The 72089-nt window shown below is 37.1% G+C and overlaps 2 protein-coding genes across 2 annotated transcripts in view; one reads left to right on the top strand and one right to left on the bottom strand.

Annotated features, from left to right (window-relative positions):
* The window catches only part of GRM5 (glutamate metabotropic receptor 5), an 879135-nt gene extending 870764 nt beyond the window's left edge, over positions 1-8371 (bottom strand). The window contains exon 1 of the mRNA XM_084773380.1: positions 8328-8371. The gene's annotated coding sequence lies outside the window, so the exon portion shown is untranslated. The remainder of the gene's footprint in view (positions 1-8327) is intronic.
* Positions 8372-15650: 7279 nt separating this feature from the next.
* FOLH1 (folate hydrolase 1) lies at positions 15651-70330 on the top strand. Its single transcript, XM_084773378.1, has 19 exons — positions 15651-15874; positions 18376-18484; positions 19749-19935; positions 24634-24735; positions 34145-34270; positions 35304-35490; positions 41645-41738; positions 45854-45952; positions 46222-46307; positions 47955-48074; positions 50663-50745; positions 51852-51915; positions 54644-54711; positions 57683-57774; positions 58665-58755; positions 64832-65096; positions 65428-65509; positions 67021-67113; positions 69825-70330. The coding sequence occupies exons 1-19, from the start codon at positions 15754-15756 to the stop codon at positions 70012-70014; spliced, it is 2259 nt and encodes a 752-aa protein (XP_084629504.1). The 5' UTR covers positions 15651-15753; the 3' UTR covers positions 70015-70330.
* Positions 70331-72089: the final 1759 nt, after the last annotated feature.

Below are 72089 nucleotides of genomic sequence, written 5' to 3'. Positions count from 1 at the left end.
AAATATTCTGATATTCACTCTTACTCCTACCAGAATAGTTGAAATATAAAGCTAAGGTGAAAGAACATGCTGGCAAGGATGTGGAGAAAGGGGAACACTTATCCATGGCTGGTGGAAGTGCAAAAATGTACAACTATTTTGGAATCCATCTAGTGCTTTCTCAGAAAATTGGGAATAGTGTTACCTTAAGACACAGTTTACCAAGGACAATACTTGCAGTAAACATAGAACGCCTTCTCACATCTAGCCAATGGAAAAGACATTCTCCAGTTGAGTGGAGAGTGGGGACTGACTCGGATGTGAACTCTGGTGCCCCATATTTGACCACATCCCCATGGTGAGGAGGCCTGGTGGCACTAAGAGAAGAATAAGCAGGCTACCAAGATGAGACTTGATAGCCTATGACCATTTAGTGGGAGAGGATGTCCCCCTCAGTCACAGACATATGGCAGGGGTTTAGAGTGAAAGCAGAAGAGAGGGAGGAACAGGAGGATACAAGGCATGGGATAAAAATTGAGATATAATCTGAATAAATTAATTAAATGAAATATAAAATAAAAAATATTATTGGACAAAACAGAAAAAAAAAAAAAAAGACCGAGCTACACCACTTCTGGGCATATACCTGAAAAATTCTCCACAATACAAGGATATTTGCTCAACTATGTTCATTTGTAATAGCCAAAATCAGGAAACAATCTAGATGTCCTGCAACTGAAAAATGGTTAAAGAAATAGTGGTCCGTTTACACAACGAAATTCTACTCAGCTATTAAAAACAAGGAAATCTTGAAATTTTCAGGGAAGTGGATGGAACTAGAAAGGATGATTCTGAGTGAGGTAACCCAGACTCAGAAAGACACAAATGGACTATACATACTTATAAGTAGATATTAGCTCAACATAGATGTCCTCTGAGAGACTCCACCCAGCAGGGGATGAGGACAGAGGGTGAGAGTTACTACTAAACTCTGGGTTGAGGGCTGAGAGTGGTAAGGAGGAATGGAGGGATGGAACGAGCCAGAGGATTCAGGAGCCCTACAAAGAGACTATCAAGGCTTGCGGGTCTGGACCCAGGTAGGGGGCCTGCTAAAACTGTTGTACCAACCAAGGACAGTGCATGTAGTAAAACTAGACCCTCAGTCCAGACCTAGCCAAAAGACAGCCCATTCTCTACAGTTGTAGAGAGAGTGGGGACTGCCTCTGACATGAACTATTGTGACCCCAATTTGATCACTTCCCCTTGGTGGGGAGGCCCTATGGGCACACAGAGGAAGGAGAAACAGGATATCCGGATGAGACCTGATAGGCTGTGATCATATGGTGGGGGAGGATGTCCCCTTCTGTCAGATGTCAAGGGGAGGGGAATAGGGTGAAAGAGGGAATGAGGGTGGGAATGGGATTAGGAAGATTCAAGCAAGGGGATAACATTCAGGGTGTAATCTGAATAAATTATAGTACATTTAAAAATAAATGTAGCAATATCTACTGAACGTAACACAGGGCATGGCTCTGTAGTACATACTCAGTTAATATTAGATTTTTGTCTTATGTTTTTAAAGAGCTCGGTTTACTAAAAATGGAGGCAACAATGCCACTGAAAGCAAAACTGATAACCTCTGATTGTTTATAATTTAATCCAGTGTGATTCATATTCGGAAGAGAAACAACATTAAAAGAAGATTGTGAAGGTTGGAGAGATGGCTCTATGGTCTAGAGTACTTACCTTTTGTGCAAGAGACCTAAGTTTGGCTCCCACCACTCATGTCAGATTATCACAACTACCTGTAGCTCCACCATCACAAGGTCTAACATATTTTTAAATAGATTTTGAATTATTCCAGATGTCCAACATGGATCCATTACTTAACGGTTACTAATCAGAGAAGCAAGAGGTCCTAAGCCTCAGTCTCTCTATCATGTACCCCCAAATATGAGTGAAGTGAAGCTTTGGAAATGCCAAAGAAAAGAAATACGAAGTTAAGAAAACTGGTGCTCATACTTGTCTCCCTTCCTGGATGCCTTTGCCAGCATGGCAACACATATAATGGCAGGACAAAAAAAAAAAAATCTTGCAGCAATTCAGAGTGAGTCCTCTGTAGATTTGATATGAGCTTCAATATATGAGTTTTAGTGAGGCTTACGGGAAGTTGAGATTGATTTTACAAGTTATAATACAACCAAGAATGTCCCAAGAAGCCAATCACGATTCTTTTCAATGATGTGGAGACTGAACTCAGGGATGTATGCATTGGAAACAAGTGCCACACTACAGTTTTCTCCCTCAGTGCCAGAACTCATTGAACCTCATGGCTTATGCATTTGTTACTTCTCTGTTGCTGTGATAAAATATGAAGACGAAAGCAGCTAAAAGAGTCAGAAAGAAGAGTTTATTTGCTTTACAGTTCCAAAGAGATAACAGTGCACCAAGGTGGGCAAGGATGGCAGCAAGCAGCAGGAATAGCTGGTTGCAGAAACAGGAAGCTGAGAATTACTGTCTTCCAGTGCAAGTATGAAGCCATGCTGCTGCACTGGAAGTAGTGGTAGGCCATATAGTCTTAACACTTGCCCCTGGCACTCCTAGTGGTACGCTTCCTCCAGAAATGATGCACTTCCTTAGCCCTATTGAACAGCTCCACATACTGGAGGCCAAGTGTTTAAATACCTAAGCCTATGAGGGGAAATTTAAGATAGGTACTATAAGTTGAAAATATTGTAGTAAGTGTTCAGTACTTCATGTGTTTAGTGGTTCTTTATTTCTTTAATTCTTAAGTGTTTAATAAATTTATTTTATTACTATGGAGATGCTAATTGTCTTTTACATATTTCAGTAGTGACAAATATAAATATAATAAATAATTTTAATTTAAAGCCCAAAGGATGAACATGATTACTTAATTATAGAGCTTACATTAACATTAATATTATCTGAATTTTTTAAACAAAATATATTACAGTTTTGATACACTAAATACATCTCAAATTATCATAATTGATTAATTCAATTATGTAGACATTTCAAATATTCTGTGGGAAAATGGGCTTTCTCAATATTTGGATGTGTGTGTGTATGTATGCTGTATGTGTATTTGCATATGCACATGAAAATGGAGGCTAGGCCAAAGTCAATTGTTAATATCCAATCTGTTTTTGAAATTGTCTTCTACTGAACCTGGATTCCATAGATTTATCTAGATTGGCTGGGGAACAATCTCCAGGAACTAGCCTGTTCCTCCTCTTCAGTGCTAGGATTATAGGTGCTTTGGTGCTGGCCCTGGCCATTTAATTATTTTATTAACATTAAAAAAAATGATAGGATTGTTCTCAAGGCTTTGGCATTTCTGAGGACATACTTTTATAACTCTAGCCTCTCGGGATTTACATCTGGATGTTTTAACATTGGCAACTCTTTGCAGAGTAGCACTTCAAATTCAGCTGGCCAGATAGAAGTAATGTTACAGATATAAATAAACAACAAATAAAAGAAGAAAAATAATAGCAGGATTGTAAACAAGTTTTATAAAGTAATGACATTTAGACATACCAGACATGTATAAAAAAAAATTTAATGGGCAAGTATTTTGTTTTGCCTTAGGTGTATAAAAGTGTGTGAAATGCAGCCATGAGAGATGGAGCAAAGGTTAAAAGTACTTTAAGATCTTCAGAGGATCCAAGTTCAGTTCCCAGCAGTTACACTGGGAAGCTTCAAGGTCTGACCCTTCTGGTTTCTACCTGAACGTAGATAGCTATACAATACGTAAAATGTACACATAAAAAAAATTTTAGGTCAGTTGCAGGATTGGTTTTGATAGTAGTTGTTGTTGATAGTGAACGCATCATGTAGGTTCACATGCTGATGAGAAGACAAATCTCTTCATGGACAGGAGGCTGAGAGTTTGTGGATTTGCCCAGTCTGTAGAATACTGTAATTTATCAGATGAACCATCACACCACCATTCTATTTTGTCAAATAAAATAGATACTAAAAAGATGGCCTTCCTTTGAAAATAATTTCTTGCAACGTGCGCTAAACGACATAGATGGTTAAGTTCATCAATCTAAACAGTGAAACAAATTAAATATGTTTATAAAAGCCTTAAGAAATCCCTACATTTTTGTAAAGCATTGTATTATCCTCCTTTTCAGGCCTATGTTTATAAGATAAAGAAGTTTGTTTATGGAAGCATTGTGGAAAATAGTGATTTAAAAAAAGCATAACACAATTTTTTTCCATGGGAAATTTAGCAGTGACCATAATCTAAGATGACAAATTCTGTCTTTGTTACTCTCTGTGAGTAATTTTATTTGTTTGCAATCTTCTGACATGTACTTGCATGAAGGTACTTGTACTATGTGCTTTTTAAGTGATTTCCTAAGAAATGCTTCTACAAATTCAGTAAAGTGACATTTTAAAATGTGACTTAATTTTCCTTACTATTTACTCCAAAGTTCATACTCATGAATAAAGCAAAGTTTGTCACTCCTGGGTTCAGACTAGTGACTTTGTCAAAACAATTCTCTGTAATTTCTCTAGGTTTTTGTAACTTTCCCCACGCATATTGTTTATGCTTTTCTGGTGTCAGCCGTCCTATGACACTTTGCCTGAGATCCTAGGCAGAAATGGGAAAGAAATGTCCTTACACTTATCAGGAAACTATCGAAGACTAGAGAACTTATTTACTTACAGCAAATGGAGATGAGGAGAGAGTAAAAATTCCAAGTATAGAAGTGATAAGTCGAGCATTGAAGAGCACTGAAATGGAGCCAAGGCCACTCAGCCGCATGGTGTTTTCAGTAAAGCCATAGAGCCAGATGAAATTAGATGTCAGACAATTCTTTTTTAAAAACTTATTTAGTTTTCACATTCTCACATGCATATACAGATAACATACTTTGTCTATATGAATCCCCTGTTTCCCACTTTTATGTCCTGTGGGACCATTATCTCTCCACTACAACAATGGGCACGGTATAGCTGGTTAAATGGTAGCTCTATTTTTAGTAGATTTCTTCAGTGGTGGACTAATTTATATTCCAACAGTGAGTAAAAGTTCCTTTTCCTCACATTCTTGCCAGCATTTGACATTTGTTTTCTTGAGGGTAGCCATTCTGGTGCTGAGATGGAATCTCAATGTGGCTTTGATTTAATTTCCTTAATGTTTATACATATCGAATGCTTATTTTTCCTAATATTTTCCTAATCTATGTCTGAATGCTAGTACTTTAATGTTCTAAACAAATTGGAGCAGTTTCAAAGTGCTTTGCCCTGACTTTAGGTTGCTTTTTAATGTTCAAGAATCCTTAACATTCTGTCAGTATTCCACTGTTTAAGGAAGCAATAGAGCCTTTTTGTCTTGTTTTCTTTTTCAAGAATCTTTTGAAGAACATGTCTTTATTTCAAATGACACTATTTCTTTTGCTTTTGTTACTTTTCCAGATAGACTTCCAAAACAACTCAATATAGTAAATGCTTTTGCAAATCATGTAAACTTTGCAATTTTTAATATAAGTAAAAATGACTATTTTTCATTCTCACATCAATTTTAAAACATTTTAAAGTAGTAGAAAAGTAAAGGGCATGCTCATTTATAAATATATGTGTATGAAATATATTGTGTTATTGAATAAAATAAATTATAAAATATTAGGTAAAAACTGCAAAATCTACAAATAAAAAACAAAAGGAAATATACTCAATAGAAAACTCAAAAAAAAAAAAAAAACAATCAGTACCTTAATAGAGGATATCAAATGGGCAGAAGACTTTGGAAAAACTCCTTTATTTTATTCATTGCAAGGGAAAGAAACGTTCCTTGATAAGCATGTGGAGAAACAGAACTTTAATGAACCTGGCTTGTAATGGTTGTACAACAGTTCTTTAGTCAATTGAAAGTTTCCAAGACAGAATATACACATTCCTACAATTCTAGATAAACATCTTGAGATGTAAAATATAGATGATATGAAAACAGAAAACTCTGAGGAAGAACAGTACTAATGATCAAGAACTAGAGATGTTAGACAACACACGAGAGAGAGAGAGAGAGAGAGAGAGAGAGAGAGAGAGAGAGAGGGAGGGAGGAAGAGATGAGAGAGAGAGATGAGAGAGAGGATATTTGTTGGTCTTGGCTAGTGTGTAAATGAGAAAAAAATAAATAAAAAGGAAAGGAAAGGACTGCTTGTAGGTATGGTTCAGGAGAAGTATAAGAGAGCATAGCCAGAGGCAGACCCATCTAGGAGAGCCCAGAGTGGTCATGACTTGAATCATTAATAGAGAGGGGCAGGGAAATGAAGAGAGAGGAACCAAGTACTGCAGCCATGAGGTCAAAGGTACAAAGGGAGGAAAAGAGAGACAAGTAACCAAAATGTCTGGATTATATCAGAAAAAGCATCTTGGGGAAGGGCAGCCCAGCCCCTGGGCTGGAGAGTTCAGGATAGAAGGTATTCCAGTTAGACCTTGCAACAGGTAGGAACTGAAAGATTCTGTGAGAAACAGGAGGACAGATTGGCTTTGATATGTTAAATAGGTGCCTCAGTCATTTGTCTGGGGGTTTGAAACTTAACCATGTAGAACACTTAAACTGAATAGCATTGCCCTATGGCCCAATGGACAAGCATGCTCCAGCGATGTGCAGAAACCTGCTCCTTCCAGCTTACAAGAAGTAATTATTGGCAACTCTTTTAAAGACACACTACATAATACATAACTACTTTAACTGGCCATGGTGGGAGTACATACATCATGGAATTCATGCAACAAATGCTGTAAATTAGGATTTATCCTTCCACTGAAGGACTAGTTTTTAGCACACTGCATTTTATGTAGCTCACAAAATAATTCTGGACACAGGAGGAGCATAAATATTAGATGATTCAATTATAGAATCTTTGAAACACTACAGTGCTAAGTAAATTTTGGCAATAGAATCAGAAAAGGACAAGAGGAGATGCTCTTCATTATAAAGGGAGTGATAGCAGGATGCTGTGAAGCACTGTTCTGAAGGTCTACTAATGCTCTGTTTCCTGGTCTTGGTGTTGAATAAGCAATGTGTTTATCCATCATTATTATAAGCATTTTTAATGAGTATGCTAAACATTTCCTTGAAATACTAATTAATAAAGGCATAGCATGATATTTTGCATTTACAAATTTATGGTATACAAACAAAAATAATTTTCAATGATTGTGGTACCTCCTTATGGAGGAAGATTACAATAAACAAAAGAGTGGTACAAAAGGTTACATAAACTTTTTGTTTCTTATATGTTCTTCTATATATTTTAAAGACCATGTAGAGGGATGCATGGTTGAACTGGAAAGAAAGTAGGGAGGGGCCTATGTCCAGGATATAAAGTGAATAAATAAATTAATAAAAATTAGAATCGATGGCCAGATAGATTTGGCTAAAAAAATCACTATGAAATCCTTTATTCTGCCCAATTAAAATAGACCAATAAAAATTCATTGTTAAAAATAAATAAAAAGAATATATAACAATAAAAAATGAATGGGAAATACACATTTTACTTCTATATTATAAGCTTATCTTTTCCTAAAATACATGCTCTAATATTTTTTCCTTAAATAGAAACAATGTTGATATTTTCTATTTCTCAAACTTTCAAAGGAAAGAAACTTACTAGAAAAGTTTCCTTTACAAGAAGTAAAATTATCCCTATTTGTAGATGATATGATAGTGTATATAAGTGACCCCCAAAATTCCACCAGAGAACTCCTACAGCTGATAAACACCTTCAGCAAATTGGCAGGATACAAAATAAACTCAAAAAAGTCAGTAGCTTTCCTATATACAAAAGACAAACAGGCAGAGGAAGAAATTAGGAAAATTACTCCCTTCACGATAGCCACAAGCAATATAAAATATCTAGGAATAACCCTAACCAAGCAAGTGAAGGACTTATTTGAAAAAAACATTAAACCTCTGAAGAAAGAGATTGAAAATGACATCAGAAGATGGCGGGATCTACCTTGTTTGTGGATCAGGAGAAACATCATAGTAAAAATGGCCATCTTACCAAAAGCAATTTACAGATTCAATGCAATCCCTATCAAAATACCTACAAAATATTTTGAAGATATTGAAAGAACAATTCTCAACTTCATATGGAGAAACAAAAAAGCCCAGAATAGCAAAAACAATCCTATACAATAAAAGATCCTCTGGAGGAATCTCCATACCTGATCTCAAGTTGTACTATAGAGCAACAGTAATTAAAACAGCATGGTACGGGCACAGCAATAGGCTAGTAGATCAATGGAATCGAACTGAAGACCCAGAGATGAATCCTCCACACACATTTGCCCACTTGATTTTCGACAAAGAAGCCAAATCCATTCAATGGAAAAACGACAGCATCTTCAACAAATGGTGCTGGTCTAACTGGATGTCTACATGTAGAAAAATGCAATTAGACCCCTATTTGTCACCATGCACAAAACTCAAGTCCAAGTGGATTAAAGACCACAACCTAAAACCAGAGACATTAACCCAGTTAGAGGAAAAAGTGGGGAAGAGTCTGGAACACATAGGCACAGGAGACAACTTCCTGAACAGAACACCAACAGCCGAGACATTAATGTCAACAATTAATAAATGGGACCTCATGAGGCTGAGAAGCTTCTGTAAGGCAGGAGACACTGTCAAGAGAACAAAGCGACAGCCTACAGACTGGGAAAAGATCTTCACCAACCCTTCATCTGACAAAGGTTTAATATCGAAAATATATAAAGAACTCAAGAAATTAAACACCACCAAACCAAATAACCCAATAGAGAAATGGGGCGCAGAACTAAACAGAGAATTCTCAACAGAGGAATATCAAATGGCTGAGAAACACTTAAAGAAATGCTCGACCTCCTTAGTCATCAGAGAAATGCAAATCAAAACGACACTGAGATTCCATCTTACACCCATCAGAATGGCTAAGATCAATAACTCAACTGACACCACATGCTGGCGAGGGTGTGGAGAAAGAGGAACACTCCTGCATTGCTGGTGGGAATGCAAACTAGTACAACCACTTTGGAAATCTATCTGGTGCTTTCTCAGAAAAATGGGAATAGGGCTTCCTCAAGACTCAGCTATTCCACTCCTTGGAATATACCCAGAAGATGCTCCAGCACACAACAAGAAAATTTGCTCAACCATGTTCATAGATGCCTTATTCATAATAGCCAGAACTTGGAAACAACCTACGTGTCCCTCAGTAGAAGAATGGATAAAGAAACTGTGAATCTTCACTATGGAATACTACTCAGCTATTAAAAACAAGGAATTTCCAAAATTGGTGGACAAATGGATTGAACTAGAAATTGTCATGATGAGTGAGTTCACACAGAAGCAAAAAGAGCTAAATGGTATATACTCACTTATATCAAGACACTAGTCCAAGGTGTATGTCCCCATGAAAAACTGTACCTACCAGGAAAGTGGGTAAGAGGGGAGGACATCCTATTGAGACTTTAGGCGTGAGAAGCCTGGGAGAATGAGGAAATAGAAGGATCCAGCGGGTCCTGGAAAACTACAGGCGAGTCTGGGCCCTGGGGTCCTCCGCAAACTATGGCAACAACCAAGGAAAATATAGGCAGTAAACCTCGAACCCCTACCCAGACTAGCTGATGGACAGGACATTCTCCACTGTTGAGTGGAGAAGGAGATCTGACTTTCACACAAACTCTGGTGCCCCATATTTGACCATGTCCCTTGGATGGAGACGCCTGGTGGCGCTCAGAGGAAGGACAATAGGTCACCAAGGAGAGACTTGATACCCTATGAGCATATACAGGGGGAGGAGGTCCCCCTCAGACACAGACATAGGGGAGGGGAGTAGGGGGGAAGTGGGAGGAAGGGAGGAATGGGAGGATACAAGGGATGGGCTAACAACTGAGATGTAATATGAATAAATTAATTAAAAAATACATTTAAAAAAAAAGAAAAAAGCAAAGAAAAGTTTCCTTTATAAAGACACCTTCAATTTAGTCATTCTTCCACCAAAAAAAAAATGAGAAGTAGTTATTGAAGAAGTAAAATTTAGATAACTTTAAAAAAGACATTATCATGTATCTATGCCCCTATATTTTATCTTATTTGGTTTCTCGGGTTTTTAGCATTTTTAATTCATAAAACTATTATATTTAGTGAGCAGTTTAGAGTGTGAGAATACTGTGTTTACAAATAAAGACAAGGCCAGAGAATATTACAGCAATTTTCCTGGGATGTGTCAAAGGTTAGGCCAGCAGGTATACAGGTAGGGATGTGACGGCAGATACCTTGTCGTACTCAGAACCAGGAGGAGATGGGGGTTGCAGCACCTTGTAGTCTGGTACCTAGAAGTAGCAGCTCAAGACTGACCTATACCTGCATTTGGCAAGGTGCACCCAGAGAAATGAACCAAACAATGTGAACCTTTAACTAGAAGGGTGTGGCTGAACACATGCTACACAACATGCTGCTCAAGGCCAGTGAGTTTCACCTGAAGGCTGAGGTTTAGCATGTCTTTCCCCTTTTTTCAATCCCTTATGGTACTTATCTCCATCTCTCTGGTGCTTGGACTCTCAGCAGGTTTGTTCCTTATCTTTTCAAAGTATGACCTTAACACTCTGGTTAAGCATGCCAAGCTGTTCTTAAAAAATTGGCTGTTGTCAACCCCTGACACTGTGTGCTATGCCTGCAGACAGAAGACTATTAGAGTTGATCTCTGGAAGGCTCTACCCAGCAGCAGTTTGAAACAGACGCTGACACTCACAGCCAAACTTTGGGAGAAGCAAAGAGAGTCTGGTGGAAAAGTTGAGGGAGCGATAAAAGGACCCAGAGGTAACAACAACTCTACAAGAAGACTTACAGAGCCAACTAACCAGGACCCAGAGGGGCCTGTGGAGTCTGAAAGCACAAACCAAGAACCATGCATGGACTGGACCTAGGTCTTCTACATAAATGCATCCAATGGGGGCAGCTCTGGCTTCTTTGTGGGTCCATTGGTAAGGAGAGTGGGGGCTGTCTCTGACATGGACTCTGTTGCCTGCTTTGCGAGCACTTCTCCAGGACGTGACTGACTTGTCAGACCACAAAGGATGTGGATGAACTCAGTCTTGATATGACTTGAGGAGCTGCGGTGTGTGAGTGGGTTGGCTCCTCTTTTTCAAGGAATATGGGAGGAGGGTGGGGAGAAAGGAGAGGAGAGAGGGGGCTACTACCAGGATTTAAAGTGAATAAATAAATAACTTAATAATAAAAAAAAACTTGGCTATTGTGGACATTCAATATCTTGGTAGTCAACTCGTTCATCACCATCTTGGGGTTGAAAAGCCTGTGATAGACATGGTGTTCTGAAAGCCAGACACTCTTGAGTCTGGCTCCAGCTCCACTGCCCGGCCACCAGATCTCAGGTGCTCTTGCATCCTTGAGGAGCTCTCCTAGTTAAGAGTAGTACTCCATGAAATAATAAAAGGTCATGCTGGTCTATGTTGGAGGATAATTTAGAGCAAACGTCCATCCAATCATAACTGCCTTGTGGGAGGCCACTCCTGGAACGTGGGAACATGGATGTAAAGCTTTGAAAACCAGAACTATACAATCCCAAATGCCAATGCCCAGAGAAGAATCACCAGCACCCAAGGACATTAACCAGGTCAATGGCTGTGCTCGATGAGAGCCAATACTGGCTCCTGTATCAGGATATTGTAAAAGAACAAGGACATGCTTCATCTCTTTGTCAGTGAACTAGAGTGCTTACTTCCCATGTTTCCCTATAGATTTCTCTGATGACCATTCCATCTGCCTCCCTAACCCAGGAATACTAGATAACACCACTGATGGACACTGGCTCCAGGCTTAGTGCCTGGACTTGGCAGTCATCTAGAGAAGACTGTGCCCATAGCAACTGAAGGTCCTGCTGCCATCTTCTTTAATGAGCAACAACTGGGCAGAATCCTATCTCTGTACGCAGGTCTCCACGCCCCAGTTTTCTAATCTGAAAGGATAATAAAGTCCCTGCATCTCTGCAAGAGAAATATTTTTTCTTTATTATGTTAAAGTGTTTTCAAAACCAAGTTTTCTTTATTGAAGATGAGAGACAAGACATGTTGAGTTAGTGTGCCCCTTTCCTTAAGAACTGAACCCCACAAAGGATGATAATACTTTAGCCTAGCTACTGTGTGTACAAAGAATTATATAGCCCAGTTTTCAACTGTCGTGAACTGAATTTTCAAAAGAACACTTTGTTTTATGTGTAGCCTGTTTATCTCATTTTGCTGTTTGGAACTTATTTCTTCATTGTTCTCAAGACAATGGGTTTCATTCAAGGTTAGTGAACATAATGTAGTTTACTTGTTTTAAACAAAGGCAACCATTGGACGTATATGTGACGTTGAATTTGAAAAGACTTGAACAAATATTTACTTTTTAATAGACCTGCATTGAACGAGGAGTGTGACGCATGCTATCTACCTACAGATTCATTTCTAGGGTCAGAACCTTTGGTTAACCCTTCCAATACCTGTATCTACTATTACTGTTAATACAGAATCTACTATTATTCCTGTTCTATTGATGAATCAAATGAGTAAGAGTAAGGAAATAGAATATGAATACATGGCAGTAAATGGAAGAGCCGCTGCAAAGGGCACAAAGCATAGACAGCCTTTGTGTCTTGTCCCAGAATTTAGCCTCATTCTACAGTTAATTGGGAACACCTGAAGCTTTCTTGAGTTGGGAGATTAAAAAACACAGAGCAGAGTTTTGGAGAATTAATCTGACAATAGCATAACACTATGTCCTTTTTTTTTTTTTTAGTTTCTTTTATTTGTGTTGTCAGTCTAATTCCAAGATTTATTGATGAAAAATTGTTTTCAGAGCAAGTGGTTCTCTGTGAGTTTCATGCCAGTCATAGATGCTAAGTAGTGAGATTGAGGCCCTGTTTCACAAAGACTAATAAATCATTTCAGCTGAATAGAGTACATTTATCCACTCTCTGATGCTGGCTAGCTAATATAATTGCGCCCTTTTCATTCCCATTAATTCAATTCAAAGCAGGAACAAAAGGGATCTGTATCACCTATTAACTCGTGTTCTCTGTCAGAGAATCCTATGCAGAAAGACCTGAGCCATAAAGAGTTTGACAGGCGTGTGTTCCCTGCGAGCATTTGGACCTTAGAGATAAGACTAGATTTTGGGTTAGATAAAGTCAGTAGACAAACGCTTCTTAAGAACAGAGTGCTTTATCGCTTCATGAGGCAGGAGATCCAGCAAACATTGTGGGGACATGAAGAGGGAAAGGAATGCCTCATCCTCCAGTTTGAGTATGCCTCTTATCAGCTGAGAATCGAGACTTCTGGCACAATTAACATTTTCTGTGAAGATTGTTGTCAATGGAGAGGGTATTTCTTTCATCTGGAGGTTTCTCACTATAGAGTGACAGAGACCCCAGGCTAAGGCCCAAATGCTTATAATCTTGGGAATGACCTCATTCCACACTGATTTTCTGGGAGACTAATAAACAAGACAATTAATTTTGATTAACAGTGAAGAAATTCTAACTTTTTGTAGCCTCCTGATCTATGCTTTAACTTTATGAATTACAATCTGTCAGATAGACTACAGGAATTGCCTTATAATGCCATATAGGCTTCTTAGCAAACCTCTGAGGATTACAACTTTAAAACCCATTCAAATGCTACAAAAAAAATGGCATCTATGGCACTGGAAAGAAGGAATTACAACTCTCTAAAAGAAGCCACACCCACGCTGGAGTATATGTTCCTTGTTTTAGCGATTGATTATCCATTCTCTTAACCCTGATGCTTAAAAATCTATATTAGTTATGTCCTTTAATAAATCTGAATTCTGCCATTTACTAGCTTATCTTGAAAGCCTGTGGTTTTTTTTCCGGGGGTGGGGGTGGGTCAAAGCCAATGATGTACTTTTACCAGGGTCTAGCTTCATAATGAATTCCTCAGGCAGTTGTGTGTGACTGCATGGAACTGCCTCTCATTTCTGCTATAGATGGAAACTCACCAAATTAAATATATGTATATTCTGTTATTGATGTTCAGGGACCGGGCCAGGTATTTCAAGATTCTTGTCTCTTATGCAAAATAATGAAATTATAATCTCATATAGATTTGCAATTAAGATAATTTTATTCAGACCAGGGACTATACTGAGATATACTATCAAGATTGACAGCAGGCCATATGAGTGATGCTTTTCAAGGGTCAGAATGTATCCCCACCCTGGGATCTCTTTTATGGTATCTAAAGAAAGATGTGGAAGACATTATATGGCATGCAGTTTGAGTGTTCTTTATTTTGATTGATTGATGGTGTCATATAATTTCAACTATATGTTTTTCTTCCTATATTTCATTTTAATCATATGAGCACCCAATTACACGTAGGCACAAGATGCTATTATTTTGACAAAAGTTACTATAGGACAGAATTTTGTGATGCTCTTTTTAAAAAAAAAACAAAAACAAAAGTTATTATAGGACAGAATTTTGCCTTACCAAGCATTCTTCCAAAGCCAACACAAGTTGGATCCACTAATCTACTCTTCATATTCAGGTACATTGGGAATATACTTGAAAATACCTAAGTGAAATTGTTACTAGGAGCAGGGAAATCTAGACTACTGTGCAGAGATGTGAGCATATGTGGTCTGCTATAGATAGGGGGCTGAAATTCCAGTGTACATTGCTCAGATGTGGACACGATGGAACTAGTACACCAACTGCTTTCTTACAAGGGGGGGATGGTGTAAGCAATGATCCCAGGGAAGGCCAGTTTATGTGCTTGCCTGCCTTGCTTTTATTCTGCGTGATTGTGCTTTATTATTTTCAAAGAATCTCTACGTTAATACGTCTTCATGATTGGCACAAAGGCCAGTGTACAGTTCGTTCACCCAGACTTATTTCATGCATATTGTTTGTCAAATACTTATAATGCTAATCCTATGGGAGCTTTCATAGAACTTTCTAAGAGCAATGAGAAGTGGTTATTAAAACATAGTCTCTTTATTCATTATTTCTATCTGAATCTATTATTGGTGGGCTAAGAAGAGAAAGGACATTCAGATCACAGTTTAACTTATCTACCTGTGCACAAAGTGTGTGTGTGTGTGTGTGTGTGTGTGTGTGTGTGTGTGTGTGTCTGTGTGTCTGTGTGTGTGTGTGCGCGCGCGCGTGTGTATTTCAGAAGGCAAAAAAAAATGAAGGGCAATTGAGTTTATCATAAAGATATTTTAACAGAAACTTAAGCACAGGATTAACAGAAAGAAAAGCTCTTAGGGAAAGGAGAGTGCACACTTATGCGTTTAAGTACGGTCTCTTCAGGATGAAGTCTCTTCCACCACTCAAACAAGGTTTACTGTGATTAATTCGGATGATTAGGCAAGAATAAGAGTCCCTAACACTTCTCTGAGTACAGGATGTACTATTTGGCTAAGTACAAATAGCGTTCTGCTGCTCTTGTTTATCTCTCTGTTTAGCCCTGTCAGTACAGTTTCAAAGAGAAACTGTGAAGTGCCTCTTGAAAGAGGCCAGGTTTTCTTTCTAACAGGAAAACATTTCCGAAGCCTAAATCCGATTGGCTCAGAGTAAGCCAGAAATATCTGGGGGCGGAGAAGTTAAGAGTGACTTCTATTCTCTAGGGTAGTAGTGGGAGGAAACTTCAGCAGGCAGAGGCGCTGCTGTAGGGCCACAGGAGACCTGGCGCAGAAGGTCAGAGCTACCAGAGATGTGGAACCCGCTACAGGACAGCGACTCCGCGGTGGCCCCGGGAAGTCGACAGCGCTGGCTCTGTGCTGGGACTCTAGTGCTGGTTTTCTCAGGGACCTTCATCATTGGCTTCGTCTTTGGTAGGGGGCCTTTGCGGGGCAGACCACATTATCTCTCTGTTCCTTCCCTTTGTCACTGTCACTCTGCAGCCGCTGGGTTCGGAAGGCGACCTTCTGTTTGGTCTCCCCTGGGGATGCCTTGGTCTGCTTAGGGGAAGGGTGGGATTAATTCCTGTGAGTTAAACTGAGGTTTCCTGGGGTCCCTTGCAGGATTGAGTTTTTAATAAACGGCTCTTAGGATTGACTTGTACAGATTAGAGTCAGTTTTAAAACAAAACAAAACCCAGAATGAGAGCTAGGTTTGACCCCCTGGAACGCTGCAAGATTCTGCATTCAGAGCAGATCCCCGGTGGCTCCTGATGGATCAGCAGGGAGCTTGGCATTGAGTGGCTCTTGCCTGCTTAGGGGTTTCATCTACACAACTCTGGGCTTTTGAAGGATACCACTGCATTCAGGGCATCACAGTGAAAGGAGTCTCTTTCTGTTCACATTCTTCCTTGGGCGTAACAGAGATACATTCTGGGAAATGTGAATTAATGTCAGCACTCCCTTGAAGCCTCCTTAGCAAGAGGGCTTTTGAGTTTAGTCCAGATTTAGCCTATCTCTGTAAGAAATCTTAAACAGCACAGCCTAGCTGACTTATGACTTCAGAATTTGTATCACTAAATTCTCATTTAATGTGAAAAAGTACCAAGTCTCTTTCAACCTCACTTTCCTCGTCTTTGTGATGAAACTGGCATGAGCAACTTACAGAAAATAGAACACAACACCAGCATTCAAAGCTTTCCTAGAGCACTGCTTGGGTCTTCTTGATAAGTTGCATGAGTGTAACTGGACTTTAGCACACACGCCAGTGTAAATTGTCATCAAGTCATCCATCTTTGCTTTGATTCCCGAATCCCTTCTCTAGGATTTATAAAAACAGGCTATGGACCAATTGTGAAGCCTTGGGCCAGACTTGAATCTTATCAGAAAGATACCAGTAACTTACCTAAGGTTTTTGTGGGGCTTCAATGAGATATGTGCTCAGAAAGATAAATTAAATTGAATTTCCAATATTTTAGTTTAAAAGCAAAGGCTTGGAAAGACTAGCATTGGATTCCAAAAGGCTGCATGTCCTAAAAAGCCAATCACTTCTGCTTTGTTATCACTGCTGGCTGTGATCCTTGGTTGCATTGTTCAGGGACTCGCTCAGTTCATTAGTTTCTTAGTGTTCTGTCTCCCCCACAGGCCTCTATCCTTTCCATTTGTGAATTATTTGCAGACCTCGGTCCCAATCTACCATTCTCAGAGTGTTCTTTCCTAATCTCACAGTCAACTCCAGATACTTCAGTTTTATTTACAGAAGGAATAATACATTCCTTTTTGCCCAACTATCTGCCTCAGTGTGCATATTGATGTGCTTGTGAGTTTGCTCATACGTTATTCATAATGGAAAAGCTCCATGAAGGTTGGCTGGATAACCTTCTTTATTCCCAGGTCAGGTACTTTGGAAGGGTTTGCAGATGTATACAGTGATGCTCTATCCCTCTCAGATGAAAGCCGACTCATGAGGCCAGAGGAAAAGGAGGTGGTTATAAACTGTCCGTAGTTCCAAGAAGAGACTTGATGCCCTATGAGCATATACAGGGGGAGGAGGTCCCCCTCAGTCACAGTCATAGGGGAGGGGAGTCAGGGGAAAATGGGAGAAAGGGAAGAATGGGAGGATACAAGGGATGGGATAATCATTGAGATGTAACAAGTATAAATTAATTTAAAAAAAGAACTGTTAGTAGCTTTCTGTGCATTGGATTTCATACAGGGCTGTCCAGTACATTGTAGCTTACTGTAGCTTCCAAACTTCAATTTCTCAAGCCTGCTTCAAGTGGAATAAAAAATATCAGCAATTTTTTTTTTTTAGTTTCAAATTCAAAGCATACTAAAAGTCTGTATTTGTAATTAAGATTGTTTATTTTTTATTATCTGCATATGCATATATCTATGGGAATGTGCATACGTGCATGTGAGTGAAGATACTTATAGAGTTAGGTTGTGAACTGCCAAAGTGGTAGGATTCAAACTCAGGCCCTTTGCAAGAACAGTACATGGTCTTAACTGCTGAGCAATCTTTCCAATCACTGTACTCATAATTAATTCATTGTAGTCGTTTTAAAATGCTTATTCTAGCTCTACAGAGTCACAAGCAATTACTGGCAAGAGAAGCTAATGTAGAAAAAGTACATTTTCAAAACATTTTATCTCAAATTGTTGAAACAATAATATAACATTGAATTTTCTCATTAAACTTTTCCTAGAAGTAACAGAAACACAGATAATTGAAATTGGGTTAAAACATGTTGTATTTGCTTTGCAATTAAAAAAATACAGATTGGCTTTTTGCTCTACAGAAATTAGCAAGGAAAAGGAAACATCAAAGTCCCAGCTAATATGAGAGATTCTTGATTAACTGTGTCTTACATAAAAATAAGAGCCTGCATGCAATGAGCTCATATCTCATTCAAAATTTTGCTTGTATCTTTCAGGGTGGTTCATAAAATCATCCAATGAAACCACTAATAATTTTCCCTATTCTGGCATGAAGAAGGCATTTTTGCATGAATTGAAGGCTGAGAACATCAAAACATATTTATAGTAAGAATATGCTTGTATTACATTCCATGTGGGGAGGGAGGATTAAGCCTTCAGCTTTAACTTCATATCATTAGAAGGTTTTCAGAGAGAGGCTCAGCAAACATTTCCTGTAAAAGGATCAGCTGCTGCAAGCTAGCAAATGCATATCACAAGTACTTAACTTTGCTCCTGTAGCACAAAAGAAGCCATAGGAAGTATGTGGCAAATTCATGTGCAGGTTCTGATAAAATTGTGCTCATGATCACTGAAATTTCATTATCATTTGTTGGTGCATTACAAAACTCAATTTGTATTTCCTTACCTACTTAAAATATAAAGCTGTTCTTTGCCTGTGGACTGTACAAAAATAGATTGTGGCCATATTTGGATGGAGGAACTTACTTTGCTGATTCATCCTTTAAAGAAAAATAGAATGTTTTAGTCAAGAAAAAGCTGACTTTAAAATTACACTGAAGTTAGTTTAAGTTCCATTTTGGCTCATTAATAGGGAAATAACTTTGTGTGATTAATGAACTTTCCCAAATTTTTATTCTCATGTCTATGAAATGGGGATAAAGATACTACTGTGAGAAGGATGAAACTGGAAAGCTGATGTTTTGAAAAATTTAAAAACGAATTCTATTCTTATTGAATAGTGTAAAACAAAAGAGTTAAATGAATAAATTTTTAAGTATTGGGCCTTGCACTTGTTAAGCCTGGGTTCTAAAATTCAGCACGTACAAAGCGCGCGTTGTGACCCTCAATAATGCAAGAAACTAAAAATTAAAAGTAGTCAAAATAAAAATTTATATTTAGTTAAAAATAAGATATGTGGATGATATAGAATTAGTATATTTAATCAACTAGAACACTTTATAGTTTTCCAAAAAATCAGAATAGCATATGTGTCAAAATGTTTGAAATCTCTCTAATAATTGAAGGATTTCCTAATGAATACAAAGTGGTTTGATATAAAAAGATCACTAAATATTTACAAATGAATAGAGCTGCACATCTGTAGGAATACACATATGTGCCTACATCAATTACAACAGAATTACTATTAGTAATTAGAGCTTACTAATAGTAAGTTATTGCTTTCAGAAGGATCCCATTGAATGACAGGCATTGGGATTAAATTTCTTCATGGAAAATCTCTGTCTTGTATTTATTTCTTTATATTCTGTATTATGGGCATAACAAAAGTGGGTTTGTCTTGGTGATTATTGAAGATAAAGACAGACTAAGCATTAATGTTTAAACATTTTCAATTTTCCCTCACCAGCAATTTTACACGGTCACCACACTTGGCAGGAACAGAACATAATTTTGAGCTTGCAAAGCAAATTCATGCCCAGTGGAAAGAATTTGGCCTGGATTCCGTTGAGCTATCCCATTATGATGTCTTGTTGTCCTACCCAAACAAGAGTAATCCCAACTACATCTCAATAATTGATGAAGACGGAAATGAGGTAAGTTTAAAAAAAAAAAAAAAAGAATAGAAGAAACAGTCCACCTTAAATGTATCATATCTAAATATAAAATTCAGTATTATTTACATTGTGATATGCCTTTAAAAAGCTCTTCATCAGCATCAGTTTGTTTCTTAGAGTGTTTGAATTTGGTGTGATTTGGGGAAGAGTGTTTTTTTAATGGATGCTTCATTATAGTTGCTTTCTGTTTTTAGTATTACATATCAATTTCAAATGTAATAAACAGTTAAGATTCTGAGTGACTAAATAGACACTCTCCACAGGTTTAAACCATAAAGGTATTACATAGATTTAAGGTTACCCCGGCATTTATAGGGACCCAGTGTGGGGGTTTGAGCAAGCAAGGATTTGTTGGTTTAAAAATTATATTTTTTTACCTGGTCTTATCCAAAAACTTAGACACAGTGAATGTTTATTTCTCAAATGACCTTGAGCATAGGCTTTTACTAAGACCTTGTCTTAGGCCTTAGGAAGGAAATAGAATTTAAAGGCATGTATATCTACAGACCCACAGTGGTTTGGGTCCTGTCACATCAATCATTAATCAAGACAATACCTCACAGACTTCTCTTCAGGCCAATCCTATGGAGGCCTTCTCTTAATTAACATTCCCTCTTTCATATATGTCCACATTTGTGCCAAGTTGAAAAAAAAGAACAACAGCCACCACAGTTCTTTACCTTTAAACCATATTACCTAATCAACATGTATATATTTGTAAAATCATATTAAACTTGGCAATGAGTACAAACATAAAAACTCTAAGCCAAACATGGTAATGTATGCCTGTAATCCTAGAGCTGGGGAGAGTGAGGTAAGAGGATTTTTATTCTAGGCTGGCCTGGTATAGCAAGATGACATCATAAAGAATAAAGAAAGAAAGAAAGAAAGAAAGAAAGAAAGAAAGAAAGAAAGAAAGAAAGAAAGAAAGAAAGAAGAAAATAATTTGTGAAGTAGAAAATGTGAATTAGAAAACAGGCACACATCAATGATTACTAAAATATCATTTAGCCAGGCTTTGTGCTACTTAGTTGAAGCAGTTATTGGAAAACTTGAACCGCACATGTTACTAAAGACTGGATATCAGCAAGCTGAGTGTTCCTCAGAAGATACTACAAGATTAGCAAAACCAACACAGAAGTAATAAAGGACTCTAAAGCAAAAAAAAAAAAAAAAAAAACAAAACAAAAACAAAAACCCATAATTAATAAAACATGAAATCAAGGTACAAATTGCTAAAGGCTGCTCAGTATTTGAATATATCAGCAAAGTGACATATCATGACTAAAGCGTTAAGGAAAAAATAGCAAATTCAATATTTGGTATCTCTTCAGTTGTTATGCAGATTTTAAAATGTGAGGCTATGTGAAGATTAATGATGGCTGGAAGCCATCATTTAGGCAAAGTGGAATAATGAGCATTACTTTTATTTTCCTTTTTTTGAAATTTAAGTTTGCATTTCTGTATCTCACTGTAGTAGTGCTGCATAAGTAAAACATCTGTGTACCAGCCCATAGATACATCAGCTGAAAGATATGGCTTTTCCTTACACAACCACCACTATTGCAATAGTAATTTTTTTTTTGAGAGTTTCAATGTGTAATTCAAGCTGGCCTAGAATTCATGAGGTAGTCCATATTCGCCTTGAACCTCATGATTATCATCCTTACTCAGGTTCCCTAGTACTGGGATTAGAGCTAGATACTATAGCAACTGAATAAAATAGTGGTTAAAAAAAAAAGCAAAAGCTGGTATAAAGAATATATATTTAAAAACATGTAGCAGTATTATGACAATTAAAACATAAACTAACAGTTTTAGTTCTTTCATGCAATGTTTGTACCCAAAACCAGCTGGGTTTTCTTTGAGTTTGAAATATTAAAGAGTAATAACATTTTTGAAAAATGAGGTTTTACAGGAAAAAAATTTTTTTTAATTGTAAGAAATGTGTGATGACACAGGAACTTTGATGTTAGGGCCTGAGAAATATACATGGACCTGACTGAGTGATCATCCTGCTCCCATCATGCCAAGAGACACTGCAGGAATCTGAGCAAACCACGAGGAGTAAGCCACTAAGGAGCACTCTGTCAGGGCTTCTACTTCAGAATCTTCCTCCAGGCTCCTGCCTTCATTTCCTGCCCTGACTTCAGTGATGGACTGTAAACTGTAAACTGACATAAGCCCTTTTCTCCCCAAGTTGGTTTTGGCCATGGTGTTTTATCACAGCAAGAGAAACTAATATAAGACAAGAATCCTCTCTCAGTCATCAAGGTTTCTGTTAAAAAGTACTATGTTGCCAATTGGTACAAATGTTCAGTTCCTTTGGGAAGAGTGCATGCATGCAAGTTTGGAGAGTTCATCTTTTATACTGGCTTAGTGGTTTATGTGTCATTGTTATTTGGCTGAAATTTTTTTCTATTGCTGCTTTCTCAGTCTTTATTAATTACATGATAAGTATTATGAAAATTAAGCACTATACTGAGCACTGAAGTTATATTATGATATGGCATAAAGTATTTTCTTTCAGACAGAATTTGTTTAACATTCCTTAGTCTCAGATTAAACTTTATCAGTTTTAGGATAGTATCATATTTTATACTTAGTTTTTTGTTTTGTTTTGTTTTTTTGTGTTTTTTTTTTGGTTGTTTTTTTTTGTTTGTTTTGTTTTTTTTGCAGCATTATCATTCCTGTTTAAGGACTTTATGTGTGTCCTGAAATTCCATATTTTATCCTTGAATTTAATCATTTATAATTTCTGCACTGAGCTAAATTATTCCTGTATGTCTGTCCTAAAACTGATTAATTTCTATTGAGAGCTCTTCCTCTTTTAAATCTTGTGAGTTTTTTTTTTTTAATAGTTTCTGCCTATGTAGCCCAGGTTAGCCTGGAATTCTCAATCTGCCTGCCTGGGTACTCTCCTGTTGATTTCAGGTATATCCTGCTTTCTGTGGACATTTGCCTGTTCTCTTATTTTTCTATATTCATTTAAAGATTTTTTTCATTTAAGTTTAGACCCAACACCATCTATGTGATAAATACAAGAAATACAATGTTTGTAAACACGAGTTTATTCACTGTCTGCTCCTTCCCAAAGGACTTTGTGTATGCTCAATGGTTGTTGTTTGTGTTCTACTTTGTGAGAATTCTAAAGGTCTAAGCTAAAGGATACTGCATCATGATAATTTCTGTTGGGCTTCAGGAAGTTCTATCACTCTGAAATAAATTCCCCACCTGTAGGCATCTTATACCATCTAGTTGTTGAATAGAAAAATGTTGTAGATTCTTTTAGACCTCACATTGAAACACCACTTTCATGGAATCAATTTACATTTAATTTACCCTTAACCCTAAAGAATATTGTTCTTTGTAGACCAGCTTAATGCAGGCCGCTCCTGTAAGACTCCGTCTCCTAAAGTGTAGTCACACTGTATTATTGTCTATGTTCTTTTCATTGGCTCTTTATAGTTTGATAGGTCTAACTGAGGCAAAAGGGACTCTGACATGCTAGTTAGCTTTCATTACTTATGTTAATTAACTTATGAAAGTTTACTTTACCTAAAGGTTTTGGTGGTCTCAGTCTATAACTAAAGAGTTTCATTGCTTTGCACCCCTAATTAGGAAGTACACAGTAGTGTAGAGAGTGGTAGCACAAACTGCTGAAGTCACAGGAAGAAAGAAGAGTGAGGAAGATGCTGGGAAACCACCAGTCCTTCACCGCTCATTGAATGATCATCACCCACAAGGCCCATCTCACAGAGTTCGCACTTCCTCCTGATCTTGCTGCCCTGGTACAACCAATCCTTTAACACACGGACATTGAGGAACATTTAGTTTCCAAATCTATAATGCAGACGTTAATGTTACTTCTCAAGATCCCCGTTGCATATGTTCTTTTATTTGTTTGCTATTTTTAGAGTTGCTTACCATTCCTTGCCTTTCCAATTCAGTGATGAAATACTTAAGTAGATACACAAATACATACTGTGGTTAGCATTTTTCCTTCTTTTAAGTAGGCATGTGGTTCAGTGTATCCAGAAACTATTGAGGATCAGTATCTCAACTATGAAACCTTTTTGTTAAAGTAAAATTGATATATAAATGGTTCCTAAGTGAATACTGTAACAATTTTATAAGTGATAACCTCTACTATGCAACAGTATTTACCTGAGAACTTTACAACAATGTCTGGGAATGCTTCCTCCTTAGCTGGGAGCTGGTACTTAAGAGGTTTGCTTGGATTCTCATGAGGTTGAATTTCTTCTAGCATACCGTGGAGCACCTGTGTATTTGGACTGTTAATATAGCAGACAGATACATATGTCCCTTTACAAAGTCTATTACCAATTCTTTCTTTCCTTATAATATAGCTGGGGTTGCTTTTTGTGAAATTATGGCTGTTTGAGCGTCTTTTGTTAGTTTCTCACAAATATTCAACAAAACATAGCTATTTTATTTTTATTTATTTTTATTATTTTTCTTAGCTTTATCTCGAAATAAATTTTTAGGACAGCATCTGAATTTGTTTGTCTCTACACATTCCTCACAGTGTTGGGTGTTTATATGAGTTTTGAAAATAGTAAGAGATAACTGGCAGGACACATGGATGCATGTTTTTTGCTTGCTTATGATGAACTTTAACTGATTTGCTCTTGATTGTCTGGTTTGTTTCTCTAGGTTTTCAATACATCATTATCTGAGCTGCTACCTCCAGGATATGAGAACATCACAGATGTAGTGCCACCTTTCAGTGCCTTCTCTCCACAAGGGACACCACAGGTAACAGAGCAGCACAGCACAATACAAAGGATGAGTAGAAGACCCATTTCCTCATATATTTAAGCAATAATTAAAATGTTGTAAGAAGGGTTTCTATATAATTCAAATTTACTACTTTTGCATACTTAAACTAGTCTTCCTTACTAACAAATTTTATTTAATTATTATTATTATTATTATTATTATTATTATTATTATTATTATTATTAGTGCTTTTATAAAAAAAAATCTGCTCCAATGAGATGTGCAAATCTAAAAATTTATTGACTTTGGACAAGTACAAACTTCTGTATAATCAAAACCCTATTGATGTGTAGAGGGTTAACATTAGTTTAGAAAATTCACTACATCCTTTTCTCAATTTCATACACCATTGAGGCAATTATTGCTTTGGTATGTGGTATGTGTGTTCATGTCTGTTTCTGTGTGTATTAAAGTACAATGCCCAAGATAAGCAACTGAAAAAATATGGAAGATTTATTTAGAATTGTAGTTTCAGGGGTCTAGGTCCATAGTTGCTTATCCTCATTGCTTGAGGCCCAAGGTAAGGACATCATGGTAAAAAGACATGTCTTAATAGAGCTATCATGGTGGCTGGAAAACAGAATGGCAGGTAGATAAAGTACCCAGGGATATGACATACACTGCTAAAGGTTACTGGGACCCATTTCCTCCAATTTGATCCTACATTCGAGTTTCATCAACTTCTTTTCTCTTGCTTTTTTTTTCATATGCTTTCTCTTTTAAAATCTGGTTTAACAATTATTATTTTTCACAGTTTCTTTATCTGTTCTTCGGTTGAGGCACATCTAGTTTTTTCATATTCTGGCTATTACGGAAAAAGCTACTCCGATCATAGTTAAACAAATGTTCTTGTTGTATGATGGAGCATCTTTCTGGTATATGTCTAGGAGTGATATAATTTTATGATTAAGAGCCAGATTCATTTCCAAAGTGGTTCATTTTTACACTCCCACCAGCAATGAAGGACTGTTCCCCCAATTCCACACATCCTTGCCAGCATGTTCTGTCACTTGAGTTTTCGATCTTAGCCATTCTGGTAGGTGTAATATGGAATCTCAGAGTCATTTGATTTGCATTTCCCAGATAACTAAAGATGCTTAACATTTTTAAAGAGTTTCTAGGCCATTGATGGTCCTCCATTGGGAATTCTCTGTTTAGCTCTATGCTCCATCTTTTCAATTGGATAATGTCATTTGTTGGTGTTTAGTTTCTTGAGTTCTTTATCTATTTGGATATTAACCCTTTGTCAGATGTAGGGTTGGTAAAGATCTTTTCCTAGTCTATAGGCTGTCTTTTTGTTCTGTTGACAGTGTCCTTTGTTATAGAAGCTTTTCAGTTAGATAAGGTCCTATTTATTAACTGTTGATCATAGAGCCTGAGCTATTGGTGTTCTGCTCAGGAAGCTGTCTTCTGTGTCAATAGTTCAAGGCTCTTCCCCACATTTTCTTCTAACAGATGGAGTGTGTCTGGTTTCTTTTTTTCTTTTTTTAAAGAGTTATTTATTTTACATATCAGTGTTCTAGGTGCATGTACACCTGCATGCTAGAAGAGGGCATCATATCATATTATAGATAATTGTGAGCCACCACGTGGTTACCGGGAATTGAACCCAGGACCTCTAGAAGAGCAGACAATGCTCTTAACCTCTGAGCCATCTCTCCAGCACCGTGTCTGGTTTCATGTTGAAGCTTTTAATCTGCTTGGACTTTAGTTTTGTATAGGGTGATAAATATGGATTTATGTTCCAGCCCACTGGACAAATGGAACAGTGTTCCCTGAAGGAGGGAGTGGGGATTGAAAGTGGGGGACAGAGACAGAGAAAAAAATGAGTTAAGTCTGGAGATTTCTGATCAAGACTCTCTTTAATGTAGGCAAGTAGACTTTACATAGCAAAGTAAACATAAACTCTATTATAATCTTACTTCCCCTGCCCCCAGGCAAGAACACAATCCTCTGACTGTAATCCTGTAAGAACTACCCTCAATCCTCTGGGTAGTTCTCTGTAAGAATTTCCCTATTTCTTTCAAAGGTAAACAATTCAAAGATAGCCTAAACACAAGACCTCCTTCAGCAAAGGTCATCAACTTGAAGGTTACAGCTTGCAGCCTAAGAACATGATTTCTAACATGGCTCCTCACAGATCTATTTGCATCTTTCTGTGTATAGACATCCAGTTAGACTAGCACTATTTATTGTAGATTCTATCTTCATTGCATTGTATGGTGTTGGCTTCTTTGTCAAAAATCAAGTGTCCATAGGCATGTGGGTTTTTTTCTGGATCTTTGATTTGATTCTGTTGATCAACTTGCCTATTTCTATGCCACTACCATGCTGTTTAAATTACTGTGGCTCTGTAGTACAGCTTGAGATCCGAGAAGGAGATTCCTCCAGAAGACTTTTATTGTACAAGATTGTTTTAGCTGTTCTGGATTTTTTGTTTTTCCGTATGAAGTTGAGAATTGATCTTTCAAGGTCTGCAAAGAATTGTGTAGGTATTATGACAGGGACTGCATTGAATCTGTAGATTGCTTTTGGTAAGATTGCCATTTTTTTTTCTATGTTGATCCTCCCAATTCACAAGCATGGGAGATCTTTCCAACTTCTGATACCTTTCTCGATTTCTTTATTCAGAGATTTGAGGGTTTTTTCATAAAAGTTTTCACTTGTTTTATTACAGTTACAAGATACTTTACGTTATTTGTAGCAATTGTGAGGGTATAGTTTCCATAAGCTCTTTCTCAGCCCATTTGTCATTTATATCCAGGAGGGCTACTGATTTTTTTAAAATTAATCTTGTATGAAGCCACTTTCTTAAAGGTGTTTATCAGCTGTAGGAGCTCTCTGATGGAATTTTGGGGGTCACTTGTGTACACTATCATCTGCAAATAGTATACTTTGACCTTCTCCTTTTTGATGGAGATCCCCTTGATCTTTATTTATTTTATTATTGCTCTAGCTAGAACTTCAAGTACTATGTTGAAGAGATATGGAAAGGGGGGACAGCCTTGTCTAGTCCCTGACTTTAGTGGAGTTTCTTTGAGTTGCTCTTCAAATGACTTGATGTTGGCTATCTGCTTGCTGTATATAGCCTTTATTATGTTTAGGTATGTGCCTTGTATCCCTGATCTCTCTAAGACTACCATTGTGAAGGGGAGGGTGAAGAACTTTTGCACATGCTGGTGAAGATGTGGAGAAAGGACAATACACCTTCATTGCTGGTAGAAGTGAAAACTAATAAAACCACTTTGGAAATCAATCTGGTGCTTCCTCAAAAAATTGGGTATAGTGCTACCTCAAGACCCAGGGATAACACTCCTGGGCATATACATGAAAGATGCTCCACCATACAACAAGGACATTTGCTCAACTATGTTCATGCAGCTTTGTTCGCGATAGCCAGAATCTGGAAACAAATAAGCACATGGCAGCTTCCATTTTACCCATATTCTACCCTACACTAGGCTAACTCTGGGGTTTCTTCCCTGCCTGCAGGGGCTTCATCCTAATCCCTTTACCCTTAACAACACCCTCTCCTCTCCTCCAAACCTTTCTTTGGCTCTGAGCCAGGTGCTCTAGCCTCCTTGAAACCCTTGATATGGGCTGGCACAGGACCTGCTGCAGGACTTTTGCACTTGCTGTTCCACTGGACTTTTTCCTACCAGGCAGATGTCCTCTCTTCAGAAGAATTCTCCCAGCATCTGATGTTTCTCAGAATGTCACAAAGAGCACAAATTATCTGTGTGATAATTTCCTTCTTGTCCATCTGCCTCTGGTGACTTCCTTAGTGAGTAAGGTCCTCCAGAGTTTGTGAGGGAAACTGAGGACATGTCTTTCCTGGTAGAAGAGATGGCAATTAAAAGGATCTGGTCTAGGCATAGCTGTCTGGAATTGTGCAACCAGCTCATATATTACAGACAGCAGCTGGTCAAAAGCCTTGAATTGTCACCAAGCCATGGAGTTTGAATACATAGACCTATTACAGGCAAGTGGAAGGGCCCAGGGCAGTGTCAGCCTACAGCTCCCTGCCTCAGGCTGACGGGAAAGAGAAAAGGTGAGGATTTTCAGAGCATCGAGTTTCCCCAGGGTAAGACAGACAGACAGGCCCCTAGTCACCTGGAAAATAGGGCATTTGGTTGGCTCTAAGGGATGCAGCATGGTGGCCATTCCACATGTATCTTGAGCCTTGGTGCCCTCCCCTACCACCATGTGAGAATAAACTAATCCTTCATGGGAGACATGGGGCCCTGGGAGGCAGGTGGTCATCTGCTGAAGTCAGGGGTGGTATTCACTGTGTCAGCCCACTTTTGTGTTTACTGTGATGGTCATTATTGTGGTCAGCTGAAAAGTTAATTCAGGTTGGTCACTATCACCATTGTGATTAGTTGGAACAGTCAGCTCTAGGAGTCACTATGGAGATAAGTTGTAGTGCTCGCTGTGATGATCAGCCATCTTGGTCACGGCAGTGGTCAGGCATAATGGGCACTACGTTGGACAGTTGTGGTGGTCAGTTTTAATGATTACCGTGATAATTAGCTGTAAGAAAGTCATCTGTGGTTCTTCATGTGGTTAGATGTAATAATGGTGAGCCATGATTGTTAGTACTGTGGTCAGTTGTGGTGATCACTGCGATGGTCAGCCAGTGTTCAGTCAGTTGTCATCGTCACTGTGGTGGTGAGTTATAGTGTTCATTGTAATGATCATCTGTGGTGTGCTTATGTGTTCTTTGCAAATAACTTACCCATTCATTTGGTGTTGAACACATATTTTTCCAAAGCCTTCCATTTTCTTTGCACCAGTGTCATACTGTCTTTGAAGGTTTCTCTGTGTATAATAGACGAATGAGGTTGCTGTGTTGTAGAAAATAAGGCATTTTCCAAGAGCTAGCCTGTAGCAATTGTATACCTATTTGTAATATGTGGTTGTTCCTCTTCTCTCAATTTTTCATAAACACACAAAATTATACAACTATAATTTTGCTTAATTTATGTTTCTCTTGATTACAAATAGTTTTTCATTCCTAGGCATACATATTTATCAGCTAATTTGGTTTTTGACTTTGAACATGGCTAATAATAACCCTTTACCTTTCTGATGAATTTTTAACATTGTTCCCATTAAGTTTTAACAGTACCTTCAGCATTTTGAGTATAAAGTAAAACCTTAACATTTTGAGAACTATTTTCCAAGTTTACAATTATTGAATCTTCTTGTTTGTATTTCTCTTTACTAGATAAAATTCCAAATTGGATGTTATCAATTTATTCATTTTAGATTTTTGTACTTTAAATAAAAAGTTGTCTACATTATTTGCAACATTTTCTCCACCAGCAGATACACATATAACATGCAAGAGGCTGACTAAGAAAACTACATTTGAGATAAATTTGTCATATCAGAGTCAAATGTATGGACAAACACCATGAGATAATTGCACTTGTAGTAATTGAATATGGTTTAAAATTGCTATAACACATAAAATATACTTCAAAATACTAGAGAGTTAGCTTGGTGTAGTAAATAGATTTTATATCAATTACTACTCTATTTTTATCACAAGAATATATATCCTAGGTATAACAGATAGATATGATTCTATGGATAGATAAGGTAAAATGGTTAGATAAGGTCTACAAAACTCCAGATCATACAGAATATAGCATTTAAAGATGGTTATTTATTAATTTAAAGGTTCATTGACAATAAGACAGGTCAAATCCTGGAAAAACCCAGACTACTTCAAAGAAGATGAAGAGCATCAAAGAATCTTCTTATGGAGATGACTTCAAATGTGGCAAAAAGCCACTGGTCTGAATGTACTTTTTCTGCCACAGACAGAATTCTACCTAAAAATAGGCTAGCTTTGATGTTGACAGCTAAACTCTGCCAAAACAGGGTAAGCAAGTCCTCAGTAGTTCCTGCCTCACAAATATGTCTGTCAGATATTGGACCAGAAGGCTGAAGATGATGCTCTAACATTATAGAGAGTTTGGGATTACCTTTCAGGCAGCAAACTGTCTCTGTCATTTTCTCATTTGGGAATCTGCTAATCTGCATTTTCTGTATACTTAGGTAATTAATTTTATTCCCTTTCAAGTCTCTGATGGGGCTGAAGACCAGATAGTTTAGTTTTACAATTAATCTTAGTAGTTTAGACTTTTTAGGTCTAGGTCTAGATAGATGTTTTAAGTTGATAGTGACAAGGTATGATAGATATTGATTTACATTCAGAATTTTAGACTCACCAAGATAGGAAAGATGTTTTCTTCAAGGTTGTCAAATACAAATAGCCCAAATACTATGAACATAACATTTATATAATTCCTAATTGTTTCATGGCTCTTGGTGCAGTAGGTAGTTTACTGTACATATGTGCAATAATATAAATGCATATGTAAAAAGTTAATAAGAAATAAAAATATTTTATGTGAAAACAGATTATATTTCTAAATAGGGATGTAGTGTATTATGAAGAGACAATTATAGCTATAGCCATAATAGTTTGTAGTTATATTGGGTAATGCATTACAATTCACTAAATTTTTAAATATATGATTATTCTACTCACAAGAAAGTATAATATACCAGACTTAATGGCCAAAGCCTGTACCCCAGAGCTCAGAAAATTGAATCAAGAGGATTGCAGTGAGTTTGACAAGAGACCATCTTACATATTTTTTCTTTCTCCTCTCTAAAAGGAAATTAAAACACACTATTTTTTCTTCAAACATACTTAAATTCTTCTACATCATTGAACAATGGAATTGCTCTTTACATTCAAACAGAAGGCACGTGTGCTGACTGTGGTGATTACCTGGGCCATCTGTAACCCATACAGTAGATTATTTATCCTCTATTAATTATATATGGGGTGTGTGTGTGTGTGTGTGTGTGTGTGTGTGTGTGTGTGTGTGTGTGTGTGTGCATGCGCAGTGCATATTCTGTCTATTACTAATCCTTGAATCTATGGCTTCTGACTCCTATGGCAGGAATAACACTGGCTATTTGAAATGTGAAATTTGCAGTTTCACAATGTGTTTCAACATACTGTAGTATTTCTCAGGCTTTAATGTGTGTCATAAATGAAGGGTTTGCAAAGCATGGATTCTGGCTTTTAGCCTGTGAGTTTCAGCAGGTTGAAGGATTTACCTAAGAAGTTGTGGGCTTCTCACCGGGTCTTCTGTGATGTTGCACTTCAGGACCATTCTTTGAGAAGCAACTGTTTTTCTCACTTAAATTTTCATATTGATAATGCCAGGAAAATAGAAACTTGAAGGAACAAGGGAATATTATATTCCAAAGGCAACATTATGTTCACAGTCATAAAACAATAGCACAGTGTAAATCATACAAGAAGGCCACTGTTTAAAAACAAAGTGGTTTTCTAACTGAGAATACAACTGCATAGAGGGTTATGTATTTGTTACTTTTGATTACAACATTTTAAACCAATGATTTTTCCCAATCCCATCTCCGGAATAGTTTGTTTTATTTTGAAACATTTAAGGAGAATATCTCACCAAAATTAAGAAATGTGAACAGATCAATTTATTTTTTTATTTTTTATTTTTTTCTTTATTAATTTATTATTGTTACATCTCAATGGTTATCCCATCCCTTGTATCCTCCCATTCTTCCCACCCTCCTCTTTTCCCCTTAGTCCCCTCCCCTATGACTGTTCCTGAGGGGGATTACCTCCCCCTGTATATGCTCATAGGGTATCAAGTCTCTTCTTGGTAACCTGAACAGATCAATTTAATATCTCTCTCTCTCTCTCTCTCTCTCTCTCTCTCTCTCTCTCTCTCTCTCTCTCTCTGACAAAAAAGTTAGTGCTTCCAATACATACATGATTGTGGGGACACCTACTGGAGCATAGGATTACCTACCAGTGCCCTTCATAAGAGGATGATTCTCCTGCTTCCAGCAGTTAACAACTGACAATATTCTAAGGAGTAGAGCCTCACCCATCTATGCAGGAATTTTGGGAATTTCGGCTGGCTTGATCTTCTGCTGGTAACCATGGGTGCCCTAAGTCCAAGAGCCAGCATTTCAGAGCACTTATTTCATCCCTATTTCTTACATTCTCTTGAGGAGCCTCTCCTGCACCTGAAGCAGACCATTCACTGAAGAGGAATCTAGGCAGTGTATCTCAGAGCCAGCCCAGCGTAAAGGTTTCTAAGTTAATGTTTAAGGGAAAAATAGCATTGACAAAGTTGTGAGAGTACCGCAAAATGTAGTGGTATTTTTGTGGTATTGCTGATTGAGTTGGGAGCCTGGTATATACTGAATACATTTACCACTGAGCTACATTTTTCACTTTGTGTTCACATAGTTTTTTAAATGGAAGATGTTAAATATAAATACATAAAAGTAATATTTAGATTCATTCAGATATAAATGACAAGCAATGCAATTGCTTCTGAAATGTTGTATTTATAGTGTGGTGGAAGTGATATTACTCAAAGACACTTGGTGCCATGAACAGTTTTTAGATATCTGTGCTAAATAAATCTATACACTACTTTTCAGAATTTGGTTAGGGCTATATTAGAGGGAAAAAGTCATTTGGAAAATCACTTTACAAATGACAGTGTTGAGGCTTAAGGATGGCATGATGCTTCAACATAATCATATAAATGACTAAACTCAGACCTAAAAACAGGCCATTATTTTTGGTCTCTGATGTTTGTGAAGACCCAGATTGCTCCCATTTGAAGACATTCTCCACTGTTGAGTGGAGAGTGGGGTCTGACTTTCATACAAACTCTGGTGCCCCATTTTTTACCATGTCCCCTTGATGGAGAGGCCTGGTGGCACTCAGAGGAAGGATAGCAGGCGACCAAGAAGAGACTTGATACCCTATGAGCATATACAGGGGGAGGAGGTCCCCCTCAGTCACAGTCATAGGGGAGGGGAGTACGGGGAAAGTGGGAGGGAAGAAGGAATGGGAGGATACAAGGGATGGGCTAACAACTGATATGTAATATGAATACATTAATAAAATATTTTTAAAAAGAGTGTGAACTTTAAAGAGGAGAAAGCTTTCTTCCATCAAAGGCTTCTCAACTTGTGGTGACTGGATCTTTCCAGATAACAGGTCTCAACTTAATATAATTCTTTAGGGTACTTTTTTTTTACATTTTTAGCTACTCAATAAAAAATAGAAAAAAAACCAAAATGTATCATTTAATTTATGTTTCTCTTAACCTATTTAATTATTTTTTCAATTTAAATTAATCCTCTTCTTTGACTTCTCATTTGAGGCTCATCACCCTGGCTCTCTTGGGTATTCTAGATTTATTCCTCTTTCAGTATCAAACAGCCCTCCCTCACTCAGAGATACCTCTATATGCTACATTTTATAATAAATTGTTCCTGATCTTAACAGGGGGATCTAGTGTATGTTAACTATGCACGGACTGAAGACTTCTTTAAACTGGAACGGGACATGAAGATCAATTGTTCTGGGAAGATTGTGATTGCCAGATATGGGAAAGTGTTCAGAGGAAATAAGGTAAAGAAATTCCATCTTTGCAGGAGAGTAGATAGACTAAAGACCATAGTGTTACGTCAAATAAGACAAATACTACATTTTTTTTCCTTTATCAGTGTAACCAGAGGCTCAAAATGCAAAACCAGAAAATACAAGTGAAAGTGGGGGAGAGAGGCCCTATTTGTTAGTAAGGAGGGAAGCAAAGGGAGAATGACGGGAGAAAGAATAATATAGGTAGATGTATGTAATCTGAGCACAAGATGTTCATCTGTAAAACTGCTATAATGAATTCCACTGTTTTGTATGATCCATACAAAGTGAAAACATTTAAAAAGTTCTTTTTGCCTAATCTAAAATGTTATAATATGACCTATTTTACAAGTGTAGAACCATCTCCTTAATTTTTCTGAGATCAGGATTATCTTTACTCTGTAAACTTCTTTTTTTACAAATAAGATACACTAACATAGAAAAATTTTTTTAATTGTGTTGCTGAAATTCTGTCTGTATTTGCCAGAGTGAATGCAATAGACTTTTATGTACCTGGAAGTTTCTCTGACTTACAAGGAATTCAAAATCAGTTTCCGAATAGTTTCCAGTACCTTTCTTTTAAATATTATCTTCAAAGATTTACTTAATTAAATTCAACATGGATCATTGTTATTGGTAGTGAAAGAAGCCAATACTCCTTTTCAGACACAGACTTAATAGGAATTTGGCTTAGAGATTGAACTTGCTTTTTATGCATCTAGAAAACCTGGGTGGAGGGGCAGCTAATCTTTGCTCCCACTGCGAGGCAAATGTTTTTGATCCTAGGGTGGGACCTAGGACTAGTGGCACATAGCTGTAGCCCCGCGAGAGGCTGAGACAGGAGGATTACAAGTTTAAAGCTTCTCAGGCCTACAGAGTAATTTCATGTTCTGTCTTGGAATCTCAGTGAGACCCGGTCATTAAAACAGACGATGAAGCTCATGTAATGTGATTTTGGCATCTCCTATTACTAAGTCTGGAGCAACATAACTTACACTGAAAAACGAAACACCATGTTTTCTAGGTTAAAAATGCTCAACTGGCAGGTGCAAAAGGAATCATCCTGTACTCAGACCCTGCTGACTACTTTGTTCCTGGGGTGAAGTCCTATCCAGATGGCTGGAACCTTCCTGGAGATGGTGTTCAGCGAGGGAATGTTTTAAATCTTAATGGTGCAGGTGACCCCCTCACACCAGGTTACCCAGCAAACGGTGAGTGACTAGATCCCAACCTTCATAAGAAATTGACCATCATATGAGACTGTAAATGATTTCTGTTACAAAATGACTAAGAATATATTTTTCGTATTCTTTTCACATCATAGAAATAAAAATTTGAAAATTATCAGATTGTGTTCCTTATCCTATAATGTAAGGCTTGGTCCTTATAGGTTTGGAACTCAGACATTTTGAGATGTTAAAATGTAACATATTGCATGCAAAAATATAATGCATGGCACTGCATAGGGGTGAAAATGGAATAGCACAAGAAGGCATTTAAAATAATTCTGCAGCAACCTATGTGGATATGAACAGTGAACGTGGGTTAAAAAACGAGTACAAGTGGACTCATGCCTGCTCTAGTTTGCTTTTTCTACCCATGAGTTTCCTGTTACAGAAGCTCACTTGCAGTTTAGAATTTTAATGAATACAGTTTTAATTTTCTAGCAATGAAGAGAAGAGAAAAAGTCTTAAAAAGTGATTGATAGTTCATCGAAGATGAAAAGCATAGATAGTACACTAAGGATGCGGCAGCCTTTGTTGCTTTGCAAAGATAAGTGGAAGTTTCCAAGAAGTTGCCCCTAAACTGCAGCTTCTGAACTTTGTCAACGTTACAGGCAAGGGGGTATTATGACCCCTCGGCTGGAGGAAAATGAGACTAGATGTAATCAGTCTATCCACACCATTAAGTAGGGCACTGGAGTTCAAAGTTCTGTGTTGTGTCAGAGTCCATCTTCTTGCCTTTGTCTGAAATGCTCCCTGGTCAAACATTAATTTTAAAAAAGAAGCTAAATTGTTTGGATGTACTCAACTATCTGATGACGTCTACAAAAATCTGTGTTCATTTATTTTTCACAGTTTTGAATGGACCAAGTATTTTATAACTTGGATAAAGGAGTTTGATAAAGTGCCCATGTTTATGTATTTTTATGTATTTATTTTTTATCTCTGCTTTATCATATCATATATTCCTATAAATCTTATGTGTTTGGAGGCTTTGTGGACTTTTACTAAAATATAGAGCGTCATCATAGATATTTTTAATATTTATTTATTTATTATTTTTTGTTTTATTAAGTTTATTTATTTATTCACTTTACATCTTTACCAAAGACCCCTCCCTCCCTCCTGTCCCACCTTCCTGACATTTTCACCCTTTTCCTCCTCCCCTTCTCAGAAAAGGGGCGCTCCCCGACCCTGTACCTCAGCACATCAAATATCATCAGGACTCAGCGTATCATCTTCCACCGAGGCCAGGCAAGGCAGTCCCAGTAGGGGGAAGTCATCCATAAACAGGCAATAGGGTCCATGTCAGAATCACCCCTGCTTCAAATGCTAGGGGAACCCCATGACGACCACACTACCCATTAGCTACATATATGTAGGGGGGCTAGGACCTGACCATGTATGTTCTTTGGTCTGTGCTTCTGTGTCTGTAAGTCCAGGTGGGACTAGATTAATTGACTCTGTTGGCCTTATTGCGGAGTTCTTGTTCCCTCAGGGACGATCTATCCTATTCCTCACACTTCCACAAGGCTCCCCAAGTTCCACCCTATGTTGCCTGTGAGTCTCAGCATCTGTTTTGATTCACTGATTGGTGGAGTCTCTCAGAGGACAGTTATGCTAGGTTCCTATCAGCACGCATAGCAGAGTATCATGAATAGTGTCAGGGGTTAGACCTCTCCTCTGGGGTAGGTCATTGGTAGGGCCAGTCATTGGCTGGATGTTCTCTCAATCTCTGCTCCTTCTTTATCCCTGAGCATCTTGTAGGCAGGGTAAATTTTGGGTCAAAGGATTTGTTGGTGGGTTGGTTCCCCCCCCCCACCCCCCTTCTACTAAAAGTCCTGTCTGGCCACTTCAGTCTCCATGTCCACTTATGCTAGGAGTCTCAGCTAGAGCTGCTCCCATGTTTTTATTATTTAAATCACATTATATTACTTACTGTTAAGTAGAGTGACCCTGGGAGGACATTGGTTGACTTCCCCTGCTGCAGTGTATAACCCTATCCCCATCCTCATATTAGCAGTATTAGTTGCACTCCGTGGGTTATTGATTAATTATATAAGATATGGAGAGTAAAGTTTTTGGTGTCTCATGGGGAGCTGAAGGAAGGTAGTGGGAGTGGATCCAGTCATGATGCATGTATGAGATCTTCAAAGACTGTAAAAAAGGAAAAATTCTCAAGTATTAAATCATTTTTTCTGGAACGTATGGAAAGAAAACACACAAGTCGGCTTGAATTTTACTTACTCTTACTTTTCCATTTCTTCATTTAAAAAATTAAGCTTCTTCCAATGATAATTGCTCTTGTTGAGCTAATATTGTGAAAATAAAAATAAAATGAACCGAAACTTCTTTTTGTGATCTGAACATTTAAAATGATGAACTTTTAAGAGGGAGGCATATAATCCCTAGGAATAACATTTGTCATTTTTTTTATGTCCAAACATTTTTTGTGTTTGCTTCAATTTTACTTTTTTTCTTCTTTCATTGAAAATAAATTTTTCATACAATATATTCTGATTGTGGTTTACCATTTCCCAATTTCTCTGAGGATCTGTCTACCTCCCCTCCTATCTGAACACACACTATTTCTGTCCCTCATTACAAAACAAAAATGTATTTTAAAATACTATTAAAATAACATAAGATGAAAGAAAAAATAAATAAGTTGGAATAGGACAAAACAAACAGAAGATAAAAAACAAAGAAAAAGAACAAGAAACACATATGCACAGACACATAATTTACACACACAGGAATCCCATAAAAACAAAACTGGAAACCATGAATATATACAAAGGACCTGTGGCATAAAAATAATCCCATAAAAAGTATTATGAGGCAAAGAACCTCCAAAGATCCCATTGAGTCAGCTTTTTGTTGATCATTTCTTTCTGGACATTGAGTCTGTCCTTAAGAGTGGTTTGTATCCCCAATGAAATTCTCTTGGAGAAAACAAATATTTCATTCATGATTGGTTATCAAGTGTATTAGATATGGGGGCTTTTGTCCACTTCTCCCATCAACTCTAGGACCACATTTGGCACAGACCTTTGCGGGTCATGTCCATGCTGCCACAGTCTCTGTGAGTTCATATATGCATCTTTACATTATATTTGGAAAGCCTTGCTTTCTTGGTGTACTTTATCCCCTCTGTTTCTTAAAATCTTTCTGCTGTCTCTTCTGCTGGAAGGTTAGCTAATACCTGAAAGAAAGGGATGTGGTGGAGAAATACATTTGAGGACTGAACGTTCTGTGGTCTCTGCATATTGCCCCCATTTTTTTCCCCGTATATTGCAGAAGTAAGCTTCTTTGATACTGTCTGAGCCATTTATCTAAGAAAATATCAGTATACCATTAGGAGTCATTTTATTGCTACATTCCATTAGGGAAAAAGTAAATGTATTTAATTTTCCTCTAGATCCCTGGCCTATCTAGTTGTAGGTTCTTTAACATGTGAACATCAAGAATGGGTTCTATTTTATGGCGTGGCCCATAAATCCACAAAACATTTGATATTGATATTGCTCCCACAATATCTGTGCCTCTATTTGACTAGTATATCTTATAGGCAGGCTGTTATTTTAGATGAAAGTATTTGCATTTGGGATGGCATTTACTTTTTTCCTTTGTAGCATGTAGAATACTTTCAAGTACTATGAATACTAGTCTGTAGGAGTGAAGACTCTAGGTAGGTCCCCGCTCAACTTCTCCATGTTTAATGAGTTTTATAGACATTGTCTTCATCAATAGATCCTTTTCAACAGTTTGTGGAGAGTAAGTAATAGCCTCAACAATAGCCTCAGTTGTATGGGGTCTCACAAGGGGCCCCTATGGGCAACAACTAGTTTAGATGTAACCAATTTACAACACTAAACATTTCATTTGATGATGAGAGATATCTATTTGGAGCTTTATTTCCACCATTATTAGGTGATTACATTTAGATTTCTGATATGTGTGTGTGTGTGTGTGTGTGTGTGTGTGTGTGTGTGTGTGTGTACTGTGTTGGGTTTCCACATGGCTCCTCAGATGAACCTTAGTTTTAGTTCCCTCCCTTATTCCCTCCACTTCTCTCTTCTTTGGTGAGTAAAAAGCAATGGAGATGCTCAATAGAGCACTTACCTGCCTTACATTTAGTTTTGTTTCACTTTTTGCAACTAAACTTTTTTATTTTACTTTAAAATTTTTACGTATCTCTCATATGTTACATCCTGACAACAGTTTCCCCTCTCTCTCCTACTCCAAGCCTCTCCCTACACTACCTCTCCTCTTCCCAAGATTAACCCCACCCCTGACTCAGCTCCAAGGGACATCAACTAAACATGACATAACAGGCTACAATAAAACCTGCTATATCCCATCATATCAGGATGGGATAAGGCAACCCAATAGAAGAAAAAATGTCCCAAAAGTATGCAAAAAGTCAATGGATAGCCTCTGCTCCAACTGTTAGGATTTCCACAAGAACATCAAGCTACTTAACCATAACATATATGCAGAAGACCTAGGTCAGGACCCTACATGCACTATGTTTTTTGCAATTTTCCCTAAATGGCTGGATACACGATTAACTAAAAAACATCAATAGCTAAGACAAATACAAATGGCAAATGGGCTGAGACAGAAATCAGTGAAACAACGTCCTTCACAATAACCACAAATGATGTAAAATATCTTAGTGTAACTATAACCAAGGAAGTAAAAGACCTGTATGATAAAAAAAAACTTTAGGTCATCGAAGAAGGAAATAATTCAAAATCAGAAGATGAGAAAAAAAAAAAACAGCATACCTAAAATAATCCTACAGAATAAAAGAACTTCTGGAGATATCATCATCCCTGACCTCAAGCTATGCTACATGAGCTGTAGTAATAAACACCACATGGTATTAGCATTAAAAAACAGACACATTGATGAACTGAATCAAATAGAAGACTCAGACGTAAATCTACACATCTATGAACACCCAATTTAAAAAAAAAAGAGGACAGAAACATACAATGGAAAATCGAAGACATCTTCAACAAATGGCACTGGTCTAACTGGATGTTGGCATATACATGAGTAAAAATAGATCTATACCTTATGTTACTAAGCAAAAATTCCAATCATTCAATTTTACCAATAAAGACTCAGGAGCCAGATGCTGCGATGAAAGCCTGTTAGCTCAGAGAGGCAGAGAAAACACCCAGCTGACCTTCCTTCTCAGCTCATGTTATCAGAAGATAAAAAAAACTCTTCTTCCTTCTCCTCACTGTCTTAAATGCCCTTCAACTCAATGTTGCTCCTATCTCTTTAATTACTGTCAGCTGGTTTTTGTTCTTCCTCTTGACCTAGGGTTAATTTTATTTAATCCTGTTTGCAGAAAGCTCTTGGATAAAAAGTGTGTGCTAGGGCAGAGACACATCACAGTCACTTGTTTACAATAAACAGAAAGTTGTTGGATTATAGGTGTGTGCTGGGACTAAAACACACCACAACTAAAAACAGGGTTTTTTTTCTATACCCAATCTCAGGGTTTACAGTGGGATCAAATATCCTGCAAAACATGCTCATGACCCTGCACAAATCTCAAGTCCAAGTAGATCAAAGACCTTAACAGAAAAAAAACAGAATAGTCTTGTTCACATTGGCAAAGAAAACAATTTCCTAAACAGAGCACTGATAGCACAGGCACTAAGAGAAACAATTAATAAATAGAACCTCATGCAACTGAAAACTTCGGTAAAAACAAAGACACTGTTTAACTTTTATTGGTGGTGGGAATTGTAGTTTTGTTTTGTTTTTGAGACAGGGTTTTTCTGCATAGACTTGGGACTTGCTTTGTAGACCAGGCTGACCTTGAACTCACAGAGATCTGCCTGCCTCTGCCTCCTTTAGTGCTGGGATTACAAATGTGCACCACCATATCTGACATTGTTTGACATTTTTAAGAGCATCAGTCTAGACCATCATGTGACTTTATACTCTTACATACATGTATGGGAGTTGTAGTTTCTCCACATTCTTTTTGACACTTGAGATTTTACCATTTCTAGAATATATTAAGTAATGTGCTTAATCTTATTTGCAAAAATCCATTTGAGAAATAATGGTTTTAGTGATAAATATGCCTTCTCTCTCTCTCTCTTGTTTTTAGAATATGCTTATAGGCATGAGTTGACAGAAGCTGTTGGCCTTCCTAGTATTCCAGTCCATCCAATTGGATACAACGATGCACAGAAACTCCTAGAGTAAGTTTGCCAGAAAAAAAAAAGATGCCTGTTTTGTAATTTCTCATTTTCGAGAATTTTCAAATGTTTAACTTTTATCTTAAAATTTCAATACCCTAGTCTTAGTGATTGATGCAATATTCAAATGTTTTCACAAATTTAAAGAACACTGGCTCTAAATCTGGAATTTATTTTTTATTTTGGTAATCAATGCTTGACAGACATAAAAATGATCATTCTAGATTTTCAATTGGAAAGAGAATCATTGATCAATTCCTGGAACCATAATGTCAGAAGATCCATCTGCCTGTTTGTGACACAGGCATGCTTCCATGATGTTCTCAATGAAACAGTGCATGATTCTGTCAAGCATGTTAAGACAGAGTTGTATGAAAACATAGTAGTTCTTAGAGGCAAGACTGATAGTCAATGATTACTTGATTAACTTGCTCAATTAAATGTCATGCTGTCATTGTACCTTTCCTTCCCTCCCTTTGTTCTTTACTCTGTATCGGAATAACACTGCTCCTGTGCACACTTTCCCAACCTTATCCAGATTTCTATTCTACTCCTTTTCCCATCTTTTCTCAGTGTATCACTTATACATCAATGTTTTTGTTTTTAAATTTATCTCTTTGAGGAACGTAAGAACAAGGTAAGAGCCACTAATGTTCAGTTTTTAATCTGTATTTCTCAAAGAACCAGCTATTGGTTTTGTTGATTTTGTATTGTTCTCTTTGTTTTGAATTTATTGATTTTGGCTCTGTGTTTAATTATTTCCTGTTGTCTACTCATCCTGGGTGTGTTTGATTCTTTTTATTCAAGAGCTTTCAGATAAGTTGTTAAATTGGTAGTATGAGAGCTCCTCAAGTTTTTATGAGGACACTTAGTCTTATGAGCTTTCCTCTGAGTATTGTTTTCGTTGTGTCCCATAAGTTTGGGTATGTTGTAACTTTATGTTCATTGAATTCTAGAAAAATCTTTACTTACTTTCATCATTCTTTGCTTTACATAGTGATCTCCAAGTAGAAAGCTGTTCGCTTTCAACGAATTTGTAGGCTTTCTGCTGTTGCTGAAGCCAGTTATTTATTCTTCTTCTTAGCTCCCTGGGCCCTGCGTGGAGGGTTTTGATGAAGACAATCTATTTAGTTTAGAGTGTTTCAAGCTCTCACTCTCTGCACATTGTCTGTTATGTGTCTCTGTATCAGCTCACATCTCCTACAGGAAGAAACTTCCCTGATACTGGTTGAGCGGGATATTTATCTATAGGTGTAGCAGAAGGTTGTTGAGTCAGTTTTTGTAATGTTCATTAGCAAAAAATTATTATTTGTTTTTTCCACTGGCCATGGTTCATGTAGTCTCAGGTTATTGGCCACCATGGAGTGTCAGACATGAATATCATCTTGTATAATGGGCCTTAAATCCAATTAGATATTTGTGGTTTATGCCCACAGTGTTTGTGTTACTATTGCACCAGCTTATCATACAATCAAGTCACAGTTGTTTATCAAGGGTTCCTACCTGGGTTGGCATTTAGCTTGGTTCTCTTGTAGCAAATAGAGTACTTTATAGGACCTTGAACATGAGTCAGTAGGAGTAATGGCTCTAGTTAGGTAGCACCTCTATGTCTCCCTGTTTATTGAGATATATTGTTGTGATAGTTCATAGGCTTGGGGAAAGCACCCAATGGCCATTTTTTTGTGGGGTTTCCTGGGGCCCATTTAGCCAACAACTCATTTAGATGTAATCCATGCTTGGCACTGTAGGTTTCATGTGGTGACAAGAGATGTCAAGTCGGGGCTTTTGCTTTGCCCCCTCCCATTATTTGGTAACTCCATTAAGATTCATATTTTAAGAAGTTTTTTGTATAGTAAGTTTCCTTCCATATGACTCTTTAAATGCCCTTACTGTTAGTAGTTTTTCCCATAATCCTTTACTTACCTCCCTTTCCTCTCCCTTGTTTAACCCTCCCAGTACAGTATTTCCCTGTCTCTCTATAATTATATATTATATTCATCTTATTTTAGGAGTTGCTTACATGTTCCTTAAATCTTACTCTATTCCTAACATCTGGCTTACACAGACAGTAGCATGCCTATTGAAAACTTAAGCTAATATTTACATATGGAGACATATATACTGTATATGTCTTTTTATGTTTTGTTTACCTCACTCAGGATGATTTTCATAGCTTTATTTTTTTTCTACCTGAAGATTCATTTTTAAGGAGCTAAATATGTACCACATCTCCATTATTCATCCATCTTTCAATGCACATTTAAAATGTTTCCAGTTTCTGGTTGTTAAGAATAGAGCAACAACGGACATGTTTGAGGAACTGTTTCTCTGGTAGAATAGAGAGTCCTTTGTAAATATTCCTAGGAATGATATTGGTGAATCTGAAGTAGATCTATTCACAGTGTCCAGAAGAAACACCACACTGATTCCTATAGTGTCTGTACAAGGTTTCACTCCCACCTGTATTGAGTGTTCCTTTTATCCCACATCCTTGCCAGCATGAACTTTCGTTTCTTTTAATGATGTTGGTTCACATGATTCTGCATGTGAAGATGAAATCTCCCAGAGACACATTTTATTATTGCACAGGAAGCTGAGTTGAACTATTAACATTTCCTCAAATATGTGAGGATTGGTCAAGCACCTGTGTATAGCCACAAACAAGACAACACAGGGACATGTAGAGCACACAACTGAGAAAAGCCCAGTGTGTGCAGAGTGTGAGAAAATCATGAAACCACAGATGGAAGTGTCTAACTCCACATTTCATATTCAGCAACATCATACCATCTCAAGTGAAAGCATTTATTTTTCCAGGCAGTGAGTAAGTAGAACTACATGAAATGAGGAGCATAATATTTAACAAGTACAAAATGACCTTGTCAGGCTCCCAAATTCTCTTTTGTCCTTAAAGCAGGATTTAAACAAAATTAAGTTAGGGTTAAGGAAAAAATTATTCATACTCATGTGTATGTTCCATTTTTTTTCCCCTGTAACTGCATTCATTGACCCGCTCAGTGAAGGTCTGTTTTATTTTTATATCTAAATCGTCAGTAAATTCTCTGCTAGCACTTAGTTAGATATTGTGAAGATAAGCATTCCATTTGAAATCTTACACTATTGACTTCTCAGATCTTTTTTGAAGAGATGCTCAAAGGCTAGAGGTGGTTCACACAAATCCTTTGATAGCTCTATTTTTTTTTTTGTAAAATAATGATATGAAATTTTGGACCTCTCCTAGAAATTAAAAATGTTCTTTTGCTCTTTGTTTCTTCCTAATAGATATATAGGAAAATGCTTCATGAAATACAACCCCACACACACACACACATGTATGTACACACAGAAACAAAAGCAAAACAAAACAAACCTCAGTGTTACTTTTAGAGTTTTTTTTTTTTTTTGTCTCTTATAGTTTTGCTTGAGCATTTTTTAAGATTTCTGATATTTTGGTCAAGCATTCTGTTTTCTGATTTCGTGAGTGTGTGTGTGTGTGTGTGTGTAGCAATCTATCAGTAGGAGAAATATCATGTTGAAAGACTCCAAACAGACTTCAGATTCTTCCTTTAGGGCATGCGCTAGAGAGTCAGAGTTGTAACACATGATTTACCATTGCACAGTAGTAACACAGTTTGGGTTCTTGTAAATAATTTGACTACCAGCTGTACCTCTTACACCCATAACATTAACGATTTCTATGCTCTTTCTTGTCTTCATGTTTCTCATCTGAAAAGGAGAAATGATAGTGGATATTGCCTTACAAGAATGGCAGGAAGGGTCAATGGGTATTACATGCAAAGTTCTTTGCTCTGTTGTTCATTCAGAGCAGCTATTATGAGAAGATGCCCTAGAGAGTAGATTACTTGGCATTTTAACTTGTCTTACAAAAATTATGCAGCCATTTTTTAAAAATATTTTTATTAATGTATTCTTGTTACATCTCAATGGTTATCCCATCCCTTGTATCTTCCCATTCTTCCCTCCCTCCCATTTTCCCCGTATTCCCCTCCCCTATGACTGTTCCTGAGGGGGATTTCCTCCCCCTGTATATACTCATAGGGTATCAAGTCTCTTCTTGGTAACCTGCTATCCTTTTTTTTTTTTTTAATGTCCAACAGGCACATGGGTGGCTCAGCAGCCCCTGACAGCAGCTGGAAGGGAGGGCTCCAAGTGCCTTACAACGTGGGACCTGGCTTTGCTGGAAACTTTTCAACACAGTTAAGATACTATTATAAACCTCTTATACAGAAGGCTTTTTTTTAAAAAAAGACAACTATAGAAGGAAAAATCATGTAAAGCCTAGTTAGTTACATCAAAAAATAGATCCAGAAATGGAAGAGAACAATGATTTTAGATCATTAAAATTAGCCAGTATTACTTTTTTTCCTGTGAACAACTAGAACTCTTTTCTGATGGGAAATTTAAGTAATGGTTTAAATCTGTTAGCCAGTATTCTCAACGCCTGCGTTTTTTATATTTGAATTAGAAAAATCAAGCTGCACATTCACTCCTATAGTAAAGTGACAAGAATCTATAATGTGGTTGGCACCCTCAAAGGAGCTGTGGAACCAGGTAAATGGAGCATCTGTTTTGTAAATATTGGTTAATCAAATGTTGTATATGACTGCTATTCTGGGTACAGGGTGAACCAAGAAAACAGACTGCTGCCCTAATGAAACTCACTAAAGCACATAGTAAAACATTCTGAGTATAGTGTATTACCACATGTTTTGCAAGAGAAGAAACATGAAAATTTGGAGACAAGTGAGAGTGATAAGCTGCTTTCTGAAATTATTTATTTTTGAAAAACATTTTATAACATATATTCTAATAATGTTTTCCTGTCCCTCGTATCCTACCAGATCCGTTTCACCTTCCTATCCCTATATATGCATGATTTCTTTCTTTTACTCTTTAGAAAAAAAAAACAGGCCAGCAAACAAACAAACTAAAATAAAAGCAGAATAAAGCAACATAAACACAGGGGGAAAAAAGAACCATGGGCAGTACATATACATGTAGACACACACACACACACACACACACACACACACACACACACACACACACACACACGAAATCAGAAAACAGAATACCTGACCAAAATATCAGAAATCTTAAAAAATGCTCAAGCAAAACTATATGAGACAAAAAAAATCTCTAAAAGTAACACTGAGATTTGTTTTGTTTTGCTTTTGTTTCTGTTTTTGTTTTCTGTTTCCAATCTATTGCTAGTCATATAGTCTTCCTTAAGTATGATTTATATACATTGTGAGACTTAGCTAGGAAATTATACATATTATATATTTTGATTCTTTAGAATTTAGGTCTTGATTTCTTAGTATTTATTATTATTAATTTTAACACAAAAAGTACAATTAAATGATATGTATATATATATATATATTTCTTACAAGCACGTATTACCTATTTGTTTTTCTGAAATAAGTTCTTATGTAATTAGAAGAAATTTTGTATTATTTCCTCCCAAATGCTATTATGTTCTGTATCATACCAAAGATAAATATAATCTCTTACTTAAGAACCAATCGTATTATAAAATTAAGGCTTTTAAACACTAAACTGTGTGTATGTGTGTGTGTGTGTGTGTGTGTGTGTGTGTGTGTGTACATACAGGTGATATATTGAATCATATTAGATGATTATTTTGTTTAGGGACTGTGGTAAACATTGGAATTGGGGGAGTCTTGAAACACACATATACCAAGTACAAGGAGATCATGATTTAAAAGAAGGGTTTGACATTTAAAGGTGATAAATAACCTAGTAAATGAGAAAAAATTGCCCCCAAAACTTTTGACGCTTGCACTTCCTCTTCCTGTAGTAGACAGAAATGGTCATAGAAGAACATTTATTGAGTGGGATGTGGAATAGGACTAGGATGTGAAGATCTGTGTTCTCTTTAAAAATGATGGCAACAAAATGGAAACAGGTACTAGAAAATTGTAAGGGGGTAGACAAATAGAAATAATTTGATATGTTCCTGTTATCTATATGCTTTCAACTTCAAAAACACATCAAATTAATTTTTAAATCGCATTCATGCTTTCATCAGATAGATGAAACAAGTATTCGTATCTGAGTAAATAACCGATATGCACAAGTCTCAGGAGCCTTGGTATTTTTCTCTGAGTTGTGAAAACTATGGAGTCCTTTTCAATTTTCGCTGTTTGTGGCCCTTGCTTCTCTGATCTGTAGACAGATATGTCATTCTTGGTGGTCACCGAGATGCCTGGGTGTTTGGTGGCATTGACCCTCAGAGTGGAGCAGCTGTTGTTCATGAAATTGTGAGGAGCTTTGGAACCTTGAAGAAGGAAGGTAAGAGAAACAGTGAGTGAATAACAAAATTCTGTGAACTTCAATTTAAACCTTTGGAAAGTGACTGAGGAAATACTATCTCAGTGTCTGGGAAGTAGCTCAGTGTTAGAGCATGTGGCTTTCGTTCAGGAAGCCCTCTGCTAGACCCACGGTACACAGTAGAAAAACTGAATACTAGCTCAACAATGGCAATGACAGCAGTGTAAACATTAACATTGGTTAATTATATTTCTACTTTTAAACTAGTTTATAAAGTTTGTAAAAATATTTATTTTTTATTTTATTATAATTTTTTATAAACACATCAGTGGCAAGTGTAGCTGAGATACTCTAAAAGCCACCGCACTCTGGGGCTGGAGTGTGTCAGATAAAGGAATGTTAAAGTGGCTCAAAGCATAAGAATCTCAACACAAACGAATGGCCTTATTCTTTTTTAAAATATATTTTATTAATTTATTCATATTACATCTCAATGGTTATCCCATCCCTTGTATCCTCCCATTCCTCCCTCCCTCCCATTTTCCCCTTACTCCCTTACCCTACGACTGTGACTGAGGGAGACCTCCTCCCCCTGTTTATGCTCATAGGGTATCAAGTCTCTTCTTGGTAGCCTTCCTCTGAGTGCCACCAGGTCTCCCCCTCCAGGGGACATGGTCAAATATAAACTGACAATCTAAAATAAACAACATGGTTGCTGGATCTTCTATCAATGGTTTCCTGGCCAAGAACTATGGAGCTATTCCCATGCCCCACAGTCAGAATATCTCAGGTTCAGGAGAAGAAGGGGAAAACTAGAAAAGTACTGACGGTTCTGCTCAGTAGACTCTGTCCTAAGCTTGATACCTGTATCATCTTACTCCCACTTACATTCTCGTCATCATTAATTAAGTCATTTTAGAATAATCAGGTAGAATGTGAAAATTTAAACAAAATCAATAATTCAAGGAGGTAGTGGTAGGATATTTAATACAATTTTTAAAAAATTTAATATATTTAATCACTTTACAGCCTGACACCAGCCAGCACCCTCCTCTCCTCCTAATCCCACTCACATGCCTCCTTCATCCCTTTCCTATCCTCCTTCTTCTCAGAGAAGTGGAAGCCTCTAAAGGGTTCTAACCCACCCTGGCACCCCAAGTTACAGCCTTCTCCCCTTGAGGATAGAAAAGGCACTTGAGCTAGGGGAAAGGGATCGAAAGGCAGGCAACAGAGTCAGAAATAGTCCCTACTCCCATTGTTAGAGGACCCCATGATGACCATGCTGCACATCTGCTACATACGTGTAGGAGGTCTAGGTCTGGCCCATTCATGTTTTTTGGTGGTGATTCAGTCTTCTCAGTCTTCGTGAACCTCCAACGGCCAAGGTTAATTTGTTCTACAGGTCTCCTTGTGGTGTTCTTGACTCCTCCTACTTCCTCAATCCTTTCTTCCACTCTTCCTCAAAATTCCCCCAGCTCAGCCTACTGTTTTGGCTGTTGGTCTTTGCACCTATTTCCATCAGTTTCTGGATGAAGCCTCTCAGAAGCATGTCATGCTAGACTCCTGTCTGTAAGCATAGCAGAGTATTATTAATAGTGTTAGGGGTTGGCTCTCTCCCATGGGGTGGGTCTCCAGTTGGGCCAGTCATTGGTTTGCCATTTCCCCATTTTCTGCTCCATCTTTATCTCTACATTTTTTGAAGGTATGACAAATTTTGAATCAAAGGCTTTTATAGGTGCATTGTGTCTTCTCCATCTCCTGGAAGCCCCACTGGACTACAGCAAGTGGCAACTTCAGGCCACCTGATTATAATTTTCATGAAAATGTTTTGTTTGCCTCTTTGAGTTTTAAAAATTAGTTCTTTGTCAGTTTCCCACAATGGTGTTTTTAAAAAATCATATCCACTCTTCCTCCCTTCTTACCCACCTTTGTGTTTTTCATTTTTAACCTCTCAAGACCAATTTGTGCTGCCCAAATATACTTGAATATATGGCCTTCTTTTGAAGCATGGTCCATTTATCAGGGTCTACACTCTTAGAAAATATTTTCGGACACTCTTTCAGAAGCTATCACTTGCCAGTAGTGTCAAGGCTAATGGTTAGATTTTTGTGCCCATCTCCCATCTACCTGCTGGGGTTTGGTCTGGCTTGTGCTTATGCAGGTAGTTTATATTTCTCTTTATAGATTCTATAAACAAGGTATCTGAGTTCTGCACAATCTAATACATATATATGTTTTACATTCGTGTATTGTCTGTGTGAACATGGGTGCTTACCACAGCATGTATGTGAAAATTAGAAGACACAGATGGATTTCCTACTCACAGCCAATTGTAAAACATTTGGAACATTATACAACTTCACAAGGCTTTCAGTGCTTATATTCTTCTTTTTACAAACAGCTGTACTATTTGATTTTAGCAAGACTTGTTTAAAAAAAAAACAGACAGAATGGAACTGTGTAACTAAGGATGTAAGCCACAACTTCTACTTTCTATGAAAAAAAAAACCCTCCCATCATTTTGGATTTTCCCATCGTGTAGATTTCTTCATGTCTTAAGTGTACTATGTCCCCTGTCAACGTATCTGTGTTATTCACATGTATTTTAGGATGGAGGCCTAGAAGAACAATTTTGTTTGCAAGCTGGGATGCAGAAGAATTTGGCCTTCTTGGTTCTACAGAGTGGGCAGAGGTTGGTTGAAAATTTGCTTCCACATAAATTTTCCTAATTGACAAAGCAGTTGGAACTGTATTGTGAAGCTTGAAAAAAAAATAACAAGTGAATCTTGTGAGACAATGTTGTTATAAAATGTCTTTTGTATGTGTTCTGCCTTTTGATATTGTAGCATGAAGACCCATATACCAAATTTCTGCTTGACAGTCACGCAATCAAGTTATTTTAAAAATTACCAAATGAAAATCATCACCTCCATCTTGGATCTCCCCATCTCACCATGTCTTAACCACGCTTATACTTTTGTGTTGGACCACATTCACACCTATATTTGGCTGTATGTGCCTCATGGGCATGGGTTAGACATGTCTAATTATCCAAAAGGATTGTATCATTGTGCGTAAATTTACAAGAGGAGAATAACATGATTCAGCTGTTAAAGGCACTTGCTGCACAAGCTGGCAATATGAGTCTAATTCATGGGACATAGATGTTGGGAGGAGAGAACTGACCGCTGCAGTCTCTCCTCTGACCATATGTGACATGGCCTACATGCTCACATACCACACATGCAGGTACTAAATAAATACATAACATATAATAAGCCCCCTGGTGCTTTGCTACAATTCTTAGTGCTAGAAATATGCAGTCAGCCACAATTATCAGTAGGTGGCGACATCCTACAGGAGAAGTTGGCTTCGTGATCAGGTTTCCTTTGCAAATTTCCTGACCAGTAAACTGCAAACAGCTAATTTCCTGTGAATCCAAGATATCACCTCTGCCTATATGACAGTTTTTTAAAGTTTCTACTGAAAAGTCTCCTAAATAGATATTTACTGAGAAAAATTATGACAGATGCTTGTGCATTTTTAAATTTCCAATTTCCTTTTCATCCTCCCTGTGTGAACCGTTCATCCTCTTTAATGTAATTTAGAAGAGTTTGCTCTTGTTTCTCACTGCCAACCACTGCGGAAACTTTTTCTAACTTTCTTTTGAGACTTTATAAGTCAAGTTGTGGGAGACATGATCCAACTGCATTAAAATATCGACATTCAAGAAAAGCAGATGTGCCTTGTGTGGGAGGGAGTTCTCTTTATGCTTATAGTGTACATATCTTGTTATAGGAACATTCCAGACTCCTCCAAGAACGTGGTGTGGCTTATATTAATGCTGATTCTTCCATAGAAGGTGACTATATCTGCCTCATTAGAGAACAGTAATTATTCTGGAGGTAACAATTTAGTCGAAGAAGAATTATATCCTAGCACACAGAAAGTAGCCAATCAACATGGAGTTAGGATACCTGTGGCTGGTTTCACGTCTCTTGCCTTGATTCATGGCTGACTTCATGAGTAATTAAGAGACACTTCCCCCACTCTGTACTTCAGCGCTCATTGCTTAAATTTTCTCTTCTATCAGCTTCTCTTAAATGCGGTGACAATTACTTGATGAATGCCTGACATGAACCTGAAGACTCTTTTGCTTTTAGAGGCATATAGGGCATTTAAATATAGGGATTTGTGAGATTGTTAAGCAATCAGTGAAACTCTCAGGGAAGCTTGACAAGCTAAGTTGTAGCCTAGGAACTCATTTAATGATGGACAGTGAGAACTGACTTCACAAAGGTGTATTTTGACCTCCATATGTACACCATGATAACCGCTCCCTCTCTCTCTCTCTCTCTCTCTCTCTCTCTCTCTCTCTCTCTCTCTCTCTCTCTCTCTCTCTCTCTCCCTCCCTCCCTCTCTCTCCCCCTCTCTTTCTCTCTCTCTCTCTCTGTCTGCCTCTCTCAGTGTAAATTCTTTATGCTGATAATGATAGAACAGTGCCTTAATGGAGGGCCGTTGACATTTACACTTTCTTCTTGATGTACATTTCTAGTGTCTAAAGTTTAGCTGACCTAGCGCAGATCAATTCTCCTTCCTTCTCTCATATTAATGGACAATTGCTACACCATTCCCAACAGACTGTCATCTGCATATAGCCACTAATGAAAAAGCATTCCTTCTATATTTAAATCATATAATCTGGGGCTAGAGGTATAGCTCAGAAGTTAGCTAACGTGCCCCATGCCCTGAATTTATTCCCCAACACTACAAAAATACAAATACAAATCTGATCATATGGTATATGTATACCTTACAGAATAAATGCTACAAACAATTTTCAAATAAAGCAAAATGATGTTATTATTGTTGACAATCTTGAACATTTGCTTTTTCCAGTATTTTAGCATATCTCTGGACTTGGGTAATTATGTCTTATCTGGAGCTGAATCATAATTTTTAAGATCAAGAACAAGTACAAATTGGTAAAGGGTGATTGACATACCACAGCTCACACTTCATCTTTCAGTTTTTGCTTAAATTCTCATTTTCAAGGGATATAATAAACCACAAATTTGTGAGTTTATGTTAAACTATAAACATAAAACATAAAGTGATATTTTCATTTATTTGCAAACCTTTTGTAAATAATAAAGCTTGAAAATTTGGGGAAAAAATCTCTACCCAAACCATTTTAATGTCTTCTACAAAAGAACTGTCATCTTCAATTTAGAGCGATTCTGTCATGTGAACTCTCAGACTATTTAGCTGACACTTTTACCAGATGTGTTTTCCATGCTCTCTTAATCACTCCCATGTACTCTTTATGCAATGTAACCCTCATTTTTATCTTTAATGTGCAGAAGAGGCAGCTGTGACACAGAAAATTCAAATAACTTCTCACAGGTCACATGTTATGGATGGTTGAGTCCACATCCATCCCAATTGTTATGCTTTCTTCTCTCCTGTGAGATATTACAGGACTTGGGTATCATATTACATATAAATGGTTCTTGGTCCACTTTTTCACTCAAAAAAAAAACCACATAAACATTTTGTGTGGTGAATGTACATTGGCTTACTACACTTGCAAGTAACAACTACAACAAGCACCAAATGAACAAGCAAACAACACCACCAAACACAAAGTGACAGCATTAAAACAATGCCAGCACCTCAGTAGCATATTCAATAGAATGACTGCGTTTTATTTCTGTAGCTGAAGTTGTATGTATATGCACTTATCTGTATGAAGCCCGAAGTGAGTACAGAATCACAAACGTAATTATTTTGTCCCACAATATGTGCATTTATACTGTAATAAATGCATCAAACCCCATCCAAATAACTCTCTTATAAAGGCATTCATGTATTAAATTTTTCATTTTGCTATATACATATATCTATTCCATATTTTTGAGACAGAGTTCTCACTGAGTAGTTAAGACTGGTCTAGTGTTCATGAACATGCCATTTCAGTCTCCTTAATGGTGGATTTCCAGACCAATAACATTCAGCCTTCAGAGACGGGAAACCTTCTTCGGGAATAAAAGATACCTATCATTGCTGGAAGGAATCTTGTACTGTGGGCACATATGTAGAAACTCTGCTCTAGCAGTCCATTTGGAGAGAAAGTAATAAGAAGATTGTCAATGTGTTAGTGATGTCAAAAACAGACCAAGGACAATAGAAGAGGAGGGTAGCTAGTTTGTAGTGGAAGCAATGTACTGTGCTATTTACAGGAGTCAATACAATCCTCTGAAAACATAACATGAATGCAAAGGGAAAAGAATTCACGCAGAGAACACTGATTCAAGTTGAGGGAACAATATTTGCCAAAACCTTAAAGAAGGGTTCTCAGGTGGGGAGGAAAGTAAAAATTTGTCTGTTTAATTCCCCAGCCTCAGGGCAAGTTTTAACAGTGTCAGTATCAAAGAAGTTGGTTTTTATAGCTTAAAATCAAGGACTTTTTAATTAAGCACATGCTTGAAAGAATACTTAACTATATAGAATGTTTAGTAATAGTCTTTGAATAAATGAATAACAGACACAAAACAAATAAACTTTTCAACCCCTTCCCTCTGTTTCAGGAAACTACACTCTAAGAGTTGATTGCACACCTCTGATGCACAGCTTGGTGTACAACTTAACAAAAGAGGTAAAAAGAGGGAAACACCATCCCAGAGTGATATTTTTGCAGTGCAATTATTATTTTACAAATTGATAGTTTTTATAGCCAACTTTTTTCTTATGACATATTGTCCCTTTCTTAAACTTTCACAGCTAACCAATTCTTTCTCAATATACCACATGCCATCCCTCTACCTCTGTGATGCAGCCTTTAGGCTGCATTCTGTCTGCCAACTCTAGTACAAGAGGGGATAACAGAAACAGAGAAGTAAGGTGGTCTGGGGAGAGAGGGAGGAGGATGCAAAATAATTAATAAAGTAAAAAAATAAAGATCAAAAGAAAGATATAGTTAACCACCACACATCACATATCCCTGGATAATATTTGACTTGTAAACTGCAGAGAACTTAAATAGTTAAGTCTTTCAGCATAAAAAAAAAAAAGAAAGGAAATGAATAAACAGTTATAAAGCAGGTACTGAAGTCACACAGCAGCTGGAACTAGAGTTTAATTCCTTTGCTCTATAACAGCTTTATGCCTCACCCCATCCCTCGGCACGGTAAAATCAGATAGCTCATGATGTAGGAAGAACTGAATGTCTTAAGTAAAAATGCAGCCGTTTTGAGAGAAAGACTAGATGATGCTTTGTAGATCCCTTCTTAATTTTTGCTTTGGACCCCGATCTGTAGCCTTATCAAGAGGGTCTGACATGACACCTCTTCCTTTTAGCAGCAACAGATACCGAAGCTGGTTTGGAGGTTCTCCTTATACTTCCATGTAAATGGATCTTCTTTTTTTTTTTTTTTTTGAGACAAGGTTTCTCCCTGTAGCCTTGGCTCTCCTAGACTCTCACTTTGTAGACCAGGCTGGCCTTACACTCACAGAGATCCACCTGCCTCTGCTTCCCTGAGTGCTGGATTAAAGGCATCTACCACCTTTCACATGGCTAGTGAAAGTCTCTTTTAAGGTAGTAACCTCAGCTGTTTAGGGGTTAAGATATCTTTAGGTTTAGATAGATTTTTTAAGTCGACAGAGATGAGATATGATAGCTATTTGTTCTCATTCAGAATTATAGAAACACCAAGATAGGAAAGATGTTCTCTACAATATGGTCAAATACAATTAGCCAAAACACCAAGAATGTAACATTCATGTAGTCCCTGACGGTTCTGTGATTCTTATTGCTGTATGTATTTTTTTATTTTCATTTTAAATTTTTATTTATTTTTATTTAAGTAGTATTTCTTATTTATGCATAATAATATAAATGCATATGTCAAAAATTAAATAAAGTGTTCTTTGAAGCATTAGAAAAGTCTCGGTAGGTAGTGAAGATCCTCCTTTCTCAGCCCCCAGACTGCTGGGGTTACAGAAGTTGCACCATCACTCTGATGTGTGACAGACTTTTGAGACTGACTGAGAATGCACTGCAAAAACCAAACATAAACCAGAAAACCTGACCATTGACATACTTACCAATTCAAATGAATTTCTAAGAAAACGACAATTCCTTCAGATAGAAACCATAAATAACACCACTAAGCTTTATTCAAAACATGGAATTCAATTAGGACACATGATTTCTTCTAGAGATACAAAAAATATATTAATTAGAAATTGTATATCATGGTTAATATCTGCTTCATTTAAATGCAGTTTTACAGTTACTAAGTGGCATGTAAAATTTAAATTCCTCAATCTAGTATTTCTGAGAATTCTCACTGTCCATTCATTTAAGTTAAGTAATGAGGAAGCTTAGCTGTTTGTTTTGTCCCTCTTCTAAATTAGTGACCTGCCTCTACAGCTGTAAAAATACTGCTAGGCCAGGGTTAGCATGTACGATTCATGAAAGTTTTTTGTTTGTTTGTTTGGGGAGATTTTTTTGCAGTTATCTAAAAATGTTTATTTGATTGAGTGATAATTTTAATAATACAGGGTATACTTTAAAATATATGTTTCTTAAGAAAATAGAGAATGAATTTTAAAATGTCAGTAAAATATTTTGTTTCTTTACTCCTATTTTATAGGTTAGATGCTGATACATCTTCTAGTTCTCTTCTTCTGCTAGAGAAATCTAATTAGTGTACATATAATTATTTACAGATATATTTGTAACAGAATATACTACATTGAGCTGTATAGCTTTGTATAAAAATGTTTAAATGATGTAGGTACTTAATATTTTAAAAACTGATCTTATTGAAAGGTATTACACTTGACAGTTATTAAGTTTGAAATAAATTTTTCTACAAATTCTTTCACTAAACCAAAATTACAATAGAACCTTAGTGATGCTCAGATTATTAAATATTCATGGTACAACTTTATATATTCTAATTCTAAAATTCAATAATTGGTCATGTTGTACTCCTTTATGTTTTTCACCCATAAGGCAGAAAATGCTTTTCAATTCTTGTGTTAGAACACTCACGAAAAATAATCAATTAAAACAATACAAACCATTAATTACATTGCCTTATGCTGTTTAATTGGATATGGTGCTTAATGATTTCAGTATATGTCTTGTAAGACTTTTGTAATCTGAGAGACAAGAGGCAGTGGCAGCAGAAATAATTTTCTTTCTTTCTTCGGAATATTTTCTTAGTAGGAGAATTATATGGTTTTGAGAATAGTTTTTTTTTTTTTTTTGATCTAGGAAAACTGGCCTATGATTGTTCTCCACAATGATTTACAAATAATTTGATGAATTTTTTTCTATGTGCCCTAAATCTTCACACTTTCACCTACAAATGTATGGATATTTTCCCTTCATAAATTTCTTATTGTAATTCTCAAATGCTTATGCTTGACATTGAAGCCAAAGCCTACAGCATACCAGGAAAGCACCACAGAGAAGCTGCGTAATTCTTAGCACCTTCTAATATAGAGATCTCATCTCTTGTTTTATGAAATATAGTTGAATTTATCACTTTCTCATTAATGGACATTAAGCTTATGGATCGGTTTTGTGATTGTTCTCTTGTTTATGACTTGTGTAGTTGCAAAGTCCGGACGAAGGTTTTGAAGGCAAATCTCTTTATGACAGCTGGAGAGAAAAGAGTCCTTCCCCCGAGTTCATTGGAATGCCCAGGTACACAAACAACTCAGGTATTCTACAAAGTTTGGTTGGTGTGTGAATTATTCTGAAAATGAGAGTGCATTTGTTTCAGTTGTTAGTAAGAAGTAACTTTCAAAATGCTTTTACATTGGACATAATAAACCCAGTGCTTAGGTTTATAGTGAAATATTACCATGGGTTTTGAAATTAAATCTAAGGGTTTCAAGATTGATTTTTTTTGACAAGCTGTGTGAAAGGGGCAGCAACCAAGCTTCTAATGTCAAGGGCCCTTCAAAATATACTTTGAAAAATAACTAATATATTTAAAGAAAAGGGATAACAATGGTACCCAGGAGGATACAAGATACTTGTACATAGCCAATGTTAAAGCTCACAATGGAGAAGATGGAACACAATTCCTTTCAAATATCTATCACTTATCAGTCTATAGTTATTCATTTTACTGAATGCCATGGTATTTACAAATATTTTGTTTACTCTGATAATATTATAACTATGACTTAGTGGTTGTATCTTTACATGTAAGAGAAGGGAAATAAATATCTCAATAGTTTGTAGAGCTAGACATCTACAGTGCAAATATATTAAGATAATATAACAGTTTATATCCTAATTATATGAATATGGCTGATTCCTTTTACCAGTTTATACAACAGACACAGAAGAAATGGATATTTTGACTGAAAGCGTTTTCCAGCCTCTGATATAAACTTTGATTTATCAAAGTGCTCCTCCATAAAAGAGAAATATACAGGAAGTGCATTTTTCAGTATCTTATTTCAACTGTATGTCTAAGGCTCTTATATTTGTGTTAGTATAGTCTGAATCTAGTATTTGACCATTGATCTTTAGGCAATGAACAAAGTACTCTGAATTAAATCTACTAATTTTATCTCTCAAAGAATTAGCAAGCTCGGGTCTGGCAATGACTTTGAAGTGTTTTTCCAAAGACTTGGAATTGCTTCAGGCAGAGCCCGATATACTAAAAATTGGGTAAGTCTAAATTAGTGAATTCTTAAGGGTTAAATGTAGGTATATTTTAACCAAATTAATATGTTTTACTTCAAAAAGTACCCCAGGCGTTAAGAGAAACAAAGGGTTGGACAGCAAAATAGAGATGTCTGATTGATTGGTTTTTGCCTCTATTACCACGAGCCTCTATTCATTTTCCAGATGGAACTTATACTGCTTTCTGCAGAACTGAACACAATGCTTCCCTTAAGTCATCAGTCCTCATCCTGTGGGTTTCTACCCCTTGTGGGTCAAATGACTCTTTCACAGGGGTCATATGTAAGATAGCCTGCATATCAGATATTTACATAAGGATTCATAATAATAACAATGTTACCGTTTAAAGGTAGCAACAAAGATAGTTTTGTGAGTGGGGTCACCATAAAATGGCATATTCTATTAAAAAGGGTCTTCGCATTAGAAAGGGTGCCTTAACTGTATTCTGCTACATTTATTTGGTGACTCGATATTCACTTCATCATTTAAGCTGGTTGGGTTCATCTCCCCCTCCTTTTCACTCAAAATTAATCAAAATAATCAATACCTGAAAATATTTTGTCTATTGCTTGATCATCGGTTAAAGAACATTGGTATAATACAACAAAATTATAGGTTATCTTCATTCCTTTTATTTCTTATCAATTAATTATTTACTTTATATGCTATTTACAGCTTCCTCTCCCTACTCTTCTCCCAGACCCTCCCTCTCCTCTCCCCTCCCACTATGTGGTCTCCTGTTCTTCTCAGAGAAGGGGAGGCCTTCAAGGATATCAACCTGCCTTGGCATATCAAGTTGTAGTAAGACTTCTGTCATTGAGGCTAGACAAGGCAGTCCAGTTAGGATCCAAAGGCAGGCAACATAGTCAGCGACAGTTCCTGCCCCTAATGTTAGAGATGCCACATGAGGACCAAGGGGCACATCCGTTACATATGTGTAGGGTGCCTAGGTCCCTCCCATGTATGTTCGCTTGGTCGGTGGCTCAGTCTCTGTGAAACTCTATGGGCCCAGATAAATTGATATTGTAGGCTTCATTGTGTTTTCATGACCCATCTGCCACTATTTAAAAATTAATTAATTGATTAATTAACATCCTGGTAGGAAGTTCCATTTCCTTCCCCTCTCTCTCACCTCCCTTCCTCTTCCTCCCTGTCCAGCCCTCTAATCCCCCCCCCCTTTACTTCCCCTGTGTTCCACTCCCTTTCTCCTTAGAAAAGTGGAAAGCTCCCCTAAGTATCAATCCACCCTCTCATATCAAAATATGACTGTGCACATCTTCTTCTACTGTGTCCAGAAAAACCTGTACAGCTAGGGAAAAGGGATCCAAAGGCAGGCAACAGAGTCAGAAACAACCCTTGTTCCTGTTGTTAGAGGTCTCACTTGAGGACTAAGCTGTAAATCTGTTATATATGTGTGGGGGGCCTAGAATCATTCCATGGATGCGATCTGGTTGGTGGTTCAGTTTCGAGCCCATATGGGTGCAGGTTATTTGATTGTATATGCTTTCTTGTGGTATCCTTAACCTTTCAATCCTTTTTCCCACTCTTTCAAAAGATTCCCCAAGCTCCACCTAATGTTTGGCTATAGGTCTCTTTATCTGTTTTCATCAGCTTCTGAGTGAAGCCACTCAGATGACTGTCATGCTAGTCTCCTGTCTGAAAATATAGCAGAATATTATTATTAGTGTCAGTGGTGGTCTTTCTTTCGGTGTGCAACTCAAGCTGGGCGAGTCATTAACTGGCTAGATCAAAGGTTTCATGTAGGTTTGTGTCCCTCTCCCTCAAATGGAAGTCTCACCTGGCTACAGGAGGTGGCCCCTACAGGCTCCATATCTCCTCTGCTAGAAGGCTCAGCTAGGGCCACCACCATAGACTCCTGGGAACCTACACTGTCATAGAGATGCCAGCCCATAGATTTCACTTCTCTCTCCAAGCCTATTCCCCCTTCTCCCCCCAAGCCCTGTGCCCCTCACAACCACCTCGCTTGCCTAGTTCCCTCACTCCATCTACTTCAGAAGCTGCTATTAACATAGTTGAGCAGGTATCCTTGTGGTATTTGGGAGCGTCTTTTGGGTATATTCCTAGGAGTGGTATAGCTGGATCTTGAGATAGAACAATTTCCAGTTTTGTGACGGTAGTCTGGTTGATTTCCAAAGTGGTTGTGCAAGTTTTCACTATTATCTGCAACGTAGGAGGAGTGTTCCTCTGGCTTCACATCCTCTCCATCATGTGCTGTCACTTGAATTTTTGTTCTTAGCCATTCTGATTGGTATAAAATGGAATATGAAAATCATTTTGGTTTGTATTTTCCTGATGACATTGAACATTGCTTTAGGTGCTTGTCTGCCATTCTCTTATTCCTCTGTCAAGAATTCTGTTTATCACCAGGAAACTGAGACAGAGGGGAGGACATTCTAGTCGGACTCTAGATGAGAGAAACATGGGAGAAAGGCAAAGTAGAAGGATCCAGAGGGTCCTAGAAGCCTACAAGTAGAACATTATGATAGGCAGGTTTGGGCACAGGGGTCCCGCTCAAACTAAGGCACCAGCCAAGGACAATACAGGCAGTAAACCTTAAACCCCTACCCAGATCTAGCCAATGGACAGAACACTCTCCACAGTAGAGTGGAGAGTGGGATATGACTTTCTCACATACTCTGGTGCCTCACCTTTGACCATGTCCCCTGGAGGGGGAGACCTGGTGGCACTCAGAGGAAGGACAGCAGGTTACCAAGAAGAGACTTGATACCCTATGAACATACACAGGGGGAGGTAATCCCCCTCAGGAACAGTCATAGGGGAGGGGAATAAGGGGAAAATGGGAGGGAGGGAAGAATGGGAGGATACAAGGGATGGGATAACCATTGAGATGTAACAAGAATAAATTAATAAAGGAGAGAAAAAAAATTCTGTTTATCTCAGTACCTCATTTTAAAATTGCATTTTTTGTTTGTTTGTGTAGGGTTAGTGAACATCTTTGCCCCTTCTGTGGGCTGCCATTTTGTCCCATTGATAGTGTCCTTTGCCTTGCATAAGCTTTTCAATTTCACAAAGTTCTATTTATTAATTGTTCATCTTAGTGCCTGAGCTGTTGGTCCTGTTGAGGAAGTAGTCTCCTGTGCCGATGAGCTCAAGGCTCTTCCCCACTTTTTTTCTAAAAGGTTTAGTGTATCTGGTTTTACCTTGGGGTCTTTGATCCACTTGGACTTGAGTTTTTCACAGGGTGATAAATGTGAATCTGTTTACACTCTTCAACATGTAGACATCCAGTTAGACCAGCACCATTTGTTGGGATGCTTTCTTTTCTTCATTGTTTGGTTTTGGCTCCTTTTTCAGAAATCAAATGTCTCTAGCTGTATAGGTTTATTTCTGAGCTTTCTATTTGATTCCATTGATTAACCTGTTAGCTTTTATGCCAACACCATATGATTTTATTTCTATTGCTTTGTACTAGAGCTTGAAGTTAGAGATGGTAATATCTCCAGAAGATCTTTTATTGTATAGGACTGTTTTAGCTATCCTGGGTCTTTTATTTTTCCACATGAAGTTGAGAATTGCTCTTTTAATGTCTATAATAAACTGTATTGGAATTTTGATGGGAATCCATTGAAAATGCAGATTAATTAGGGTAAGATGGTCATTTTAACTATGTTAATACTATTGGTCAATGAATATTGGAGATCTTTCCATATTCTGATGTCTTCTTTAATTTCTTTCTTCAGAGATTTGATGTTCTTGTCATATAGGTCTTTCAAATGTTTGTTTGGAGTTGCATCATGGTATCTTATATGTGGCTATTGTAAAGGGTGATGTTTCCCTAATTTCTTCTGTAGTCTGTTTAACTATTGTATAAAGGAGGCCTACTGATTGTTTTTTAATTAATTTTGTGTCCAGCCACTTTGCTGAAGGTATTTATTAGTTTTAGAAGTTCTCTGGTAGGATTTTCGGGGTCATTTATGTATACTATCATATAATCTGTAAATAGCAATACTTTGACTTCTTCTTTCCCAACTTATATCCCCATGATCTCCTTTAGTTTTCTTAATGCTCTAGCTAGAACATCAAGTTCTATATTGAAGAGATATGGAGAAAGTAGGCAGGCTTGTCTTGTCCCTGATTTTACTAGAGGATTGCTTTCAGTTTCTCTGTTGGCTTCCTGTCTGTTGCCTTTATTATGTTTAGTTATGTTCCTTGTGTCCCTGATCTCTCCAAACTTTTAACATGAAGGAGTATTGGAGGTTGTCAAAAGCTTTTCCAACAACTAATGTGATGATCACGGGTTTCTTCTTTCAGTTTGTTTATATGGTGAATTACATTGATGGATTTTTGTATGTTATACCATCCCTGCATTCCTGGGATGAAGCCTACTTGATCATAGTGGATGGTATTTTTTATTTTTGATGGGCTCTTAGAATTGGTTTGTACTTTATGGAGTATGTTTGTATCCATGTTCATAAGAGAAATAGGTCTGAAATTTTCTTTATTTGTTGAGTCTTTGTGTGGCTTAGGTATCAGGGTGAGTGTGGCTTTATAGAACAAGTTTGGCAATTTTTCTTCTGTTTCTTTTTTGTGGAATACTTTGAGGAGGATTGGTATTAGTTCTTTTTTCAAGGTCTGATAGAATTCTGTGTTAAAACCATCTTTTGTTGTTGTTGTTGGGAGAATTTTAATGAATGCTTCTATTTCTTTAGGGGTTATAGACCTATTTAAATTGTTTATGTAATCTTGATTATCCTTTGGTAAATGGTATCTATAAAAAAATCAACCATTTCATTGGAATATCTAGTGTTTTGTGGGGGATTCTGGTGAAGATATATTGCCCTGGTTTTTGTTAATTGTGTTCTTATGTTGGCTTTTAGCCATCTGGCTGTCCACGGCTTTGACTGTTTGTTCTCAGGAAATTGGAAATTTGGGGGCCTTTGTGATCCAGTAAGGTCCTACAGGCCTCCTTAAGACAACTAGTAGATCTGAACCGAAGGCTGCATCTGGAAGTGTCTGACTCAGAAGTACTCTTCAGAATGGCTCCTGGCACTCAGATTTAACTGGCCTCCATCTTCTTTGATATAGGACTCTGTTTGCTCCTATTGTCCAGCACTCAGCACTGCCCTCTGGGAAGCGGGAGGAATCCGAGGTCTGGCTTCTGGTTACCTGGAATTGTGGATGTACACTCAAGTAGGCAGAAAGCACCCAGGCAGGTGGAAAGCACAGGACAGGCAGAAAGTGCTGAGAGTGCTGTGAGCCTGATCATGCACAACTCTTGTGCTCTGGAGTCAGCCTCGGGGTTGTGGGAACTGTGTGTCCCCAGCTCCTGGGATGTCTCTTCCTGTCCAGAAAACACTGACATCAGTGTTTTGGAGACAACTGCCAGGTTACTTACTGGTTCTGTAGTCTCTGACCCTCTGACATTTAGATATGTGCTCCCTAGATGCCACCATGTTGAAAGTGATAATGTTCTTTATGTCAGTAAAAGAGAAACAAAATGAGACAAGATGAAAGACGTTATTCAGCAGTTCACCATGGGAAATATCCTTGATTTTCACATATGCAACTTTCCTTGTGCTTTTATGAGCATCACTTCTCATCCTAAGGATGTCTCCAAGTTAATTATTAGGGTCCTTAATACTTGGTTTCTCCACTTTGGCATGCTGTTTCTCAGAGCGTTTTCTGTGAGATTTTTAGTGATAAATGCTTTGGCATATTCACCTATATTCTATTTTGTAATATAGCTTCACTTGTGTTTAATAATTCCACAACTTTGTTTTAAAATAATTTATCTTCTAATGCAGCAATGTAGCGTTCTTCTTTGGAATCCCAACACATTTCCACATTTCTGATATTTTGTCCCCCAATAAATGTTTTCACATTTGTTTTTGTAGTATGTGTATATGTGTGTTCATTGCACATGCCTACAGTATTCCTTTACTATATTCTAATTTTCTGAGTTTACATGGTCCCTGTCTTTTATTGACCAAACAGCCTTAATAATACCACAGTAAATACTATGCTATGCCTTTTGTTATGAGCTATATTAAAGAGATGCATTTTTTATTTTTCCTTTTAGAAAACAAACAAAGTCAGCAGCTATCCACTCTATCACAGTGTCTATGAAACATATGAGTTGGTAGAAAAATTTTATGATCCAACATTTAAATACCACCTCACTGTAGCCAAGGTTCGAGGAGGGATGGTATTTGAACTGGCCAATTCTATTGTGCTTCCCTTTGACTGTCAAGGATATGCTGTAGCTCTGAAAAAGCATGCTGAAAGCATCTACAACATTTCACTGAAGCATCCAGAAGAGATGAAGGCATACATGGTATCATTTGGTATGTTGCAATTTATCTTTCAAATTCACTCTTGTGTTTCTACTGCTTTCTCATGTTATTTCCGTTATACTGGGTCAGATAGTCTTTTTCTCCAAAGATATGTTTTTAATTATATAGAAGCTCAAAAAAGTTAAAATGCCTAATAAAATTTAAAAAATTATTTTCTATATTGTTTCTGTACAGTTGGGGTATTTGGCTAAATACTAAACTCCTGGGCTGAAGAGATCCTTCTGCTTCAATTTCCTGAGTTCTGAGACTGCAGACATTGGTACCTTATTTGTTTTGGAAATAACGTTGTCAAATATTTTGATAATTTCAATTTCCATTTCAGATCCCTTGTTTTCTGCAGTAAATAACTTTACGGAAATTGCATCCAAGTTTAATCAGAGACTTCAAGACTTAGATAGAAGCAAGTATGTCATGTTTTCGTCACAGAAATAGCTTTGGAAATTGTTTCGTATTTCTGTCTTCACTCTAATATACGCTGTGCAGGGTTGTGTGTCACTCAGAGGTTTTATTTCTGACATGAGTTGCAACTGGATGTCAGTGTATGACATAAAACTTACCTGCTTTAGTATTGACTCAATTGTGTTTTTGTTTCTTTTGCTGCTTTTTTCACTCACTGTGCATGAATCTGCAAGTGCATTATTTTGTTCTTGGAGAGTTCTTCTTCTCAACTTCTGCTTGAAGTCATTATGTCTACACACAGACCGTCCTTTCCACCTCCAGCTGAAGAAATAATTTATCAAGAACAATAACTACTGTGAAGTCATTATTTTTAGAAGTCATGAACAAATAGGATTAATTCTGTGTGAAAACCAAAATCATAAACAAAATTTGAGAAATCTTACAATATTGCCCCTGTTTCATGGTGAAACCATAAATTTTGTCAAAGTTATCCTTAGTTTTTGAATTAGAGTTATAACCCCGAATAATGTGTAGGGTTTCTCTGAGGTTAAAAGTTACTATAAAAGCATAAACACAAGTAAGGGACTATTTCATGTTATTATTAAAAGCAATGTAAAATGAAGCTATGGATAAATTAATGGATAAAACACTACTATATAATAAAATGATAATTTTCACTAATTATATATATATCAGGGCATGTTTAGAGTACTGAATTCAGTAATTCTTTGCTGAGCTATCCATGGTTTTTTTTGGTAGATTTTTAATTCCATTGATTCATTTTATTTAAAATTACAACCTCTTACTTAACCCCACACTGTCCCTTAGGAGTTTGAAATTTGCAAAAAAAATTCAAATTATATTTGAATACTGACAAAAATATAGAGTAAGAATGATATCTTTGACAGATTTTTCTTTAGCACAAAGAATATTATACCTTGTCATGAATTAAATATTGGTAATTTACATAAATTTGATAGATATTAATAGATTTACACATTTCAATATTGAAATTAATTTGTGAGTAGATTCTTAGGATCTCTAATTTTGACAGTAAATACAAACCCAGGCTTATTACGTTTCATTAGTATCAAAGTTAGTATTACATTTTCCTACCAGCGCGTTACTGCTTCAGAGTTGTTTAAGTTGAATAGTTTTTATAGGACTTCTGTAATATGACGATTATGGATGCTGATATTTATTTTTAATTTATTAATTTGGTTTTTGAAATTATAATATAATTACGTAATTTTTCCCTTCCCCATCCTTCCTTGAATCTTTCTATAACCCTCTTTGATCTTTTTAAAATTCATGGCTTCATCTTTCACTAATTATTGTTACAATAACTGTAAATACGTAAGTACCTCTTTAATTTGTATAATGGTACTAATATACTTAATTTAAGTGGTTCAATGATTTAAAATAGATCAGTGAGATTCATTCTGTTGTGAACTTTTAGTGTGCCAGGCCGTGTTCATATTTTCATGAAGGTATGGCTTTATTAATTTCCTTTTAGCCCCATGTCACTGAGAATTATGAATGACCAGCTGATGTATCTGGAACGCGCATTCATCGATCCTTTAGGGCTACCAGGCAGGCCTTTCTACAGGTGAGGAAAACAAGTCTATAATGTAATATCAATTTAAAAATTGTTTTTTGGTGTAAAACATATTATGGTATGTTTATTTTTAATATTTTTAATATTTTTAGTGATACTCACTGTGCATGGACAATTAGGCTGTACACAATCAATTTCTTTCAAACGTACCATGCACTTTGTCCTCATGCCACTTTCACTCACTACCATCAGTACTCTGTGCCCTTGTCCTTCTTTCTTCATTCCTCCAGTGCCCCTTCGATTTCTAAGGGTCTTTAAGGATTCTAGGGCACAAATATTAGAGAAAATATGAATTTGTCTTTCGGTGTATAATTTCTATGGTTTATATTTGTACACATTTGCTAGCAGGCAGCATAATTTGATTCTTCTTGGTGGCTAACTAAATCTCCATTGTGTACATAGGCCACTTTCTTTTCCATTAATTAATTGACTGGTATGTATGGTGATTACATAATTTGGCTGCAATGTATAGTACTACAGTAAGCACAGACATGTAGTTATCTCTGTTGTACATAGAGAGTCCTTCAGGCATAAATCCACAAGTGGTGCAGCTGAGTTATCCTGGCATTTCTATGTATAGTTTTCTTGAGCTACCATAGTAAGCTAAGTGCACCTCAACTTATCGTGTAAGTTTCTACATCTCCCTACACCCTCAACAACATTTGCTCTCGTATATTAGTTATTGTGGAGAGATGGAATCTCAAGGTTGTTTTAATTTAAATTTCCATGATAATTAGTATGTTGAATGCCTTCGTAAAACTGTTTACTGAATATTAGTGCTTCAGTTTTTAAAACAGTGTATTTATTTCATTTGCCCATTTATTTACTGACTTGTTTAGGGCGTGGGTGTTTAATACATGTGTTACTTATATATTCTAGATATCAATCCACATCTGTTTAACTAGCAAAGCCTTTCTCCAATTTCATTGTTGTGTCCTTCAGTTGGTTGTTTTTTGCTGCACAGGATATTTAAGATTTCATTACCTCTCCTTTGTCAATTCTTGGCCTTAGACCTTGTCTATATCTACACCTACATCTTGAAATGTTCTCCCTGTTTATATATATATATATATATATATATATATATATATATATATATATATATATATATATTATAATTTTAGGTCTTACACTGTTGTCTTTTATTTATTATGAAATGATATGATTGTGGTACATGGTGAGATACAGCGATATAAAAATAGTTTTTTATCTAGCTTATCCAGCACTATTTGTTGAAGAGGATATTTTTTCCTTAATGAATGTTTTTGACATCTTTCTAAATGTGAAGACCCATTTCTTGGCCATCTCTTTTATTCTGTGTGTCCATGAGCTGTTTTCTGTAATATGCTTTTTTGATACTGAGGTTCAAATGGCTTGAAATCAAGTACTGTAATACCTTCACTATCAATTTTTTAATCTCAGAATTTTCAGAATCATTTTGAGTTGTTGGAGTCAATGATAGACAACTTGAGATTTAGAATCAAGTAAGAGACACACATGAGGGTGTGAGATTATTTATGGAACTGTTTAACCAAATTCAGAACTCTTAGGGCCAGTGGCATTATGACATAACCCAGGGTCTGGATCATCAGTATTCATGTCTCTGCTGCCAGACAATAGATACAATATGCTCAGCAGGCTCATAGCTCTGCTGCCATGCCTCTACCACCATAGCAGACTATACCCTTAAACTGTGAGACAAACTGTACCCGTATCTCCTGATGTTGATTTTGGGATGTATTTTGTCACAGCAGGGAGAAAGTGAGATGATAGAGGAAATTAGATCTGAGTGTGGGTTGTTGTTGTGACAATCTGACTGTGGCTTATTGTCCTTTGGAATTAGTTCGTGGGTGGAATATGGGATATTTTATAAATAAATCCCTAAAATAGGGTAAGCTGACCTTATTGAGCCCCTTTTGTTGAGAGTTAGGAAGACTAGAGAAACAGAGAATGGATATACATCTCACCAGCTTCAGAGGAGTACAAAGACTCTACTTGAGGTTCAGCACAAAATGAGGTCATATGCTAAATTGTCTCAGCACTAGGAAGGCTTAGACCACTGTGCTATACTTTAAGAACTTAAATGGGGCTAAATTAAGAAGATAATGGAGTAATTTGTTTTGTGTAAGCTTTATTATGAATCGTGATATCAGTGTACACAGACATCTATGTTTCAGTTGGGAATCTGGTGTAAACATCATCACTTACTGTTGCTCTGAATGGGACTAACAATCTTATCACTTTTCCTCTCAGATTAATTTTCTCCTCTGAGGTCACTAACATCAACATTATAGCATATTACTAACCTACTGTGAACTACTATTAACTTTTTTATTCTTGGGAAATATGGATTCATAATTCTTATGGAAATATCATAATAAATCAGTTTTTATTCTTCTGCATGATATAGGTAGATGACTATTCTTGATGTGGCCAAATGACCTCCTGTACTGACCCTGGAAGTAGATCAGAGCTAAAATATAACAGTTAAGACAGTTAATATTATTTTTATAGCTCTGATCCACTTTCAGTTATCCATTAAAAGTAAAAATTATGTTTGTTAATGTGGCAGGAGATTATTGCATTTTAAGTTCAGGTAACAAGTCTCTTATTAAATCCATAAAATACAACTCCTGCATAGCGCCTTGTTCTCTTGTATGTTGTTTGTGCAACTAATAAACAGAAATCTGTTTCTTCAACAGGCATATCATCTATGCTCCGAGCAGCCACAATAAGTATGCAGGAGAGTCATTCCCAGGGATTTATGATGCACTTTTTGATATTAATAGCAAAGTGGACCCTTCTAAAGCTTGGAATGAAGTGAAGAGACAGATTTCTATTGCGGCCTTCACAGTGCAAGCTGCGGCAGGGACTCTGAGAGAAGTAGCCTAAGGGCACTTTAGAAAGTCCATATGGAGTAGTTATGATATTATTATGAGAAGGATGTACAGATACAAAAATATGTTTGAGATTTTAATATTATGTATAATAACTGTATATATGAGCATATATCCTTGTGTGTGTGAGTGTGTGATGTGTGTGAATGTGTGTGTGTGTGTGTGTGTGTGTGTGTGTGTGTGTGTGTGTATGTGTGTGTTTCATTGTGGGTCAAAAAAGAAAAATGGATTAATTTCTATTTTGTAATTTCAGAATGTATTTCTAAAATTTTAAATTCCATTAAGTATTAAAAGTAAGATGAACAGTCTAATATAGTGATGTGTTTATCTGATAGTTTTCAGAACTCCAATACAGCATTCCTAGATCTAACACTCTCATTTCAATGTAAACAAGCATCACTTCATTATGGAACACACTTGGGATAGTGCACAAGGCTTCTCTACCTGGGACCTTGATGCTGCTTGGGAACCCAAAGTCTGAGCGGATAACACTTCTTGCAATCCTTATCATTATAAAGTATAATTATATTAAATTAAGGAAAGTTTCATTTTATGAACAGTATGTAAAACATATATGCACAACTAATAATTAATTAACATTTGTAATCTCAGTAACCATGCACTTGGTTGTGGTTATGGTCTTGAATTTTATGTTTATTGTTTCTTTTTTATTTATAAAATTCACTACATACGGCTGCAAAACAAGCACAGGGACAGATGGTTTTAGTACATAATTCTGCTAGACTTTATTTTTTCTTCTTCCTTTCTTCCTTTCATTCCTTCTTTCTTTCTTTGCTTCCTTCTTTCCTTCAATCCTTCCTCCTCCTCCTCCTCCTTTTTTCCTCTTCTTTCTTCTTCTTCTTCTTGCTCTTCTTCTTCTTCTTCTTCTTCTTCTTCTTCTTCTTCTTCTTCTTCTTCTTCTTCTTCTTCTTCTTTTCAGAGGGTTTCTCCATGTAGCCTTGGCTGTCCTGAACTTGCTTTGTACACCAGGCTGGCCTCAAACTCACAGAGATCAACTTCCCTTGGAATGATAGGATTATAGGCATGTGCTACCATACCTGGCTCTACCAGACTTTCAAAGAGATAATGACCCTGTTCCCCAAATTATGACACAACATAGAAGAAACAGGATCATTTCCCAGTTTTTAAAAAAAATAAGGTCAGAGTCTTCCCAAATGACATAATGATTTAACAAAGAGAATTATTTTCAGGTCCTGGCCTGCTGGAAAAATTGAATCAGGGTTCACCTGAAAGAGGGAGTAGGGATTGAAAGTAGGATACAGAGACATGAGAAATAACAAATCAAGTCAGGAAATTTCTGATCAAGATTTCCTTTAATGCTGACTAGCAGGAATATATATAGAACAAGGTCAATAGGATCTATTCTAATCTCACTCACCCTAGCCCCCGGGCAAGAATACAATAGCCTAAATTGCTCCCTGTAGAGCTTCCTAGTTCTCTGAGTAGTTTCCTGTAAGAACTTCCTTAATCCTCTGGGTGGTTCCAAGTTGGGACTACCCTACTTCTTTCAAAGCTAAATAGTCCAAGGATAGCCTGGAACACAAGACCTTGTAAGGCAAAGGTCACCAACTTGAAAGTCACAGCATACAACCTAAACACAGGATTTCTGACATGACAGAACTTGGCATGGCTCTCCATATCTCTCTAATAAGCATAGGTATAAAAATTCTCAAGAAAATATTTGCAAAATGCGATGATAGCGCTGATCATGCATTGTGTCTTGATCAGTGGGACTGAGCTGAGGGACTGGGTTGGGAGCTAAAGAGCACCAGAGCTGTAGTATTTTGGGTGAGTAGGGCCCATACTGTATGGAGCATAGGTGGGTCTGGCATCAGGCTATCCATCTGGTCCACAGAGGTGTCCCTGGATCCCTGCAGGCCTGTGCATAGGCCGCAGAGTCTGAATGCCTGCCTGTGCACTGCATCTGTGCTCTACTTCTCAGACTCTGTGTCTCCAACTGAACTGTGAACTGCAGGGCACCCACATCAGATTCTGCTAGCTCAAGGGATCACACAAGGTATGTAGTGTGGGTGGATCTGACCTCAGGTC

Source organism: Acomys minous (genome assembly GCF_964271855.1).
Source record: "Acomys minous genome assembly, chromosome: 2".
NCBI lineage: Eukaryota > Metazoa > Chordata > Mammalia > Rodentia > Muridae > Acomys > Acomys minous.
This window is presented reverse-complemented; position numbering and strand designations above follow the sequence as displayed.

Excerpts from the sequence above, each read along its gene's own strand:
- FOLH1 (XM_084773378.1), top strand. The coding sequence starts at position 15,754 with ATGTGGAACCCGCTACAGGACAGCGACTCCGCGGTGGCCCCGGGAAGT. Across the intron at positions 41,739-45,853 it reads GATGCACAGAAACTCCTAGA|GCACATGGGTGGCTCAGCAG; the intron begins GTAAGTTTGCCA and ends AATGTCCAACAG. Across the intron at positions 65,097-65,427 it reads GGCATACATGGTATCATTTG|ATCCCTTGTTTTCTGCAGTA; the intron begins GTATGTTGCAAT and ends TTTCCATTTCAG.